Consider the following 72,089-nt stretch of genomic DNA (forward strand, 5'->3'; position numbering starts at 1 on the left):
GCTGACCTTGCTCACCGACCTTGGAGTTCCTTGCCGAGCTGATTTTGCTCGCCAAGAAGTAAGTCGCTGAGCGGACCTTGCTCGTCAACCATGGAGTTCCTTGCCGACCTGATCTTGCTCGCCAAGAAGCAAGTCACAGAGCGGACCTGATCTTGCTCGCCAAGAAGCAAGTCGTCGAGCTGACCTTGCTTGCCGACCTTGGAGTTCCTTACCGAGCTGATCTTGCTCGCCAAGAAGCAAGTCGCCGAGCTGACCTTGCTCGTTGACCATGGAGTTCCTTGCCGAGCTGATCTTGCTTGCCAAGAAGCAAGTCGCCGAGCGGACCATGCTTGCGACCTTAAAGTTCCTTGCCTAGATGATCTTGCTCTCCAAGAAGAAAGTCGTCGACCTGACCTTGCTCACCGACCTTAGAGTTCCTTGCCGAGCTGATCTTGCTCGCCAAGAAGTAAGTCACCGAGCGGATCTTGCTCGTCGACCATGGAGTTCCTTCCTGACCTGATCTTGCTCGTCAAGAAGCAAGTCGTGGAGTGGACCTTGCCCACCGACCTTAGAGTTCCTTGCCGAGCTGATCTTGCTCGCCAAGAAGCAAGTCGTGGAGTGGACTTTGCCTACCGACTTTTGAGTTCCTTGCCGAGATGATCTTGCTAGCCAAGAAGCAAGTCGCCGACCTTGGAGTTCCTTGCCGAGCTGATCTTGCTCGCCAAGAAGAAAGTCGCCGAGCTGACATTGCTCGTCGACCTTAGAGTTCCTTGTCGAGCTGATCTTGCTCGCCAATAAGCAAGTCACCGTGCTGACCTTGTTCGTTGGCCATGGAGTTTCTTGCCGAGTTGATCTTGCTCGCCAAGAAAAAAGTCGCCGAACGGACCTTGCTCGCGACTTTGGAGTTCCTTGCTGAGCTGATCTTGCTCGCCAAGAAGAAAGTCACCGAGCTGAATTTGCTCACCAACCTTTGAGTTCCTTGCCGAGCTGATCTTGCTTGCCAAGAAGAAAGTCGCTAAGTTGACCTTGCTCGCCGACCTTAGAGTTCCTTGCCGAGTTGACCTTGTTCGTTGGCCATGGAGTTCCTTGCCGAGCTGATCTTGCTCACCAAGTAGTAAGTCACCGAGTTGACCTTGCTCGCGACCTTGCAGTTCCTTGCCGAGCTGATCTTGCTCGCTAAGAAGAAAGTCACCGAGCTGAATTTGCTCGCCGACCTTTGAGTTCCTTGTCGAGCTGATCTTGCTCGCCAAGAAGTAAGTTGTCGAGCTGACCTTGTTTGCCGACCTTGGAGTTTCTTGCGGAGCTGATCTTGCTCGCCAAGAAGAAAGTCGTCGAGCTGACCTTGCTCGCCGACCTTAGAGTTCCTTACCGAGCTGATCTCGTTCGCTAAAAAGCAAGTCGCCGAACGGACCTTGCGTGTTGACCATGGAGCTCCTTCCCAAGTTGATCTTGCTTGCCAAGAAGTAAGTTGCCGAGCGGACCTTGCTCGCGACCTTGGAGTTCCTTGCTAAGCTGATCTTTCTCGCTAAGAAGAAAGTCACCGAGCTGACCTTGCTCGCCAACCTTTGAGTTCTTTTCCGAGCTGATCTTGCTGGCCAAGAAATAAGTCGCCGAACTGACCTTGCTCGCCGACCTTTGAGTTCTTTGCCGAGCTGATCTTGCTCGCCAAGAAGCAAGTTGCCGAGCCGACCTTGCGCGCCAACCTTGGAACCTTGCGCGCCAACCTTGGAGTTCCTTGCCGAGCTGATCTTGCTCGCCAAGAAGAAAGTCGCCGAGCTAACCTTGCTCGCCGACCTTGGAGTTATTTGCCGAGTTGATCTTGCTCGATAAGAAACAAGTCGCCGAGCGGACCTTGCTCATTGACCATGGAGTTTCTTGTCGAGCTGATCTTGCTCACCAGGAAGAAAGTCGCCAAGCTGACCTTGCTCGCCAACCTTGGAGTTCCTTGCCAAGCTGATCTTGCTCGCCAAGAAGCAAGTCGCGGAGCGGACCGTGCTCGTCGACCATGGAGTTTCTTGCCGAGCTAATCTTGCTCGCCAAGAAGCGAGTTGCGGAGCGAACCTTGCCCGCAGACCTTGGAGTTCCTTGGCGAGCTGATCTTGTTCGCCTAGAAGTAAGTCGCGGAGCGGACCTTGCTCACCGACCTTGGAGTTCCTTGCCGAGCTGATGTTGCTCGCCAAGAAAAAAGTCGTCGAGCTGACCTTGCTCGCCGACCTTGGAGTTCTTTGCTGAGCTAATCTTGCTCGTCAAGAAGAAAGTCGTCGAGCTGACCTTGGAGTTCTTTGCCGAGCTGATTTTGCTTGCCAAGAATCAAGTTGCTGAGCTAGCTTTCCTCGCTAACTTTGAAGGTCCTTGCCAAGTTGATTTTGCTCGCTCAAGAAGTTGCTGAGCTAATTTTACTCGCCAAGAAGCGAATTGATGAGCTGACTTTGTTTGCCAACTTTGAGGTTTCTAGAATGAACAAAGTGAATCACCGAGCAAAAAGTCTAGCCCGACCTTGTAATGTAATTCTCGTCACGCAAATGCGGACAGAATTAAGGGGCAATTGTGAGGGAGATTTCATAATCTGGCTTTGGGCCGTGGTAATGACCGGGCTAAAATTGGTCCGAGCTAGGCTGGGACAATCCAGGTGCAGTGCGCTAGGTTAAAGCCCAGGTCCGATTTGGCTGGGATAACTTCTCTGCTAGCCCAGTTCGCATTGTTTGCTTGTTGAGATCAGCGTGCAAGATCCTCTGCAGACCGGCCAACCGAGCAAGTGCTCAGTCATTACGGGGGGCTGCTAAGCTTGGTCATAACGGAGCTCGGCTCGGAGCATTGCATGTTCCGGAAGTAATACGGTCGTAGGAAGATGGGGCAGTGCTGCCGGGCTATCCGTTCGCGCCAACGCCGTTTGGCAGTTTGGTTAGGTGGTGTTTAGTTGTATTTGCACTGACATATGGGAAAGTAGGATAGGGGAGCAGTTCCACGCATAGAAAGGCGAATGGACGTAGAGGCACGCGCAGAAGGTATGTAAACGTGACTACGCTTTCCATGCTAGGGATGAAACTTTAACATTGATTCAGTTCCTCTCTCTCCCTCTCTCAGAGTGTGTGCTAACTTGATCGTCAGAGGGGTTTTTTGGCAACACACCGCTGGGTAGCTTACCGCCGTTGTGCTTTCAAGTTGATCGGATAGACACGGAGCTTGGACGCAAGGAGTACGGACAGCGACGAATATCTCCTTCCCGTACAACATGTATTTGTCAAAATTAAGATAAAAAATGGGTTAAATTACAGTGTTATAAAAAAGAAAAATGAAAAAAAAAGAATATATATTGTTATATCACATATATATATATATATATATATATATAATTAAGACCCAGATCAATCACTTAGAAAAAAAATTAAACTTCTATTAACATATTTTAATATATTTTCCATATATTTTTGGGTATAAATGATAACATTTTCCTTCAAATAAAAGTTTTGTTTGGTACAACTTATAAATGCTTATATATATATATATATTGATGGCTTTGTGACTTTTTTGTCCTTTTTATGTAAAAAATATGAGAAATAATATGATTAAAAATGAATTAAAAACTAAAAGTTAGCTTTTACCGAGCTTTCAAAATTTTCCTTTTGTTTGGTCCACTTACACTTACCATTTATAAAATAAAAAAAATAAGTTAAATAAATTCAAAAAATTGTATTACTTGAAAATTAAGGAAGAAATATATATGTACTTTTGATTATTACAACTTTCAACTTAAAGAAAATTATAGTTTCGTTTGGATATAGATTAACTTTTTGACTTTTTATTATTTTAGGTTAAAAAGTATCGCTTGAAATGAATTTTATGACTTTTTTTATTTTTGTGAGAGAAAAAATAAAATCATTATAATTTCAATGTGTCATTTTATTTTATTAACTTTTTAATCTATTTTTTTTATATATATAACTATTTTAGCCCATAACCATTCCAGAAACGAGTGTTATACCAAATATGCTAAAAAAACTAATTACAAACTTTTACATTTAAAATCTATACTATATATTAAGTAAAGGGGGGGTTTTTAACTCCAAGTCTTGTCGGAGTTTCAATCTCCCAATCTAAATTTTTTGATTTTTTGATTTAAAAAAAAAACCCATAGCATTTATTAACTTCTCCCAACCCCCAAGCCTTACCCTCATAATAACACTTTAATGCATTAAGAACAAGCACAAAAAAAATTCTTTGAAATCCAACACATGAATTCCTTGAAAAGTCCCAACACGTATGATTATTATCCCTTATAATAACACTTTAATGCATTAAGAACAAGTATAAAAAAAAATTCTCGAAAAGTCTAATACATATGATTATTATCAAAATCGACCTCACTATGCAGCTCGAAATTCGGTGGCTCGAATTTGGCTGGACACCAAAACGACGTCGTTTTGGTGTCTCTCTTTTTTTTTCTTTTTTTTTTTTTCTTTTTTCCTGTGTTTTTGTTGCAAAAGGAAGAAGAAAAAGAAGGAGGGAGAAGAAGAATGGTGGGTCTGCAGATCAGGAGGAGGGGGAAGGAGGAGGAAGAAGGAGAAGTGGAGGGGAGGGGGCCATAAAAATCGGGCTGGAGGAGGACGCGGGGCTGCGCAGGCGGCGACGAGCTGCGGCGGGGCTGCAACGAAGGAGGAAGAAGAAGGACTGGAGGGGGGCTGCGACGACGGCGGGAGCTGCGACGACCTCTCCTCTCTCTTTCTCCATCTCTCCTCCTCTTCCCCTCTCTTCTCTTTCGAGCCATTTTTCAAGCTAATTTCTCGGGCTACCAATCTTTTTCCTATCAAAATATTAAATTTTAATATAATATAATAAAAAAAAGACATTTAATTCCTTGAAAAGTCTAACACATATGATTATTATCAAAATATTAAACTTTAATATAATATAAAAAAGAAAAAAAGAAGACATTTAAAAATCGCAATTAAAAAAAAAAACCTTAGCATTTATTAACTTCTTCCAACCCCCAAGTCTTACCCTCATAATAACACTTTAATGCATTAAGAACAAACGTAAAAAAAATTCTTTGAAATGCAACACATATGAATTCCTTGAAAAGTCCCAACACATATGATTATTATCCCTCATAATAACACTTTAATGCATTAAGAACAAGTATAAAAAAAATTTCTTGAAAAGTCCAGCAGATATGATTATTATCAAAATATTAACTTTAATATAATATAATAAAAAAAGACAATTAAATCCTTGAAATCAAAATATTAAACTTTAATATAATATAAAAAAGGAAAAAAAGAAGACATTTAAAAAAAAAAAAGACATTTAAAAATTACAATTCACATATATAAATAATTGTAAACACAATCTGTCCATAGCACGAGTGATATGCTAATATATATATATATATATAATAAAAAGTTACCGGAGAGCCGAGCCATACAGGAGAGCTTCATAAAAAACGAAAGCAATAGTCGAGAGCCGAGCCGAGCGAAGCTAAATGAGTACAAACAAACATATATAGAGCTGTAACCTAGAGCTAATGATTAGACAGGAGCCGTAAGAATAAAGTTATCACGCAGCTCGGCGCATCCGACGGCTCCTCCTCCGGGTCAGATGGGTTCGTTTCCCGAGGTCCACCAAAATTATCTACACAGCGGATTACATCCAGATACGACAAGACCACTCATACGATGACACGTGGTATTGTGTCGTCACACGCTACAAAGGCACAAAGGAATCTCAATTATTCTCTGCTTCGTTGCCACGTTGCGTTGCCCCGCGCCAATTGTTTTCGTGTAATCATATAAACATGTTTGCCTAAGCAAAGCAAAACAACCACGTATTAAAAAATATATAGTATTTAATTTTTTTTAGAAAATTATTATTTTTTGGTTATTAGAAAATTAAATTAATTAACTAGATTAGTGTTGGTGTGACAAATTATTCACCTCCGACCATTTTTTTTCCTGATTCACATGTTCCAAAATTTTAAATTTATATTACATTTTTTTACTCATTTATTAAAAAATTTAAAGTAAGCATAATCTTTATAAGAGCATCTGCATCAGCCACAATAAATTTTGAGTCAAATTATAAATCAAAATTCACTTTTGTATTTTAGCTAGCTTTTTTTTTATATACACATTCCATCAAACTCTCTATTTTAAAATTCTATTTCATTAAAATATTATTTTTTATTGTTTCATGTTTTAATTATTTTGTGGCAAATAAATGTATTATGTTTTTAATTATTTGTTTTAGTAATGAAAAATGGATTATAATTGAATTGGAAAAGTTTAATTAAATCATTATAATCCTTAAATGCTCCTTGTATTTAACTATATTTTTGGAGTGCAAAGTGATGTTAAAATATGTATAAAATAAGACCTAAGACAGCACCAGAGCAACAACAGAACAGCAGCAACATAAGAGCCAAGGTGGTCAACCGGCTGGTCAACCGGCCGGACGACCGATTAAGCAAAATTTCAGTATTTTTCTTCTTCTCATGAGACATCCTGAGGGACATCCTGGGGGACGACCTTAGCTTTGCTCCAGTTCAGTTTTGCTCAAGTTCCAAGATGGTGAGAATGAAATTTGTGTAATGGCTCTGGTAAGTGTTGACAGTAATGGTGGTATGAGAGATAGTGTTCTTGTTGGTGAGAGAAAGAAGCGCACGAAAGAAAATATAATAAAAAATTGATTACCATGTGAACAGTTGCTCGCTTCATCAGAGGAGGAACTGCAGCTTTGTCAAAATAAATGAAGCCCATAGCGACTCTGATACATCAACATATTTACAGTTTGGCCCTCTACAATAGCGTCAAAGTCATTGTAGCGACTCTGATGCTGATGCTCTAAGAGCGGGTGTTATAAAAATATAAAATGATTTTAATTTTTTTAAATCAATACCTTTCAAAAAGTAAATAAATTAAAATCTTTATTTTTTTAAATTTAAATTTAAATTTTAATTTTTTTAATGTTCAAAGTCATGTGAGGAGATTGCTGAAATAGTTCCATATATTATTATAATATGTATTAATTTTTTTTACTACTAATATATACTTGCTTAACGTTTGATGATAAAACAATAATATTGAAAACTGACAATTTGTTTTCTGCATTTTACATTAAATGTTGTTCATTTTATTTTAAAAGTTAAATTTCATCAATTAAAATGTTATTTATTCAAAGCTTATTGAATATAATTTTATGACGTTAATTGTTGCTAAACAAATGCTGAAGGTATTTATTAGCAAGATTCTTCAATACTCAAATTCAACCACACAACCATGGAGAAATATGAGTGAAGCAATCTGTTTAGTAATGGACCTATCTAAGATTGTAAAACAAATCAAATTACTTAGTTTAAGTTGTGTTTGGTTAATTAAAAATGTATTTGAGAACAACTCGAAGGTAAATAAAATAACTTTAAATGTATTTTGAAATTCATTGATTTTATGAGCATTAATTGGATTGGACTTATTTTAGCATTAATTGGATTTATTTTAGCATTACTCATACTTGTCTCTATAACCTTATATACACTATAAAAGCAAAATTATCCAACCTCAATTAATAAAGTTAACAAATTTAGTTTAAGTACATTTTAAAATTAGTTAAATTTTTATATCAAGTTTTTAAATAATTTACTATTTAATTGGATTGGACTCATTTAGAATTCCATCATTATTTTTGTGATTGATTTTATAATTTTAAGGGGGAAATTTTTTTTTGAAAACAATAGAGGCCTCGTTTGGGAAAGAGGGTTTTGGACTTTTTTTTGGTTAAAATAGTTAAAAAAAATAAAATAGACTTTTTAGCTTAATAAAATAAAACATTACATTCAACTCATAATCATTACATTATTTATCTCACAAAAAAATTTAAAAAATCAAAAAAAATTTCAAACAAGAAAACTAAAATAGTCAAAAAAAAAAAAATCAAAAAAATTAAAAAAGTCACAAATGAAGACAGAGAGAGAAAGAGAGAGGCGGTCCAAGAAGAATATCCCCTTGAAAAAGGGCTTTGTCCTAATTGGGTACATGATGTACATAAGTGCTTTTTCAATAAAATGATTGCACCACATAAAGACTAATGGATATGGGTCATTTTCTTGCAATTTCTAGTTACATGGTTACTACAATATGTTTATATTATATGGTAATTATTATGATAATCACTACAATCTCAATAATTTTACTTTATTTTTATTGTTTTAATTTAGATTTTGCTTATTTTTTTCGTCGTTATTTGAGTCGGCAACTTGGATATGTAATGGGGGTGCTTGTTTCAGCTTTTCAAAGTCTAACTTATGGCTTTTAGGTTTGAAAAAATTATTTTGGACTGTTTGGTTAAACTTATTTCAAACAGTTTCTGATTCAAACAGCTTATTTTAACTCAAAAAAATTGATTCTGAGAAGCTGCTCATCCCTTACTTCTGATTATCACCTTCTGCTGTGGACATGTTAATTTATGGTTATACTTTTAGATTTTTTTATTTTTTATTTTTTAAAAAATAGAAAAGACTCAAATGGACTATAGATTATTATTATTATTTTTTATGAGAAATGTAGACAAACAAAAAAATAAAAATTAATTGAAAAAACTATTTCACAGCTTATTTAACAAACACCACTCAGCAATTTAAATCTATAATCCAATAGTTACACCAAATAGATTAACAACTTCTGATTAAAGTCATAATCTATAATCTGTTAAATTATAATCTATAAGTCGTTTTAATAGTTATACCAAACGGGACCAATGTTGCTTAAGTTGGGGAAATTCAAAACTTAAGTTTTGTTCTTTTTGGTCCTTTTTTTCAGTAAATTTATGTTAATTGAAGTATTGAAAAGCTTCGATGTTGATGGGGAGGAGTGACACAGAGCCCAGGGAGACAGCTGCCCCTTCAAGTTTTTAATAATTGGTTTTTATTTGTAGTTAAAATAAATAATAATAACAATTGTTCAAGGACTTGTGGTCCAATGATATTACTTTTGACATTTTCGCACACAAAGTTATGGTGTTCAAATTTGGCTAGAAACGAGGTTGGGTGTAAGGGCTTCTTAAGATCAAGTTTGAGAATTCAAAAATAATTTATTTATTTATTTATTTTTTATTATATTATCTTTTTATTTTTTTATACATTTTTTGGTAAAAAGATAAAAAATACACTTATTTAGATCATTCCAAACAATCCCTAAGTTTGTATTTGTTTCTCCAATTTTTTGTCACTTAGCTGCTCACCTTCTTTCATACCAATAAGAATATACCGAATGTATAATTGTATTTTTGGTTCTAAAAAAAAAAACAAAAGAAATTGAATTTATCCGTTCAAAATTTGGTTTTTGTTCCTTAAATATTTATAAATACCCCTGGAACATAATTATAATGAAATAGAATGAATAATAAATTCATACACAAATAAGAAGAGTTGAACTTTTAACCTCCTGATGAACCAACTAATCCTATTGGTTATATATACTGATTAAATATTACATGACCCCAAGTTTCTTTATTTATTTATTTATTATTATTTAATAAAATTCAGTAATTTATTATTTTAAATATTTAATTTATTCAAAATAGTCTCCGGTCTCCCCTCTCTCTCCCTCCATTTATGATACTCTGTCCTGTCTCTTTCTCCCCAACCATTATGTATCACGAGAATTGTTTTAGATCACTAATTAGTGATGACTCTAATAATGTAGCAGTGGGTTTCATTCACTATCACAATATGTTTGTGCCTTGTTTTTTTTTTTTTTTTTTTTTTCAATTGCCACCTCATTAGTGGTAGGATTAGTGATAACAAATTAGTGATCTATAGCATTGCCCTATATATCACTGCTGTTGTGGTTTCCTTTTAAGTTCTATAATTATTTGTGATCCATACCCTTCTAGTCCTAATCATCTCTTGGGTAGGCTATGCTAACATTCATGAGTGTTTTGGAAGGTTCGTAAAAAATTAATTTTTTAACTTTTTAACTTTTTTAGTGACTTTTTTGACAAAAAAAAATTGGCTTCTTTTGGCTTAAAAAGTTAGTTTTTTTGGCTAAAAAAATTAAAAAGCTAAAAAGTTGGCTTTTTTAGCTTGTTGCCAAAATGAGCCTCAATGTGTAATATCATTTGGCAACATTCAGTTTTAATTAAAAAATTAAAATATTATTATAAATTGTCATATTATTCTTTTTATTTTTTATCCATCCTTTTTTAAAAAGTCAAAAAATTATTAAAATTATCTATTCCCAAACAAGACCTATATAAAATAAAAATTAAGGCTTCTTTTATTTTTGTTAATTACAAATAGGTCCTTGCTCAAGATTAGCTAGTCATCCAATTTGTCATTTCCTTGTTTTGGTGTAGTGATCGTGTGCATTGCATATACTAAAATCATTTTTTTGTTGATAAAAAAAATAATAATAATACCACATGTGTATTTAAATAATTAAATTACTAGCAGTTTGTATTGTCGAGGAATGCAGCATCTTTGAATCCAACCTTACTTCAAGTTGTTTTTGTCTAATTTTTTTTTTTAACTTTTAATTTTTTTTACTACTCCAGTGATTATTGGCAAAGTCAAATTTTTGAATAATAAGAAACATTTGATTATTAACGTTTTAGCTACTAAATCTAATAATTTTGTGAAGTCCTAATTTAACTGAAAAAGAATTATCCTAGATATATATTTTCTTTTAAAGGAGGGTGTCATTTGAAAGCTAGGGCTGGAGTATGAAAATTAAAGACTAAAAACGTTGTTCAACAAAACTTTTGAACATAACATACATGGTTGTGATTGGGTCAACATGAATTTTTGTTTAAAATCAGAAAAAAAAAAAAAAAAAACTTGATTTGAAGAGGTTTCTTGAATTTCTTGCACTCATTTTGTCTTGCAAGACTTACTTGGGCCATGCATAGAGGGTGGCCGGCAACAACTGTAGAGACAAAGTGGTGGTGGTGGTGCGGCGGTGATAGTGGTGGACATGGTGCTATTATTGTTGGCAATGGGTAGGACAATTAGCTGCACTGCCAATTACACGAGTTATGGTGGTATAACACCGGTCGATTTGTTATAGTTTATTATAATTATTTATTTATTTATTTTTTAACAGCAAAAAAGATTTATTTTAAGTTAAAAATTCATAATCACAAAAATAAAAGTCAAAAGCACTTATTTCTCAACTTTCAGATTATCATATTCTTTTAACTTATTTAAATTGTTTTATCAAATAAGCTATAAATAGAAATTATACTAAACAATATAACATATACTCTTACAAAAAAAAAAAAAAAAAAAAAAAAAAAAAATCACAGATAAACTAGGCAAACAGCCCCTAAGGCCCAATGTTACTAGTGGCTGAAATCACAGGCCTAGCTTTGGATTTCCTTTCCTAAGGCCGAATATTTCCCGTCTTTTCTTTCCAAACTCATCTAACATCAATTGGGCTTCACGCTAGGATTGGGCTAGTCTTCAACCCAACTCATAAACCAAGTCCAAAACAATGTGCTCCCAAGTAAAAAGTAAATGAATTTTTGAGTAATTAATTTTTGGGCGAGGAGGAAATAACTGTAATGTTAGTTAGTAGGATTTAAATGTTAGCACTTAGCATCTAAATCATGTAATTATCACAAGATCACAATCACAGGATTGCATAATCGATCCCTTTTTGACAATGCCACTCAGTTTGGTTTGGAGCTTTTAAAAAATATTTTTTTTGAGTTTTTAATTCGTATTTTGTTATTTTTTTTTAGTAGTTTTTTAACATTTAATTTTTTTTTTTTTTTTTACTTTTTAGATCCCCTCAAAAAGTATGAAATTTGTGCGCAAGTCTTTCAATTTCATTGAAAAAAAAAATATAAATTTAATATAATTTTGTATTTTGTTACATTCAATGAATTTTTTAAAAAAATATATACAAAATTTGTACATTTTAATTGTATCTAGATTAATTGAAGGTAAAAACTAAAAAATTTAGTCGCGTAAGCTGCTCTGGATACCTAGTCGTTAAAAAAAATCTAGATTAAGTGATTCTAAAACTAAAAAAAATGATTAAAATATTTAAAAAATTCATTAAAAAAATACAGATTAACAATTCAAAAAAACTAATTTTGGAAAATTTCAAACCAAACAGAGTTAAAAAAGATAGAAACAAGCTTTAAAAACCCTACGACATTTTTTTCTTTCATTACCTCAACAACCCTTCCGATTATTCAATAGAATTGAAAACTCTCTCTTGTCCTACAATTCCACCTGTAATATATACTTTGAAATAAAAAATAAATAAAAGTTAAATAGCCAACTACGCCAATGACACTGCCATGGGACTTCTAACAATATGAACTCCATCAGTCCAAGTATACCATCCAAATGAGTACTCATTTTTGCCCATTGAGCCTTCTATCTCAGCCTCATTCTCTGCTTTAACCCTTATTGTGAAGCTCTTTTTTTGCCCAACATGTTTGAAAAACAAAATACTCGGCGAGACCTTGACGGAGAACCCCATAGGCGGCTTAACCCTAGAAAAGTACACACTCTTGCCGCCACCGACATTCGTGACGGTTCTCTTGACAGTCACTGTGCCATTGAGTTTGGAGATTGCAAGAGATGGGTAGTTGAGATTGTTTGTTGAGGGTGATTCTTTTGGGCATTTGAATGATGGGTCGAGATTTTTAACACCATTGCTGCAGAGGAAGAGGAGGTAGTCCGAGTAGGTGGCGTCGTAGACGAGTCCCGGATCTGCTGCCTTTGTCGGCCTAAGGTGGCCGGAACCATATTGGAAGGAATTAGCTGGATTACCGGTTTCATCTGTTATTAGCTCTTTCATGTTATTTCTTAGCCCCGCTGCATTAAGATAAAACCGTGACAAAAAATCAATGACATATGACAAAAAATCAATGACATATAATATATTATCTTTTAGGAAAATGAGTTGCACCCCCTCAAGGAGGCACCTCCTTTGACTCCCTCTCTCTCTGATTGGCCAGTTTTTCTTTTTTCTTTTTCTTTTTTTCCTTCTTTCCCAATCACCAACCGCCACATGTGTGTGGGATAGTGGGGTGGTGATTGGAGGGGGTCTGAATTACTTCCCTATTTTTTATTAGTGACATGTTGTAAATTTGCATGAAATATGATAGTTTCATCATACTTGAAAATATTACTCATTTCTATGCAAAAATGTGCTTAAAGAATGAAAGATGGAATATAGTCAGAAAATGTAACATTTTTTTTTTTCATTTTTATTACTTATAGCTCATGTTATACAAAAAAAATGATACTAATTAATATTATTTCTAGCAATATTACGTACCTAGAAAAAAAAAATCAAGAAAAAAAACTTAGAATTTTAAATTTACAAACAAGATTCATTGAAGACGTGTTCCCACAACAAGAAACTTAAATCTATACCACCAAAAAAAAAAAATTTCTGGTTCTTTTCTTGGGAGACTAGTTTTCTTCTATTATTTCATTATAATTAAAAATGTAACTTATTTCTTTGTAAAAAAAAGTTGTGCTCAGAAGAATTTGTCACATGATTCTATAACCGAGAGGCTGAATTAGGACATAATAATTTAGGGATAAAAGATCCCTCATCCTCCACGTGATGTGCCAAAACCATTCACCTTGTTTGGTTTGTGAATTCTTAATTCACTTTTCAAAAGTTAAAACTTTTTATTTTTCGTGTTTTTTTCATTTTCATTAATTTTTTTTAATAGTTTTAAGTATTTTTTTTTAATTTTTAGATACACCTAACATAAATACATTTAAAAAGTATAATGTTTGTGAAAAAAAATCTTTAAAAAATTCACTAAATACCAAAAATACAAAAAAGAAAAAGAAAATTCAGTACATTTTTCGTATTCTTGTGTATTTATTGATTTTTTAAAAATATTTTACTTTTTAGATACATCTGAGTAAGGTGCATCTACAAAAGTAAAAAAATTACTTAAAATTTTACTTTAAAAATATTCGGTAAAAATAAAAAAATACGAAAAACAAAATTTTTTCTAAAAGATTAAAACCAAATACAGCCATTACTATCTGTTAATTTGAAATTCACACAATGAGTGGTGGATACAGTGTTTCGGAAAACAGAAAAAAAGAATAGAGACAGAGAATCCGATGCCATGCACAAGTGTACCTGAGGTGATAAGAGCAGATCTAATGGCAGCACTACTCCAAGTAGGGTGTATGGCTTTGAGAAGGGCAGCTGCAGCACCAACGTGAGGGCAAGACATGGAAGTACCAGAAAGAATGTTATATTTGACAACTCTATGATCACTTGACAGTTTTGTAGGGGATGATGCTTCACTCCATGCTGCTAATATGTTGAGCCCTGGGGCAGTGATATCAGGCTGTAAAAAGTAAAAGTGAAAAAAGCAATATCAATGCATGGAATTCATATGTTAAAAAGTAAGGTAAATGTCACTTTAACCCTGTATAGTTTGAATTAAATTTTACTTTGGTCCTATTGTTTTAATTAGAACAATTCTATATTTTAAATCCAATTTTAGTTTGGCTTTTTTATTCAAGTTCACTAGTCAATCTTTTGAAGAGTACACATAAAAAAAATTAACGAAAATTTAGATAGAATGATTAAATTGAAAATGGCTTAAAGTATGGGGATCAAATTATTCAAATTGAAAATTTTTGATCAAACTATAGAGGTAAAATAATATATATATATATATATATACATTTTGGGAAATGAGGATGAAATAAGAAAACAATTAATTTCTTGGAAATTAGATTCATTTTCAAGATCTGTTTTTAATTTTTTTAAAAAATAAAATAAGTAAAAACTAGTTTGACAAGCATATACACCAAAAAGATTTTTGTTTGAATTAAAAAAAAATTATTTCTAACCCCCCAAAAGATACAATCATGTAAAAATAATGAGTATTTGAGGCCAAATTAGTTTTCATCTATTTTGAGAAAATTTCAAAAAATTGACTCGTAAAATTTTCATAGAAAAATTCAAAGTGCAATTCTGGCGACAATGCTTTCATGACATTGTCTTTCTATGAAAAATTTATGAATATGTGACATTACTGAAATCGTTTCATTTATTACCTTGAGAATGTTAGGCGTAATTGTATTTGGACCCCTACTAGAGAAGGCGGCCATGAACGGTGCAGGTTGTCGATGTAACACCGTCCTTGCCGAATTAATATATGCCGTCGGTCTTATAGATGAATTGATATATTTGAGAATTTTGATTGCGGCGTCTGAATCCACTGCGGTGGCAGGAAGAACATGAGCATCGACCACCACTTCGGCTCCAGTCGCCGGAACATTTCCTAGGATGAAACCAACACCACCAGCCCTTTTCACCTCCATGCCCTTTCCAATTCTAGTCCCATTTCCTCTCAAACACAACACAATCTTCCCTTTGGCTTTCTTAGGTGAAAGAGAATTGGGTAGGCATTGCCTGGAAAAAATATTTATCACTAAAATTTGCCCAAGTATCGAAAAAAAAAAAATGGTAATTATACATGCAACCTCTATAATTTGTCTATTATTTTAATTTAATTCAATTAATAATATCGGTCAAAAAAATTGGGTAGAATGCAAGGCAAAATAGTCCATTAAAAAAGGAATAGAACATTTCAAATTGGATGAAAATCCTTAAATAATTTTGAGAAGAGTGAATGGATTATTTTGCACTTTGATTTCAATATAATTTCTAAAGAGTGTTATAAATTAGATTGAATTGACACAATATAAAAAGTTCAAGAGTAAAATTGATGCAATTGGAACTATAAGGACTAAAGCCTCGTTTGAGAATATGCTATTTTAATAGTTTTTTGACTTTTTACGAAATAATATAAAGAAAATGATGCGATAACTTATAGTAACTTTTTGACTTTCTGACTTTTTAGCTAAAACATGTAATAGGGTTAAGTTGACACAGAAATTAAATTATAACGGTTAAATGTAATTTGTCCTAAAATTTAAAACAACGAAGAAGAAAGATTACCCCGCGATATAATTTTTGGGCACGTTGGGTGCAACTACTTGTGCTGCATAAGCTAGTGGGTACATTCTCTCCTTCAGCTTGTATGGAGTTACTGTTTGTCCCTAGTACATTGGCAAGAACATACGAGGTCTTTAATTAAATGATTGTCTGATAATGAATCAGAGTAATCCGTGTTTGTAACATTAACTTGAGAAAAAAAATCAATTTAAAAAAATATTTACCTCAAATTCCCTGCCATTTCCTAGCACAAGAGGTGCTATGAAAGCTCGGTCCACGCTACTAGCACCCACAGTGATGATCCATGGAGCCGGATTAGACAACGTCGATTGGGCAGGGCCATTGTTTCCTGCGCTACACGCGACCACAATCTCTTTCTTGATAGCATGAAGAGCTCCAATTGCAATGCCATCATGGGTATAAAAAGTAGGCTCATCCGTCACAATCGATATGCTTAGCACATTAACACCATCGGCAATGGCATCGTCAATAGCCGCTAACATGTCCTCGGCGAAGCATGTGTTCCCATCTACTTTCTCTTGGCCCGGAATTGCCCAACAAGCTTTGTATATCGCGAGGTGTACGAGTGGTGCACCACCCGAGGCAGTGCCACGAGCAAAACCACCGAGGGCGGAGACATTTTTCACTCTCCGACCTCCAACGGTTGATGCTGTGTGAGTGCCATGGCCGTCCCTGTCGCGGGGAGACCGGTAGTCTAGTGAAGTATTTAGACTACCATAGTATTTCTCATAGCCCTTTAGGTAGTATCTAGCTCCAATTAACTTCCTGCAAAAAGAAAAAAAAAAATGCAACACATTATTAAATTTAGTTGTGGAGTGAGATGTTGTTCTTGAACATTTTGTGTTTGGTTTATGCGATTTAGAAATAGGGGTGGCGAAATTTGTATCCAACTCATTGTTTTTTTTAATTTATTTATTAAAATAATGTTGTGAATCTCACTAAATTTCATATTCATTGACTGGTGACAAAACTGATATACACTTTTCGTAATTTATAAAAACTCTAATTATTATATTGTATAATATAATTTGAGAAAGTCAAGGTATGAATTAAATGATATGGAATAAAAATATGAATCGGTAACCAAAGCCATCATGGTTGAGCCGTAAAAGATGAGTAAGGATCCTCTAGAGTTTTTTTTTTTTTTAAAGTTTACTAGAGTGGTGCATTGTATGGTTGAGATTTAATGACAAGTCACATCAATTTTTCAGCATTAAATCTCAACCACACAATCACTACTTTAGAAAAGTTTAGAAAAAAAATACTCTAGACGATCCTTGGTGGTTAAAGATTTGTGCTTGTGAAATTATTTTTGAAAACAATAATTAAATGTAGAAGCTAAGGGCAGCATGTAAAGACATAATAATTGTTGCATGTAAAGACATAATACAAATAGTTAATTGTTACCAATCCGAATAATTGTTGCATGTAAAGGCATAATACAGGACAGCATGAAGAGGACAATTTGATGCTTCCCACTTTATGAAAATGCCTTCTTTGGTATTATGAAATACATTTAATTTGAATAAAGCGTATTTACCAATTAGTTCTATTAAGTAAATTTATTTATTTACAAATCATAACTAATAAATTTATCACTATAAATTTATTCATAAAAATAAAAGAGACTGATAAATTTATCAATAGAACTTAATGGGTAATAAGTTCTAAAAATAGAAGTTATTGATAATTTACCCTTTAAACCAATACCTTCTTTGGAATAACCCATCATTTTTAAATATTTTTTTGTGGGGTTTACTACAATTAGCATCACCTTTACCAAAATTTCACCTTGATTCTTCATTTTAAATTGTGACAATCAACTTTTTATATTTTAAATCAAGTAATAATATTATTCTTTCGTCCATCTAACATAAATAAAGTTAATAGAACTTGTAATGTGAACCATATGTTACATTTTTGTTATCTCGTTAATATCTTTACACTTTCATTAAAATCTTATATTAGATGGATGAGTCAAAGTGATTTAAAATGTAAAGTATTAACTGTCACAATTAAAAATGAAAGAGTCAAAGTTTGATTTTAATAAAAATGCACAAATACTAATATAATTAACTTTTTTTTTTTTGGTGGTGAGAATATAAAAGCTTAAACTATATTTGAATCATAAATTTAAATAAAAATTTAAAAAGAAAAAAAATAAAAAATAAAAACTAAATTGTAATTATATTTTTATTTCTATCTCACCAACATTTTATAATTTTTTTAATCTCTATTTAAATTTATAATTTAAACACAACCTCACCACCTACCATGTGAGAAGCAAATAAGGAGGATCAAGGAAACTATAGTCTATATGTTACAATACATATAAATAGACTCACTTATTACAGTGTGATGAGTTAAAAGCTTGGCCACTCTGGCAGATTCCTTTCCATGATTTTGGAATGGGTCCCATCCCTTTATCACTGAAGCTCTTTGATTCTGGCCACACACCTACATTTGTAATCACCCAAACAACACAATCAAATTTGATAAAATTTCTTTTCTTTCTACCAATAAATAAATAAATTACTATATATATACATTCCACAACCAGATATGTAATATGAAAATTAAAAGGTCAAATATGTGCACTATGTAATATAGATGGTAATATTTTAAATATTAGTTGATACTATTATATATATATATATATATATATATTAGGGTAAATTATATTACTAGTTTTTGTATTTGAAATTTTGTATTATTTTGGTCTTTTTAATTTTAAATAGCTCAATTTTGATACTGAATAATTTTACTTTGTTTTAAATTAATCCAATAAATACACACCTAAACGGCATGTGTTATGCTTAAAATTATAAATTTGATCAATTCATTGACTTTACTATTTTCTATCAAAAGCCTATTATCAATTGGACTAAATTAACTCAAAATTTTAAATTAAAGATTAAAATCGAACCAATTGAAACGGTAAGAACCAAAATAATGCAAACAATAAAATGTAAGCACTATGGATGTTATTTGCCCATATATATATATATATATATATATTAAATTATCATTATTTAAATGGAGGAATGTAGGGATAGGAGGATTGTTACCACTATCCAAGAGGCCAACAATGACTCCTTTGCCATATCTGGACTTGAACAACAAGTCATCTTTCTTCACAAAATTGTGCAATTGCACTCCTTCTTCTAAACCCACAAATTCCCATGATCTTGTAGTCTGCAATGAGTACTTTCTTGGGTGGCTTCTAATCACTGATACCACTTCCTCCAATTCTGTCACCAATAATTAAATTAAAAACAAAAACAAAAAACAATGAGATAGAGGATTGTGACTTGGCCTCTGTAGACCTCACTTTATAGCTGTCGCCTCGTGGTTTTAAAAAAACTATAATTGGGAGAGAATTTTTTTACTTTTTTGTTTCTTATAAGATGTAATTTATTACCAGATAGTTTTGAGGCTTCATCAGGGGTGAGCACAGCAGCGAATCCATTGATACTGTTCTTGTAACTGTAAACAAGGGAAGCCTTGGCTTCTTCCTCAGATTTCTTGACAGAGATAAGATAAGAGTGATGGTTTGATTCGATTTCATCCAATGTTTTCTCTCCACTGTGTTGTCCAAAGTATACTATATATACCTGTAACAATCATACAACATTTTGTCATGTAACATAAATAAATAAATAAATAAATATACAGAAAAGAAAAGCGGAAACCTGTTGTTCAACACATGAGGCTAAGAGAGGGAGAAGAAGAAGGAGGAGGAGGAGAGAGAAAACTGGAGCTATCTTCATAGTTGATGATGGCATGATGCGTAGAATCATGGGAGGGATATATAAGATCATGAGATGGATATATAGAAATATCGGGTGCATTATGGTTTATCCTTTAATTTCTGAGTTGGAAGAGTTTTCTCTTCTGTAATCATTTAGGCCTAAATAATTGCAAGGGTCTTAAAATTTTGATGGGCGAACTGTATTTTTTTAAATATGAAAAGTAATTAAATGAAAATTTAAGGGTCGATTGAATCTCCCTTTTCATACCAATGAAATAAAATGGACTAAATTAATATTTTATTCCCAAAAGTATAGCTGTTTCTTGGTTTGAGTTTAGTCCTTAAACTATTTGTCTTTTCTTATGTTGGTCCAATTCGTCACGATTAAGAGGCAATTTATAAATTTAAATATTTAAGTTTTCTACTTTGGTCACTAAAAAATTAAAATTTTTCTAAAGTTTTTCCATTTGATCTCTAAATCCAAATTCAAATCCAATCTAATCCAAAACCAGCTCCACCCCAAAATTCATCTCCAAACCTACCGAATCTAAAACATCAACTTCATATTGGATCGAAATGAAAAATACGATCGTATGCTCTAGGTTGTGATCATGCATAGAAAAGAGGACATTGGGAGAAACAAAAAAAAGAAGTGAAAGTTCATGTGTTGTGAGGTTACATTTTTATAGAGCAAGAGATAGGTGTATTTAAAATATAAATTTTAATTTTGAATTGAAAATATGTTGTATATGTCATTTACATAGTGAAAGTATTCTTTATTATGTCAATGATCATAACGTCTTGTATCCCTCTTTTTCCTACTATTTTTTATTTGTTTTCTTTTGAATGGAGAAATCGACATTTAGAGAAATCGATATTTGTCACAAGAAGAGAATGCTGCTTGGCAAATAAAGAGGAGGAAATTTATGAACACCAAATGAGATGTTCACTTTTAATAACAGTATGGATAATGAGGTTGGTTGCAATTGTGGGAAAATATTTATTTCCTTATTTTTATTTTTGGGGGTTAGGGATCAAATGGGATAATCATTTTCTTCAAGGACTAAAATGGACAAAGGTAGTATGATATGCACACGCTAATTCAGGATACCTTACATATAAAAATAAATAAATAAATAAAAGTGGGTAAAGGTCTATACTTTTAGGTGTAAAAGTATAATTTATTCTATTTCCATGAATTATCACTAGATGTACGCTGGGACTAAGTCAACTTAATCCATATAGTATTTTTCGTTACAAGTATAATGGTTGTTAGAATTTAAATCAAAATGAGAAGAATCTAATAATTTAGGAACTAAATGAGAAAATTTTATTTCTTTAATGATCGAAGGAAGAAAATGATCGAATTTTAAAAGATAAAAATGCAAGTTTTAACTATTTTCGGAGAGATAAAGGTTTTGCTAATTTAACGATTCCTATTTGGATGGAGATAAGTTACCTGAATTTTCTCAATCATGATCCTTCAAAACAAACTTTATATATTTTATGGGACCACATACCCTAAAATACATCTATCGCTTTTTTTGACCCAATGGGATTGCATTTGAATGGAAAAAATATGCCCCCTGTTTTTTTTTTCAAAAGATAATGTTTTGATAGAGCAATTTTAGTTTGGAAGATTGCTATATATCACAGATTAATTTAACTTTTTCTTCACATTTTATATGGGTTCGCGAAGCAAACGTCAATTGTACATGTAGATTCTTTACATTTAAAAAAATTAGCGTAAAATTCGTACTCCAGACAATTAATAAAATGTAAATAATATTAAATATATTAAAAAAATTAAATATTATAATATTAATTTAGATAGGTATTTAAATAATAGATTTAAGTGATTCACTATGTTTATATAGATATGCAGGATTAATTAAAAAAAATAATAATAATTTTTTTTATTTTAAATACAGTCAATCAGATAAACTCAATATTGAAAAGGAAGAGTAAGGGGATGTTTGATAATATGATTCTGCACTTAAAATTGAATGTATTAAATAATAATCAATTAAGTTTATTTGATAACCACAATTGATATCACTTAAAAATTTAAGTGTCTTTTAAAATGTAATCTAAAATTTGAAAAAAATTTAAGTCATATGAAACTTACTTAATTTTGACTAAATTTATAATACTAAACATAAGTGTCAGTATAAACTATTATAAACTTACTACTAATTCTACCACCACCACCACTACTACTATACTAACACCACTACTACTATTACTACCACCATCACCGTCACTACCGCTACCATGCCACCACCATCGTCACCACTACCCTCACCGCCACCACTACCACCACCACCACCATTATCATGCCACTGCCATTACCAATGCCATCACTATCGCCGCCACCGCCACCACCACCACCATGCCACCGCCGCCACTATCTCTACCACTATCACCACTACCATTGATACTGCTACCACCACCACCACCATGTCTGCCACTGCCACCACCGCTACCACCATCACCACCGCCACCACCACCACTACTATCACCATCACAATATAAAAATTGAAATATATAATTTAAAAATAATAAATTTTAAATTTAATCTTACACATATTAAAAAATTTATTTTTAGTTAAGCACTTAAATTTTTATCAAACAATTTTTCAGGTTAAAAATTTCACTATTCAATTTTCAATACTTAATTTTCAGTTTTCAACTTTCAAATTTATCAAGCAGCACCTAAGAGCATTTCCAATGATAATAGACATTTTACCTATCTAAACATTACTATAAAATATATATTTTATTTTGCCTATCAACTATTTTATGTTTACCCTAACCATACTCGTTATTTTAACTATTCATCCAAATACTATTAACTTTATAAAATGCCACATCAACAACAAAGATGGAGGAAAATGATTCAAATGATTAAATACAATTTGCCTAGCCTTGAAGGCTAACTATATGTAGCTAGTGAATGTAAGTTGAGCTAAAATGCCTAATCACAATGCACTGGAGTTGAAAAAAGTGAGTCATACTAGACATTTTGACTAACAAGCATTATATGTCTAGTGGGTTGAAGATACTGAAATTCAATAAATATAAGATAAAGATTAAAAAAAAAACATTAAGTTTAAATTTAAAGATAAACTATAAAAATATAGAAAAAGAAAATTAGAAATAAACTGAATTGAAAATCAAGAGTAAAAGTGGATTCTGCAAATATAAGATAAAGACAAAAAAATCAAGTTTAAATTTGAAGATAAACTATAAGAATATAGAAAAAGAAAATTAAATAAATCCTAGAAAAATGAGGTAAAGAGAAATTTAGTAAACATTAAATGTAGATTGAAAAAAAAAAAAAAAAAAACAAGCTGAAATTTTAAAATTCAAAAATAAAATAAGATAAACATAAAAAAAAATCTAATATAATTCTTATAATAGAAGAAACAAAAGAGAGTAATAGTTTAAAAATTGGACAAAAGTGAAATGTTACTTATAATTTTTTAAAATTTGTAAAAAAAAAATATATATATAAAAAATAAGTACTTTTTTTTTTTTGGATAAGCAAAAGGAAACAACTTTGTTGATATCAATAAACGGATTATATCGATAAAGCAAGGGCGAAGAGCATCAAGCATCATAGTGCTACCCTTCATCCCAATTAGGTTGGCACCAAGAGCAACACCCAATCATTTGAGAGCTCACGCCAAAGGGTTGGCTGGAAAAGAGTTAAATACCACCTATAATTTTTGATATAAAAAATAAGTACTGAGATGTAATAAGTTAAAAACTAGAAAAGAGTTAAATACCACGTATAATTATTTAAAATTTAAATTTTGTATATTTAAAAAATAAGCATTTATGATATCTTATTATACAAATTTTAGCTCTATTTTGTATCTACTACTTATAATTTTTAACATTTTTTGTATTCTAAAGCTACTTAATTAAAAAATAAAAAATAAAAAAAATCAAGGGATCACCTTTTTATTTCTTAATTTTGTTTTGTGTCAATAACCTATAAATTTCAACTGTTTTTGTATTCTGAAGCTATTAAATAAAAAAATAGCATCATTTTTCTTTTTAGAATCTTAGTTAGTTTTATTTTTACTTTGTGTTATATGATAATATTATTGTGTCAATAAATTTTGTTGTGTCAATAAATTTTAGTAATTTTTGTATTTTGAAGTTACTAAATAATAAATAAAAATAACATCACTTTTCTTTTCAAAATCATAGTTAGTTTTATTTTAATTTGTGTTATATGATAATATAATCATTCATTTTAAATAATAAGGTTTTAAGCATAAAATGCTCATGACTTGAATGTTTATTTGGCAATGACAAGTGTTATGCACGTGAATATAAAATTTAACAATCATAGGGAAAAAAAAAATTGTATGATTTTTTTTCTCTAAATACATAAAATATATTTATTTAAATTAAGTTTTAAAATTTTGATTATAAATATGTAATGTGTTTATAATTTCGGCACAACATAGTTGAATAATAAATTTATTTATAAAAAATTAATCAAACTTTTATTGATTGAATTCAGTCTGTTTATAAATTACATGACATTCAATAATGTAATTGAAATTAACTATTAAATAATAATTAAATAAAAAAAATATGTATATTGAGCTTTTGTTTTTCAAATGGGTCCAAAAGACCCTATTTATAATTTGTTTTTGTTATATATATAACGACTATATGAGTTGAAAACAAAGTTGTTTATTCGTATATTTATTAAGGAATTTAAGATCCATTTGCTTGAGATGTTCCTTTGTGTAGAATTTTTTTACATACTTATATACAAAGAAACAAATTTAAATCTATGCAGATCTCAAATAAAAAATAAATAAAAATGTAAGTAAAAATGTTATAGAGTTACATAATTAAGTTTAGTTATATTTGAATTTAAATCGAGTGTTCTTATATTACACAACAAAATGAAACGCATAAGTTAATATAATTGAAGAAAAAATATAATGAAAAATAAATGGGACTGAACAAAAACTTCTTTCAAACTTGAGAATGTGTTCCAATTACTCTTCTCGATTGATAAAATATTTCTCAAAAAAAAAAAAAAAATGTGTGAACTTCATTTGCATCATAAAACATCACTCTTTATGTCGATTTTTTAGTTATTCATTGCCGCTACTACTTTTTTCTTGTGCGTTGTACTTGTGAAGTTTTTAAAAAATGAACAATAGATTTTGGAGATACAATCTCATCTACTACATTATTATAATTTCAACAAACGTTGATTATGAAACAATAAAAAAAGTTAAATACACCAAAGAAACTAAAACTAAAAAAAAATATATATATATATATATATATATATATATGCAAAAGAAAAAAGAGAGTACAAAAACTCAATATGAGATTTCAAACATGTTTTTTTTTTTTATATAAGATGCCAAAAATCTTGCATAATTGGTCAAATCACCTATTTAATTCATCTGCAGGATTCCTTCTCTTCTCCAATCTTTTTGTCCAATTTCATTTTATTATGGAAGTTGGGTTTTGAAATATATAAGTTTCATTTTTGTAAAATATCTTTGGGTAAGATGTAAATTTGAATTAGAGTCAAATTGATCTTTTATATCTAAAATATTTTGAAAATCTCTTATTCATTTCGAACTTGAATTTTGAAATGAATTGATATACTTTTCATTTGAAAGTCATAAATCAAGTGATATAAATGGATTAATTACTATATTTTTAAATGATTTAATAAAAGCTAGCTAATAGAATTTTTTGTAATTATTTCAAAAATAAAAATTTTAGAAAAGGAGTATGGAGGTTTTGAGCCCTTGGATTAATTACTATTTTTAAAAATGATTTAATAAAAGCTAGCTAAGAGATAATAAAAGTTCTAGAAAAATAGTATGAAGATTTTGAATTTCACAAAGGCATTCTTATTAAAAATCTCATTTTTCTTAATATATAGCACGAATATAAATAAATAATCAAAAATTAATTTTTAAATTAAAATAATATATAATTTATTTAAAATATGTAGTAAAAATAATTTATAATCAATTAAATTTTATTCATTTTTATCAAAATTACACATAAGAGAATATTTTTATTAACCAACTAGGCTAGCCTAGTTGGCTAACATGTCTTTCTTAGGGCTTAGTCTCAAGGATGTCATGAGTTCAATTTTCCTTGGGAGGGTTGAATTAAGGGTGTGCAAGCACTTAGTGCTTTGTCAAGAGTGGAGAGATTTTCTCCCATAGGTGCTAACCTAACAACTAACAACTAACATTTGCCGATAAAAAAAAAAAAAGGAATATTTTTATTTTGATGTCATTAATTATGTGTTCTAAGCTCTTAATAAAAAATTACATATCATAATTTAATTGGTAAAAATTAAAGAATAAATTACAAAAGTTATATTTAAGATAAAATATAAATATATTTCCCTTTATAATTTTTATAATTTTAATTTACCATATGATATTAGTAAATTACATTTGGTAATATACTAATTTTTGCTTATTTTGTAAAACTTAAAAATTTATTTAGTCAAAATTGTAAATTGTGATATGTCATAACCTTCAATGGTGCTATACACTAATTAATATATCAATTAGTGTATTAACCCATGCTATAACATTACCGTTTCAAAACTATGGACCCCACCCAGTATATAAATTACAAAAGATTCAAAACTAATAAAACTATGTCACATCATCTGTTATTACATTAAAGCCACATTTGTTTGGCGGATTAGGTTGGATGAAATTGTTAGTAAGGGGATGGTCAGTGATGAGATTGTTAATGTAAGGATTGTTACTGAGTGGATTAAGTAAAAATGTGTTTGTTTTGATGATAATGGGAGAGATGATTAGTGATGCGATTGTTAAATTATTTTTATATAAAATAAAAATAAAATATTTCTATGTTAAAAAAAATCTAAAACAAACGTAATATAAAAAATTTTACAAATAACAGGCTACACTTGGGTTTTTAAAAAAAAATGGTGCAACTAAATCCCCTCACTATTTTTTTATTCCCAACTTATTTGAGGAAAACCGAATCCAGTTGGGGTGTAGTGATACTCCAGGTGGAGTAGCAATCCTCTTCAATAAGGAAGCTACCAAATAAGCTATAGTGGGACTCACCTCATTATTACTCCAATTCCATCCCCTAATTTGCAAAACAAACATAACCTAATTGATATATCAATTGGTGCATATAGCTTTATTTTATAACTTTTACGTGAAAATGGATTAGAATTGCCTTGTGGTGTTAGACTAAATATTAAAAATGACCTAGAAACTACTCGACTCAATATTTATGTCAATGTGACCTTCATCTAATCATTAAAAATTGTTTTTATCGGTTCGTGACCGGTATGAGTTAGTTTGGGAGTTCCAATATTGAACTAAATATTAAAAATTAGCCTAAAAAATCTAGTTAGAGTCAATTGTCTTTCAACAATTCATGGTTTAAGCCTATAATATATTATATTTTAATAACTCAATATCAGTTAAAAAAATAATCTTAATAATTATGGTGCTTTTTATCAATCAATAAAAAAAATGTGTGTGATAAGAGTTTGTAATAAGAGTTTGTAATATACAATTTTAAAATGTAATATTAATTCAAAATTTTAAGTACGGAAAATATGTACCAAACTTTATGCTATGTTTGATTCATGGATTTAGGTAGGAGTTTGGAAAGCAAAAGGCAAAATATAGGTGAGATATGAATGAAATATAATTACATTTTATCTAATTTTACATATCTTCTCATTTTTTCTGAAAATCATGAACAAAACACATCATCAATGTTTGAAATGAGTTTTGGATCCTTTATTGTATTGATATATGTTATCTAAGAAAAAAAACCTATATAATATTTGATGGGAGAAGTAAGTTTTTAAAATAGATCATCAATCACATTATAAGGAACAAAAATTAGTCAATAAAAGGTTTTTTAATTATTTAAAAAATTAAACATCAAGAGAAAAAATCTATGGAAAATATAAATTGATTCATACATTTTAGTGGCACAAAAATCTAAATTTTAAAACTGATCTTTTTCAAGTTTTCAAATTTAAAATTTTAAGTGGATTAATTAACTTTCTTTTTGAAATATGTAAATTAAGGCATAATAATTTTTTTTTAAATGATTCAATAAAAGTTAGAAAAAAAATTTCTTTAAGTTTTAAAACTGATTAGTTAACTTTCCTTTTCAAATTTCTAAATTTAAAGTTATAAATGGATTAATTAACTTTCCTTTTGAAATGTGTAAATAAAGGCATAATAAGATTTTTTTTTTTATGATTCAATAAAAGTTAGTAAATAGCATATTTTTTTTAATTATTTAAAAAATAAGAATTCTATAAAAATAATATGAGAATTTTGAGTTTTATAAGGCTTTTCTCATTAGAAATTCCCTGGATAAACTACCAATATGTCATAATAATTGAATTTAATTCCCATAAAATTCTATTGAAAATAGATCTTAGTACAATCGTTGATAAAAATAATTTTTTGAACGATTTTTTTACATATGTAGCTAAAAGTTGACAATTAGTGATTTTTTATCACAATTTTTATAAATTGTTGCTAAAACTTACAATTAGTGACGTTTTTCTGTGATGAATTTTTAAAATTGTCATTAAAAGTTAAAAATTAATGACTTTTTGTAACGATTTTTTTAAACTGTCGCTAAAACTTATAATTAGTGACATTTTTTATAATAATTTTTAATCTATCACTGAAAATTAATAATTAGTGACGTCTTTTAATAGTATAGGATGAAAAATGTCATTATTTATTATAGGACCTATTGGACACGTAAGTCCCCCAAATTTCCTTAATATGTTGAGTCATATTATTTTCTAAATATAATGAGTTATACAAAAAACTCATGGAGCAATACATTGAACTTACACGTCTTTGTAAAGCATTTTATGTGACCACCCACATCTCAAGAACTCATTTATTCTGTAATTTTTTTTTGTTTTTTTGTTTTTTTGTTTTCTTTGTTTTTAAACAGTGTTTTTTTAGTTTCAAATTTACTCTTAACATCATGGTTTCGTAAATTTCATTTACTATTTCTACACTTGCTTACGGAGCAGCCGATAAGAAAAGTTCACTACAAGAATTTACACATTTGGCGACTATTTTTGGCGACCAAAAAAATTTTGGTCGCAAAAAAATGATATTTGGCTACCAAATATTAAGTAGTCGCGAATGATCATTAATTTTGGCGACCAAATATTATTGGTCGTAGAAGGTTATATTTTAGCGACCAAAAAATAAGTTGGTCGTAGAAAGTGGTATGTTTTTGCCGACCAACTACACATTTGGTCGCGAAAGGTCACATATTTTTTGGCGACCAAAAATTTGGTCGCCAAAAACTTATTTTCAGCAACCAAAAAAAATTAGTCGCCAAATTATATTTTTAGCGACTAATATTTTAGTCGCTGTTGATTGAGATTTTGCGACTAAAAAAATTTGTCGGCGAAGGTAGCTTTTTTGCGACTAATATTGTCTTTTGGTTGCCAAAAATTTGGGAGGGAAATTTGAAACATGGAGGGGGAAATGAAAATTTTTTGCGAGTAAAAAAAATTTCTCTCCATCGTACCATCTCCTCTCTCTCTCAGGTCTCTGCTAAAGCTCTTCAAACCCCTACCCTCTCTTTGCATCGGACACCAAATCCCAAACCCTCCTCTCTTTCTTTTGCAAAAACTCTTCAAAACCCTCACTCTCTCTCTTCTTTAGACCCCAAATCCCAATCCCAAACCCCAACCGGCATAACAATGAGTGAGAAGGAGAAGATGAACAAAGAAAATACACACAGACAGAGCTCTGAACCAGAAGAAAAGAACAAAGAAAGAGAAGTAACGACGGAGAGAGAAGATGGCCGAAAGGAGACGGAAGAGACTTACGCACGCAAAGAACACTTCCACCCTTCAACCAGGTTTGTAGATTCAAACTAGGGTTTTGATTTGGGGATTTTCACTAAAAATCAAGGTTTTGATTGAGCAATTCGAAAATTCTGTAAAATTAGTGAACCTTAAGGAACTCTAGTTTAACAAAAAATTTGGTAATGTTATTAATTTTCACGAGTATCCAAAACACTGCGCACCAAAACACTCGTACAGCCCTAAAAGGGTCGCCGTTCGACCGTGTTTGTAAGCTCTGAGCTCTGGTCATGGCTTCAAAGAAGAAACCAAACAAGGCAAAGCGACCCAGACAAGGCTTTGAACAGCTCGACCGCTTCGATTCGCTTCCATGGAACTCTTCTCTCTCCGAAAATGACGACCCTTTCTCTATCTCTATTGGCTCTAGCGAACTCGAGGGAGGTTCAATTAGTTTTCAATTTCAATTAAACGAAAATTTTGGGTTTTCATGCTGTTTTTCGTTATGGGTTTCTGTTAGTTTTTGTGCACATGCTTCAGAATTCTAAACAGTTGAGTTCTTTTAGTTTCCTGCATTTTCTTGGCAACCAAACAGGGGTTGATGTTGGAAATTTTAAGAGATGATGATATATACATATTTTTTGGTTGTGAATGTAGGTTTTCTATCGCTTGAAGAGATTGATGAATCTGAGTATGGTTTGGAAATTCCTAAACCTGAGAGAGAAAACAAGAAACAAAGGACTAAAGAAAATAAAAATGAGAAAAAAAGGAAGCATAGTGAAGTGGAGGATGAGCTTGGTGGTGAGGTTGAAGCTGTAAGTGAAGAGAAGGATAATAAAGTGAAGAGAAAGAAGAAAAAGAAGAAGAAGAAAAAGAAGAACAAGGATGCAAAGAATTCTGAGGAAAATGAAGAACCAACTGCTGGTTAGTGTTTTGAATTCTCTTCAATTTTTAATAATTTGAGTCAAAATTGTAATTCTGCTTATTTATTTTTTAGTAAATTTGTGGATTAGTATAAAATTTTGTTTGATTAGATTGAGGTTAAGGTTTCTTATAGATTTTGTTCTGAACATGTCAATGCTTTAGTATTTATCCATTTCTGTGCTAGATAAATCATAATTTGGTATATTTTTGTCTCTCTACATATTAATGGTAATTTATTGATCTTTGGGTTGGGAATGCATTTAAGGTTGACAAGTTTTGATCTCTTTTTTCATATATAAATGATTTGGTAATATTTTGGTTCTGATTCACTACAAATGTACTTGTTATGAGTCTGCCACTTATCAATTTATGGGTCAATCTTAAAGTTAAGTTTATGAGATAGTGCAGACTACTTCATAAAGTGATTAAATTTGTTAGATAGTTTGTATTTTGGATTCTGTTTGAACGAGTGTTTTTTTTTTTAACAAAATTAAATTGTGACAGAAGTCAATGATCCCAAGGAGGATATTGAAGGAGATTCAGTTGATGAAGCTGAATATTACGCTTGGAATGAACTGAGGCTACTTCCCCTGCTTATGAAAGCAATATATAGTCTTGGGTTTAAAGAACCAACACCAATACAGAAAGCTTATATTTTAACATACTTCTGTTCTGTCTATCATCGAAGCTAGAGTTTTGTGTGTATAGAGACCTAGCAACTAGATGTGACAACTAAATTTGATTTGCCCTTATAGAAGATTGATGGTACTATCTTTTCACCTTTGGCTATCAGTTCTATTCTATGATATATGTTGATGAACTTAACAATGATTCTTAATGGGACAATGGTAACATGTAATTAATTGAAACAGGTGACCATGGATCAATTAGGTTATGTGGCCTACATGAAGATGGGCTTACTATTCTGACAAATGGGTGTAGTTTATTAATTGCATGGAGAGGGATATCATTATAGTTCCCATGCTCTTACAAACCTGCTTAATTCCAAAGATTTTTGGGGTGCTTTCTCATAATTTGGTTTTTAAAGATTTTTGTGCTAAATATGTTTTATTCTTTCATGATAGTTTATATTCTTTTCTGCTAAAATCAAAGCATGTGCCATGAATCATTTGTGTACAAGGCGTACTCATTAGGATTAGAATATTTGATGGGATCATTCTCTTAGAAAAGTCATATGGAATTAGATGGAAAGGATTTTGTTATCCTAGATTTAGATAATTAATTTTATATATAGGACTTGGGAGTATATAGAATTTTAAGATTATTTGTAAGTTGTGGTACATGTGATTTTATGATTTTATTTTGACTTAATCTTTTGGCATGCTTGAGGTTGGCTTATGATGTTGAAGTTTCAATGAAGAATCTTGAAGATAAAACAATGTCTGATGAGGTTCAGAGAGTGAAGCATTGGTTTTTAAACAGAAAATGCTTTCTACTTTTACACAGAAGTGACCATGTTTACTTTTAACTACTATTTGTTGCTGATCAAAACCAAAAGAAAAATAAAGAAAAATAAAAGAGAGAGAGAGAGAGAGAGAGAGAGAGAGAGAGAGAGATTAAATTTATAACGGTTACCTTCTTTGCATAATCAATGACTTAGTGTGGATGCAAAACCCCATCTCTCTAACCTATTTTTAAAATTTTAAATGCTTAATCTTATAAAACTACCTAAACTTTTGAGTATCTCACAATCTTGGTTATCAAGGTCTGTATAAGTTAATGCATCATGATTTATCATGCGATTCAAACCTAAGAAATTAGACAACACTTAGGTTGTGTTTGTTTCATAGAAAGGATTGGAATAAAATGAGTTGAAGTCTATAGAAAGAAATTAGACAAACTACCTAATGATATGTTTCACTGAGAAGCCGTAAAGTTGAATTCTATAGCCTTGTTACATTATAAAATTGGATTTAGTGAAGGAATAAAGGTTTATTCATGTGTTCAAGATTTAGTGAAGGAATTCTAAAAGCTTTTGCAATGGTTCTGATGCAATCTTTTTGGAAAAGGTTAGTTATTAAAGTCAATCTAGTACCAAGAAGAGCTGGATCTGCTTTAAGTATCTCTAGTTGGGGTCAGAAGCTGGGGCAGAGCTACTAGATATCTCCCCCTGCACCCCCAGTTCCCACTCCCAGTTATAATGTTTTCCTACCCCTCTCCACTTTAGTGCTGCTTACCTTTCTCCACCATTGTCAGAAGTAGAAGATGAAATTGTGGTATTTGATCAATATCTTGAATGTAGGGTACTGGGAGAATACACTTTCTATTCCTAGGGGAGTTGATCATGGCCCTCCATCTGTGAACTCGCCTAAACCATGTAGCCGAGAATTGGTTCGAATTCGACTTTATGACACGGTTAACACTGGCTCTGTCTTCTTTGTGGTCTCAGAGTTACAAGAGGTAAGTGCAACACACTACAAGAAAATCAAGATTTAGCATCGTTTTTTATTGTATCGGCCTGAAAAAGGCTGCTATAGATAGGCTATTGTAGCGGTTATTGACTGCAACTAAAAATAAAAGTTTTAGCGGCATTTTTTCCCTAAAACGCTGCCAAAAGGCAAAGCTGTACATGATAGCTGTGTTCCTAGTGAAGTAAGGGATAACCTTAAATAATATTAACAATATTCCATTGCTAAATAAGAGAGTGGAGAATAAAAAAGAGAGAAAATGAAGGGAAGGATTAGTATACTTTGATCTCTTTATAATTGTTGACTTCAACACGGCAAGAATTTCATCTTTTTCTAATTATAGTGAAAGAATTTCTTAAAAGCAACCAAATAAGCTACCTCCACATTTGTTGTTTGTTTTTATGGCTGAACTACCATATATCTTCTAGATATACCCCCTTGCACCTAATGGTGAGCTCATATACAGCAGCCTCTTTGCCATAAAAAATGGCATAATAGCAAAATTATGACATGGAGTCTTTTCTAAAGAAATCTAAAAATGTTGTCAATATCATACCAATGTTCTTATGCAATTACTGAGGGACAAGTTGCACTACTAGAATTTGCTTGTAATTAAACTCATGCTGAGCTTTTTGCTATACTTCTTGTTTTTAGCATGAAGGCATAAAAGAGCAAATTGAAACGAGCATTTTCTTTATGAAGAATAGCAACTATTTTCATGTTTATTTCTTGTTCCTGTTTGTTGTTATGGTTAGAAAATTAGTTAGTTAGATTTTTTTTTTTTTTTTCATTCCAGATTGCACCAGGGATAACCAGCGTTTTCTTCTTTTCTTCCTATGTTTTGCAGGCTACGTTCACTGACATTCTGAAACAACTTGGTATGCCTTCTTCATTCTTATTTGTTAAATCTTATGTCAAGTCTGATGCTTCATTGAGTCGAGTCGAGTTGAGTCTATGAATCTAATTTAAAAGTGTCTGTGAAAGTTTAGATGATACTCAAATTCTATTTAGCAATATGTTGCATTTTAGTAATGAACATTGAAAAATGAGCCGAAAATGTTTCGTTATTCCAGTGGCTTAAATAATCCTTATGGATGTATTGCACTTCAATGGGAAATTAGGCCTGCTCTTGAATGGCCTAGGATTTATTAAAACAGTTAATTGACTTGACTTTGCAAACATCAAGTGGAACCTTGTTGGTCTACTTTACCCAAAAATTTCCACTCTCACACAAAGATATATATATATATATATATATAGATAGAGAGAGAGAGAGAGAGAGAGAGAGAGAGAGAGAGAGAGAGAGAGAGGCGTGTGTTTGATGATGCCTGTGAAATCACAATGGCCACAACTTTTCATTTATGTGATGTGCGTGTGCAACTTGACTAAAGACTTCAAAAAAAAAAGAGAAAACATTTGGAAGGTCATTTAGACTATTCGATTGGATGGGAAGGACGCTCAAGGTAGGCCTGATGTTGTAGGAGAAGTACTATCACTAGCTATTATATTAAATATTGGACCCCTTACCTGAGGGCATTCAAATCTGGGATCCAAGGTTAACTACACTGCACATTGTCTTCTTTGAATTTTATTTTTTTTTTCCTATTTTTTTTTTCTTTCTGTTTTTGTTAAGAGAGAGCACCTTTTAAATGAATCACATATGCTTCAAGCAGTTTTTGGGGTTTAATTAGACTGCACCTTTCATTTATTTATATTTATTGGAAAGCTTTTATTACTTAAAAAACAAAATGTACACTAGATAACACATCTCTCCTACATTGCTACCACACATATTTTGCATGTATGCCATTGAGAATCAAAGGTATTAGATAGTGTGCATGTTGTCATCCTGTCACACATTTTACATGTTATTCAAAGTTGGCTCAATATCTATGGCATCTCATAAAAGAAATGGAACTTCTTTACACTATCAAATTGGTATATATAGATGTATGGCCCATTTGAATACTTTTCCACTATCCATTGTGAATGTATATTAAAACGAAGATTCTCCTAGGAAGTCTTTTCTCTTCCATTCAACATGTGTTGTGCTAGCTTCTTTTTTGCCCTTCACCAGTCAACAAGCTTTTGTTTCAATTGCAATGTATTCATGTAGTTATTGTTTTCAATTCGAGTACTATGCTTTACTTTCTTTTTTTATATGATTTCCATGGACTATCTTATGTCCTCAAAACATCCATTTCTCAACCTTATCCAATATTTCTTTCCTGCTGAGAGTCTCCTCCTGCTGAGAGTCTCCTCAACCTTATCCATTTCTCAACCTTATCCAAAAATCTCCTCAACCTCAGTTTGCCTCTTTAAAGCAATTTCCTTCATCCTGCTAGCTTTTAGTTGATCAAGCCTTTCAACTGCCACCTCAGCCTTGACAACAAAAAACAAGTCAATATTTAAACAGCAGGTATTTGATACAAATTCAAGGACCTTGTGCAACCTCTTACTCTGCCACCAGATCAAATAATCAACCAAAATTCATTGACTCAGTGGGTATGAAAGTTAGTCAAATTGATGTTAATCGAACAATATGAAATAAATTATCTTTTCCTTTTGCAGTTCTTGGAGCCGAGACTGAAACTCATCCAATGCATATAGTAAGGAATACGTTCATAGTATGTTACATGATCTTGTGCCAGCACATTTGCATAATGTAGTGCCAACCATGTTTCATAATGTGGCATCAACACAGTTTCATAATGTAGCTTCTACACATGTCCATGACTCTAGGCTTTCGCATTAGCTTGAACTTTATTTTGTGGACGCTGGTTATAGCAGCATGGATTAGTTCTTTTCTTTTTGTTATTATTTTTTTTCTTTTGCCTTTGTAAATTAGAAGCAATAGTTAACAAAGGAACTATTCTTATCCAATTTATTTTTGCTTTCTTATATTTCTCATATTTTTGGCCTTGAATTTCCATTGATTTGAGTAGGCTTGATCTGGGAAATGGTGGGGCTAGATGAAATATCACACCAAGTCATACTCGAGAGCTTTTATGATTTTGTTGAGGGGTGTGAATATTCCCAAATGACATGTTGAAAAATAGATTTTACACAATTGTATGTTTCTGTCCCAACTTGCTGACCCACATGCAGAGACAGTTGGCACAAGGATGATCATCACTGATTTACCATTTTCTTAGCGCATGCAATTGGGTGACTTGTTCGTACTCAAATGGCAGTGATCCTTCTAACCAGCTTTTCCCTACAGGTCTTTAGCACTTGGAATTTAATTGAAGTTGCCAATGAAGTCTGATTCATGTTGTCTGGTCTCCTGGTAAGGCTTCAACTAAAGCTTTTCACTACCTCTTAGATTGCTCTCCTAGGATAACTTTATATTAAGAGTCATTATCTTAGTTTTACAGTGCAAGAGGTTTTGGTCCTGCACTTTCTTCGCCTTTGATGTTTGAATTGATCCTTCATTGTCCCATCTGGGTTAGATAGTGTTTTATGTCAATGATTACTATTAATCACAATAGCTCGATTTAGTTTGGTTTTTCAGGACAATTTGTTATTCATTTGGGTTAGACTTAGATACGCTCTGTTTGTTAAAAAAAAAAAAAAAATTTGCGGCTTATTTAGCTTAAAATAATGTGCTTAAACAATGCACTTCTAAAACAGGGGGTTTGGTTCTTTTTGGGTTTTCAGGTTTAAAAACTCAAATAGTCTCTATTTTTTTTTTAAGCTGGATTTTAGATGCTTTTTCAATATTTTTATTTTATTTTATTTAATTGGAAACAAATGGAGCCTATTATTGTTCGATTGTTATTGAAAACCCCTCTTGGCTTATTCAATTGTTAATTCTCTAATTGCTCAACCCTGTTTGATCTCTTGCTATTGTTGTTGTTGTTGTTGTCGTTGTGTCTTTTTTTTTAGAAATTAATTTGTGGACATTATATTGATCAAATTCAAATTGAAGCAAATGAACCTAGTAGTTTCATTGGAGTTGCTTTTTATTTTTGGGCATTGAATTTATTTATTTATTTATTATTTGCAGTATGCCAGTTAATCAAATATGTCCTCAGTTTATGCTGATCCCTTCTATTGTTGGGTAGCGCAACTTGAATAATTCAGTTGGTACGGCCAATCCAAAAATTTGCTGTTGTTTTCTCTCTTAATGGCTGATCCATCTTAATATATAAATATGATATTCAATTTCTCTATGACAAAATGGTTGGGTTCCAATTTCTCTATTTCGTTTATGCATTAATTAATTTTATATATTTATCATGCGTCTCTGATAAATTTTCCAATTCTGTTTCTTTATCAGGTGCCTTACATCACTACTGCTTTGATGGATGCGAAGCTTGGCACGGAAGGGCGCAAGGATCTTTTTGATTGGCTATCAAGGCAACTTAGTGGATTAAGCAATTTTCATGATGCTGTAAATCTGAATTATGTATTGTTTCAATTTGTTATGCTAGATGGACGTGACTTGTGAATGAAAATTTAGAATAGTTGTATTGTGGCGAATGTTAATGAATTATGTATTGTGTCGAATGTTAATGATTCAGTTAATTTGAATGATGCTTTAAAATTATAGGTTTATTATGGATTGAATGAATTATTAGGAATTACAGGTGTATTGTTTTCTTACTTTGGCGATCAATTTAGTAGTCGCGCCAAATAAATTATTTTTTTTTGCAAAAAATAACAATTGCCGATCAAGAGTTTTGGTCGCAAAAAATACATCTATTGCCGACCAAAACAGCTCTTGGTCGTGGAAACTCACTTTTGTCGACCAAAAGTTTTGGTCGCGAAAATTAACAAATGGCGACCAAAACCTTTTTTGGTCGCGGAATGTCACGATTGGCGACCAAAATTTTTTGGTCGCGGAATGTCACGATTGGCGACCAAAATTTTTGGTCGTTGAATGTGATAATTGGCGACCAAACTTTTTGATCGGGAAAATATCACTTTTCGCGACCAAAGTGTTTTGGCGACGAAATAAATTAGTCGCGGTAATTAAATATTTAGCGACCAAAAATTTAGTCGCGAAATTCAACTTTTGCCGACCAACCACAATTTTGGTCGCGAATTACTTTTGCCGACCCTCAATTGGCGACTAAAGTAGCGACCAAAAAAATTGGTCGCGGATAACTTTTGCCGACCAAAAATTGACTTTTAGCGACCAATTTTTTTGTTGCTAAAAGTGTTAATTCTTGTAGTGGTTACACTATGTAAAAGTGAGACTTTTGATAATAAAACATCTCATTTATCATTTAATCTGTAACTAATCTCTATTTTTATTTTTATTTTCTTTTACATTTGAGGTAACACAAATGATACCAATCCCGAAAAATAAAAAAAACTCTCATGTGATAATAACTATTTTGAAGATAAGTTGTTATTTTAGTAAAAAAGTAAAAAAAAAAAAAATTGTTCATATATCAAAAATATCTTCGTTCATTCTATATTTTGCATGTCTTTTTATAAAAAAGTTACAAAAAATTTTTCTAGTAAATTATTTTTTCACCTTGTATTTTAATTAAAATATTAAAAAGTCAATCCTTAGACGGTTCTTAGAGTATTTCCATCAAATTAGTGAATAAATCATTAAGTTTTACCTTTTATCAAACTAGTTATTAATTAAATTAGTCATTTTAATTTTGATGGTTTTGACTCAATAAATGTAACTAGTAGTTCATATTAGCCAAAAATTAAAAAAGTATTACTTTTTATATTTTGAAATTAATTATGCAGAGTTTATAAAAAATATTTTCAAATTAAAATGAATAAAATAATATTTAAATACTATAGAAAAATAATAGAGCGTTTGTTAAAGAATGTATTTAAAAATATATAAAACTAAAATAAAAAAGTAACTTTCAAGTTAAATATAAAATTTTTTTTAACTAATTTGATATTAATGCTCTTAGTACTCTACCTCTTGAGGCATGATGTCTAATAATATCCAATAATGAAAGTGTGAAACCTACCAAGGTTAAAAAATTATTGGGCAAAAAGTTTTAGGCACACCAAATTTGAAAAACTTTCAAGTAGTAATGTAAATTTGACTTGACCTGACTAACTGTTGGATCGTGTGGGCTCCCACCAAAATTTTGGTCGGCAGGCTAGCCCGCGGGCCAAAAAATCAGGCTCAGACTCAGGGGGTACTCAGACCTTGGGCGGGCTGGAGGGCTAGGCCTTGGGCCTGACTATTTTTTTATTTTTAATTTTTATTTTTTTCACCACAATTTTATTTTATTTACCAAAAATGGCACTAGGCCTCGGGCGAGCCGGGTCTCGTGTTGGGCTTTGAGTAGGCCTTGAACGGGCCTTGAATTGGACTGGGCTTTGAAACAGACAGCCTCGGCCTAGGCCTAATGTCTCGGACTGGGCTCAGGCTCGAGTCGGACTGCGAGTGGTGAGCCAAATTTACACCCGTACTTTCAAGGGCTATATTTTTCTTATAAAGTTTTCAAAAGGAACACGAGGGGCTTGAATTTTAGGCTTTTTGCTTTTTTAAATTGTTTTAGTAAGCTCCTATTCAAGAAATAAGATTATCTACAATAATATATTTGTTATAATTTTGCAATGATCAACATTATTGTAAAATCAATTGTAATTTGGATTTACCAGTTACTTAAACTATCCTTACAAGATTATTACAAATAATTTTAATACATTACTTAAATTTATCCTTGGCAAGTTTTAGGTTTTGTGAAAGTTTGAACAAATACACCTAGGGGTGAGCATGGTGCGGATTGGATCGGATTGGGGTAAAATCAGGACCAATCCGTTATCTACGGTCCCTGAAAAATTGGAACCAATCCAATTCGTTTAAATCGTGGAACCAATTCGAACCAATCCATTTAAATACGGATTGGATCGGTTTAGGACCACGGATTTACATAATTAAATAACAAAAAATATATATATTACTTTAATTTCATAAAAATATAAAATAACACCATATTAGTTTCACAATAACAACATGTCTTTTTATAATAGCAACATGTTGTTCTAGAATTTAAACAACCATAAGAAAACTGGTTCGACCATAAGTATTTAGACAATTACAAATTAACACTAAAAACTAGCAAACAAAAGTAATAAAAGAATATACTATGCGAGTTTAGGTTTAGATTTGAGTTTTTTATGAATAAGAGAAGATACTATGCATGAGGGTGTATAATAAAAATATAGGCTATTTGTATACGGCCCGGATTGGTTCCAATCCAGAAAGGTTCAATCCAGAACCAATCTGTGAACTACAGATTTTTAATTTTTCAATCCGGAACCAAACCACGGATTCAAAAAACCAATCCAAACTTACTAAATTGGACTGAACTGGATCGGATTACGAATTTCACGGATTCCTTGCTCAGCCCTAAATACACCCAAAAAAAAAAAAAAAAAATGGCACAACGCTCTAAGTAGGCATGCCAACAAGTCAAGCTTTGCGCATTAAAAATGGACCACCAAATAAGGCTTGTATGAGGGAAGAGACGATTCTTTATAATGTGTGTCACATTGAGCTATTTGGGTGTTAATTGTTTTTGGGCCCATTGCCTACGCTTCTACTCCCATTCTCTCTTATGCCTTCTAACTTAGGCTCTATGCGTCCGGATCCTCTAGAGTGATCCTGTGAAGTGATCCTCTAGAGTGATCCATCATGGAGCGACACGTGTCCCATTAACGAAATCAATGGCTGAGATGATGTCTAGACAAAACGACGTCGTTTTGGTACCAAAAAAAAAAAAAAAAAATTCAGAATTTGCAGATTTGCAAATCGTGAGAGAGGATGAGGAAGAAGAAGCCATTGATGGAGTCCTCAAGGTTTCTTGGGAAGTGACAGCATGAGAGAAAGAACACAATTACACGTGTATGCACATAAGTTCTTGTTCAAGCCAGATTCTTGTTAAAGAAAAACCCAGATTCTTGTTCAAGCCTAAGTAATAAGAGGACCCATTTAAGGTAAAAAAGATCAATAAATAATTACCCAAAAAAAAAAAACTAGGAAAACTCATATGACAAATAAACAAACAAGTTGTATGCACATAAATTCAAGAACACAAGTTCTCTACTGAGAGATGTCAATGTAAGCACTCCGACTGTGAATCCAGATGAGCAAAAATCAGCTAAAATAAGCAGATCTGCAAACCCCTCTTCCCCAAAAACAAAAAAAATCTGGAATATATATATACATATAAATATATAACCAAAAAAAACCCAGGTCAGAGGCTATATAACTTATTTATTTTCCCAACAATGAATTGAAGTAAATATAAATTAAAATAGCAAGAAAAATCAAAATCTAAAAATTTGAAAACTTTACTTACCCAGTACTTAGATCATTAAAGTGATCTTCAATTTAACACACACAACTACATTTAGTTTGAGCATATACACCGACAAAATATGAAACCCAGAACCAGTTGGTAAAAAGTGAAGAAAACAAAAATAAGGGGTTTTTTTTTAAAGAGAATCAAAGACACAAAAGCAGCTTTAAAACTGAGGGAATCAGAGATGCAAAAAAAGATCGAAGACGAAGGCAACGATAGAAACTCTTCCAGATCTCTGCGGCAGCTGTGGAGCCATCTCAGTGACGTTCAACTGGGTTTCATTTGATTCAATTGGGTTTTGGGGAAAAAAAAAGAAGAACACAGAGACAAATCTGAGTTTTTTTTTTTTTTTTTTTTTTTTTTCAAATTTCAATCCAAAACGACGTCGTTTTGGCGAGGAAGAATCTCAGCCCTTCGATTGTTCACTCTAGGAGATCACTTTATAGAAGACACTCTAGAGGATCCTCACGCATATGGTATATCCATGTTATGGTAGAGGATGTCTCCCTCACACATATACAATTATTTATTGTAAGATCTAGTAATAGTAGGTAAACCGGCTTGCTCTCTATCACTTAGCCTAAGTCTAACGGATAGGGCCGAACTTGGATTATTGACCCGAATCAGGTTAGGCCAGGGCCTTAGGCCTAATACGGTTTAGGCTTATTGGTTGGTCCTACCTGAGTCCACCAAAAAAGTCTCACTAGATTTAGGCCAAGTTTGGCATGAGGCAAAAAAGACAAAAAGTCAAAAAGTCACTATCCTATTTAAGTCACATCATCTTATTTAAGTCACATCACCTCTCTAACACATCACTTCAAACCCAACCCAAACCCAACCCATATTTCATAAAAAGTCAAAAAGTACACTTATTTAGTCTTCCCAAACTAGGCCTTAGTCTGAGGGCAGGCTTAAGCCAAGTTTGGAAACTTATAAAAAAGTTAAAAAGTCAAAAAGTTAGTCAAAAAATTAATACTATTCACCAAAAGTCAATAATTATGGCTGCACAACTCCTAATTCGAATTTTCCCTACAAATCAATTTTTACAATTTTTTATTACACATTTTTTCATAAAAAGTCAAAAAGTTATCCCAAACATCCATACTTTCAACCTCAATTTTTTAGTCTAAAAAGATAAAAAATACACTTATTTAAGACACCCCAAACAATCTCTTAGACTCCACTTTTGCAATCCAACCCGACTCCCTACTTTTATAGAGAGATCGATTCCCATAAAAAAAAGCTAGCATTGGATATTGATAGACAAATCAACTACTTCCGATTCCTAAAAAATTATTGAAAATAAAACCTTTAAATAAACTTTGTACGAATACTAGCAAATAAAAAAACGTTATAATACTAATCATTTTAGGTATATTTTTTTGAGATCTCATTTTGAAAGTTTGCTTAGGATTCTAGAAAGCTGAAGAGCAGACTCTACCGTGAGGCAAAGCAATGCCACAATTTTGGTTTTGGATGAACAATAAGGGTCTGTTTGGTAATGTTTACGTTTTCAGTTTATATTTACAAAAATTTTATAAATTGATTTTTGTTTATTTTTTGTTTATTTTTAGAAAAACATAAATTATAAGCGCGTTTGGTAATTGACAAAATGTTTAAAAAATATAAAAAAGAGTGAAAAATGGCAAGTGGTGGCAAGTGGCAGCGAAAGACGGTGGTGGAAAGTGGTGACGATGGGTGGTGGGTAGCGGGTGGTGGCGGGTGGGTGGGTGACGGTGGCTGGTGGCGGGTGGTAGCAAGTGGGTGGTGGTGGTGGGTGGTGGTGGGTGGTGGGTGGTGGTGGCAGGTGAGTGGCGGATGGCGGGTGGTGGTGGGTAGGTAACGGGTGGTGGTGGTGGTGGGTGGGTGGGTAACGGCGGCGGGTGGTGGTAGCAGGTGGGTGGGTGGCGGATGGCGGGTGGTGGCGAGTGGTGATGGTGGGTGGGTGGGTGACGGTGGCGAGTGGTGGGTGGTAGCGAGTGGGTGGTGGTGGTGATGGTAGCGGGTGGTGGGCGGTGGTGGTAGGTGGGTGGTGGCGGGTGGTAGTGGTGGTGGTGGGTGACGGTGGCAGGTGGTGGCGAGTGGGTGGGTGGTGGTGGTGGGTGGTGGTGGCAGGTGGGTGGCGAGTGGGTGGTGGTGGTGGTGGTGGGTGGTGAGTGGTGAGTGGTGGTGGTGGTGGTGGTGGTGGTGGGTGGTGGTGGTGAGTGGGTGGCTGGTGGAGGCAGGTGGTGGATGGTGGTGGCAGATAGGTGGTGAGTGGTAGTGGCGGGTAGTGGTGGCGAGCGGTAGATGGTAGTGGCGGGTGGTGGGTGGTGGTGGTGGTGGTGGCGAGGGTGGGTGGTGGTGGCGAGTGGGTGGCAGGTGGGTGGTGGCTGATGATGGCTGGTAGGTGGGTGGTGAGTGGTGGTGGCGGAAGACGGTGTTGGAAAATGGGTGGCGGGTGGTGGCTACTGTTGGGTGATAAAAAAAAAAAAAACTCAAAACTCAAAACTCAAAACGGAAACACATTTTTTGAGTTTACATTTTTTAGCCAAATTTATAAACTGAGACCGCTGATTTATAAATCAAAAATTTACCAAACAAGTTTTTATTTGAATTTTTAAAATTTTTGTAAATATAAATAGAAAACTGACCAAACGGCACCTAAATAATAGAGGACATATGTTTTGAGAAATTTATTTTTCTCAACATTTCTCACCTCTTCAATCATCTAAACAAGTAATGAGAGTTTTTACTTTTCTCCACTTCTTCAGTTAAAGTGGTTCTAGTTGAAGATGATTTTGGATTGAAGTTAAAGGAATCTTTAGTTTGTAAGTATACCATAACAGCCTATTTTCTGCATGCACTTTCACTCTTTCGTCAAGCATGGTGTGGCAAATGGCTGAATGTGACGGATAACCTAATTCTTTGACTGTAAAAAAGTACCGTATAATATTCCATCACAATCCCACAAAGTATAATATTATATTTTGTGTGGTACGTAGAAGAGCGGTGACAGAGACTCCTATTTTTATAAGATCGTTATAAATTTGGATCATTCATGATATAGATCTTACATATTTATAAGTGGGCTCCATATATACATGGAGGGTCATGATTATTTTGAGAGTATGGAGGTCATTCCAAAAGGGGTCCCAAACAATTTCTTACTTTTTTTTTTTTTGTTTTGGAGGGGGGGAACAAGAAGAAATCATATATATAGAACGAGGAATTCCTCACGTAGTTTCATCATATTTTTTCTTCCTAATTGGCAATTTCGAGTTTTTTTGTACAAAATTATTTTAAACGTTGAACATCAATTTCATATGTATTTAGATTGCTGTCGATTTAATTATTCAATGCATTTTCTCATTAAGAACACTGTGGGTGTTTGAGAAGTGAGTTTTTATGTAAGTTTTTTTAGTTGTAGAATATTATTGGAGAAAATTTTTTTGGTGTTTGGAAAAATAGTTGGGTTTTTTTGTGGTTAGATGTGATGTTTGTGAGAGAAAAAGTGAAATGATTATGAGTTTGGATGTGATATTTTGTTTGGATTTATTTTTTTTTTGTTTTGCAAAATCTGTCTTTTAGTGAAAAAAATTAAAAAAAAACCGGAACCAAAATCTTGCCAAACACCGCCACTATCAGGTACCTTTCTAAAATATCATATTGAGATACTTATTTGAATAAAAAAAAAAAAATATATATATATATATATTGAGGTACTTATTCTTTAATTTTTTTTTTTTGAAAGCCACATAGTCTTTCTTCTCTGTTGAGAGAGGGTTTGAGGTTTTTGAGAGTGGTCCATTTGGATCTCAAGCTACTCACAACTTCCATGTTCAATATTGATTTACCTGTCACTAAATAGTTGTTTTTTCATATATCATCTCTTTGGCCTCTAAACCTTTTTTCAAAAGTCTCTGAAACTAAATATCACCCTTTTCTAAAGTCTCTGAAACTAAATCTCACCCTTTTCGGCTTCCCAGAAGTAGAATCTTTTTATGTGGACAGATTAGACGATTTTGAAAGTGAAAGAATGTCTTTATGCATATTTATAAAGAGAAATTTTAAGTGCAATGAATTAGATCACAAAAGTTAGATGTATAACTCTCTTGCCAAACATAGTTTGGCTGGTCCACTTCGGATTGCCTAGAACCCTCCTATGTAACTTACAGTTGTTGTACAAATTATGCAATTAAATAAAACAAATAATTCTTATTTAATAAATTAAATTATAGAACATGAAACATGATGAACAAAAATACATATGAAATAGAAATATTAAAAGATAAGGAATCAAACCGAAACCTGTGTGGTACCACTGTCTTCTTAAAACAGATTCGCTACCTCACCGTGGGTGCTGAAGGTACGTCGGCGTCTGTCTTCCAGGATATGACAGCTTAAACCCACAAGCTTAACGTAGAAGTACCTTCTGTTAGCTTTGGCGAACTGACAATGATAGTAATCTCTCACACAGGAAGGAAAATATTTGGGTAGACTGACTGTATAATATGGAGGCAAAAAAAAATTTTGTGTTGACTACCAAAGAAGTTGGTCTCTATTTATACACCATGGAGGAGAGAGAAGGAGCCTCCAGTTATGAAGGCTAGCAACCAATGCAACCCATTACTCCTGCAAAACTACTGGATGGAGTAACATATTTGCAGCCATTTAACAGACTTGGTCCAAAAAGATTAGGTTGGTGGACCACCAATTTGGCTCAGCCCAAACCTAACCCATTCCAGCAAGCCTCAAGCGGAAGCCAAAGCTCCAAGATCCACGACCCACAAACCAGGCCCGGCTTAGCCGGATGGCGCACGGAGTAATTTTTCCATAACCAACTTGGACTATAGTTTTGGCCCAAGCTCCCAAGCTCCAAGACCCACGACTGCTGGAGTAACATGTCTGTAGCCACTTAACAGACTTGACGCAAAAAGATTAGGTTAGTGGACTACCAATTCGGCCTAGCCCAAACCCATTCTAGCAAGCCCAAGATCCATAACCCACAGATCGTGAACTCGACTCGGGCAGGCGGCGCACGACAATTTTTGTATAACCAACTTGGACTATAGTTTTGGCTCAAGCCCATCCTTAAAGCATCTATAATTATTTTCCTTAAGAAAATTTGGATGCCCCAAAGGGCTTATGCCCTTATCAAAATCTTGAAATTTAAATACCAATCAAAACTTTTCTCTACAATCAATGTGGGATTGATAGTTATACATAATTTCTAATACCTTATTCATAAGACCAACTTTATGACATAATTTCTCATTTAATTTTTAATAGTTTTTGGTAATTCTTTTTGTGGTGTAAAGATCTTATTACAAAAAATTTAAACCTATTTAATCTCATCTCAACCAATAGTTGTAACCTATTTTAATTTCATATTAAAGTCACCATAAAACTATTTTTTACAACAGCAGTCATACTCTTAATTGTAAATTCATCATCTCCATCAAACTCAAAACAAAAAACCAAATAGAAAAAAAAAAAAAAAAAAGGTGCTACTAGCTAGCGTACGTATATTCCAAAATTAACCTTCATAAGTGGAAATCTATGACTTATCAAGTTATTGTGTTATACATAACTTCATAAAAACCACAAAACCTAGTTAGGTCCAAGAACCTAGAACCGGTTACTATAGGTTCAGTTTTTGGTTTAGTGCAAATTTGAACCAAGTTACATTCCTAGCAATAATAATATATCTCAATAGTTTTGATGCCTTGTGAATTTTTATTTATTTATTTTTAGTACAAATGTCCTGTGAATTTCGAAGAAGGAAGAGGTGTGGAGAGAAATCAACCAACTTTCATTCTATTTAAAAGATTCTTTTGGGGCAATTAATGATAAATTTGTTTGTTGAATTTTGACAAGACAAGCCTAGTTCCAAATTTTTTGAGATAAACTTGGTAATTGAGCACAAAGTTTGGGCTAAAGGTTAGGGTTGGGCCAAGTTTGAACACATCTCTTTATATTTGGGCTGAGATACATACACTTAATCCGACTAAATTTCTTGAGAGATTCTATTTGTACCAAAAAAATCATTAAATATGCCTAATTTCTCAGTACATTATTAAATTATTTAAGATTATAAATATATCCTATGTTTGTTTGCAAATTACCCTTCAAAATACATCCAAATAATAAACAAATCAAAAATCTCAAATTACACCACTTTAAAAAACTCTTTCAAAACCTTTAAACAAATTTTTCATTACAACTATTCATTTTATTCACATAGAAAGTACGATTTGTGTGAGTTATTCTATACGACATCATATGTACTTATGTGTTCCCTATTATATTAGTAATAACCCTATAAAACACTTTGCTGAAAAACTCTATGATAATCCCATGAAGATTGAAAAACACTTTCGTTGTTGATCCTCCATGACATCTCTGAGTGGTAATCTAACAATTCCCAAGAACTAGGGCTTTCCAGGATAATACTAGTTAATGTTTTTTGGATTCCTTGGAAATTAAAGCAGACAAAGTTTTAACATAAAACAAAGTAGAGGGCTAGTCCTTCACTACATAATTTCTAGTCATATCATCTATGAGTAGAGATCTAACTGCTTCTGGGAGGGGGGGTCTTCAAGGATCACCACATGATCATCTTGAGCAACTCCTAGATTTGCCAGTTTGTCAGCAACCTTGTTACCCTCTCTCATTGTGTGTCCTAGAGAGCAATTACATCTGTTGAGTAGAAACTTTGCATCCTCAATGAGAGCTTTAAAGGGAGGGTTGTGATTTGGGCCTTGTTGTATGTTGATGATGGTTTGTTTAGAGTCAAATTCTATCTATGTTTGGTTAATTGAACGAAACATTACTTATTTTCTGATTTGATTAATTGAAAAAGACACTATTTTATTTTTTTATTTGATTAATTGAATAAAAAATTATTGTGTTCTTGATAATTCCCAATTTTTTTTTTTTTTTTTGGCAATGACACATATTATTTTGTTCTTGTTTTGTTCTATTTGTAAGTAACAACACAATAAAAAATAATGATATGAGTTTTGGTGGAATGGATTTGAATTTTGGAGTGAGGAAGAATATAAAGAAAATAATTAAAACTTGGAGAAGAAGATGAAGAGCATTAAATATGAAGAACACATATAAGTGATTTGAGTGTACTATAAAAAAAAAATAATATCTTATTTTAGGGTTTAATTGGTATTGTCCTTAATAGGGTATAATATCAATAAAAATTTAAAATTTTTATTGAATGTGCTGAGTTATTATTTAGGTGCAAATAAAATCACCCAAATTTCTTGAATCGGAGAAAACCAGCCCAGTTTGACTCTGGAGTGGGTTGGATATTTATTTTAGGCCTGGGACTGAGTTCTTTAGAGATCTTTACTACATTCAAAATTTATTACAATGTGGGGTGAACCCTTTCTACTGGGTATTATATAGGCCCAATGAACTTTTAACAAGCTTACTTCAAAAACAAAAATTGTTGCTCCAAAACAAGGTTGTCAGCCCTTAAAAGGTAGTGTTTTCGAAACATGATAAATTATCAATAATTTACGTATTTTTTTGAGATCACTTATGTGAGTTGTGCAAACTTAAATTTATCATTAGCAAGTTTTAGGTTTGCAAAAGTTTGATCAAATACAACCAAAAAAATATAAAAAATTACAGATCACAACTCTTTATTGGGAAGTGGGTTAAAAGTCACATCTCAACTTTAAATTTATTTTAAATCACATCATCTTTCACATTTTTTATATATTTTTTTAAAAAAAATATATAAAAATTAATTTTAACCATCTTTCCAAAACACCATAAGTAGATATGCTAACAAGTCAAGATTTGAACATTAAAAATGGGCCACCAAAGGTGTGCACGAGGGAACAGAAGATTCTTTATAAGGTGTTTGGCAAAGTCTATTCTTGGTTTTTTAGGTTAAAATTCACAAAAAAAATAAAATAGACTAAAATTGTTAATAAGACAAAATGTCACATCAAATGCATAATTATTTCACTTTTTCTCTCATAAATATCACATCTAATTATAAAAAAATCTAACTATCTTTCCAAACACAAAAAATTTAACCTACTAAAATAATTAAAAATTAAAATAATATATTAAAATAACAACTTTTCAAACACCCACGATACTTGTCTTGTTAAGCTATTTGGGTTACTTGTTTTTTGTCCGACTGCCTACTCTTATCCTCTCTCATGCCTTCTAACTTACCCTATATGCTATATCCATGTTTTGGTAGAGGATGTCCCCTCACACATATACTATTATTTATTGTAAAATTTAAGAATTGTAGGTAAATCGGCTCTCTCTATAAGGAGTGAGCAGTAAATATATCGATCCGTCAAAAATCGATCGACCTAAATAGATCCGTCGCATTTTGAACGGATACGTGATGACGAGCAGACGGTTGTGGATTGATTTTCTCCAATCTGCCAATCTGGCGGACGGATGGCAGATTTGAGATTCCTTTGGCCGTAACCGAACCGCCAAACCGCGAACACCCTTAGTAATTTATAAGACTTTGTGTTTTCAGTTTGTTTAAATATTTTGTTTGTATTTTCAATTAAAAAAGAGTTTAAATATTCTGTTGAAAAAAAAATTTCAACTTGAATATCTTTTTTAAATTGAAAAAAATAAACGTATTATTAATCTATATTTTTTGGTTTTTAAATCTATCTCTAAAAATAATAAATAGAAAATATGATATATGTTGGTTGGTTTTTGTTTTCAAAAACAGATATAGATGTAACAATACAGAGACATATAATCTCTACTAGTGCTCTGTTCATGATTTTGGTGGTTTAAATTGTTTTTATATTTTAAGAACCACATATTGTAATACTTTATGTGGATGAGGCATGCTATGATTGTAGTATGTGGATGAGGCATGCAGTAATTGTGATATTCTAAAGTTTCAAACTTTCTTACTTTTGATAAGACATGCAGTGATTGTAATATTTTTTTAAATCATTAACTATAATACTTTCTTCTTCTTTTTTTGAGGAAGTGTACAAGTTAAATTATGTTGAAAATATATAAATTTTAAACCGTCAAACCGATTCGCATCCATCCGTCAAACCGCCAATCCGCTCAATCCACATCCGCCGGATTGGCGAACGGATGCGAATTGATTTTTTCCAATCCGCCAATCTAACGGACGGATGGCAAATTAGAGGTTCCATGGCCGCAACCAACCCGCGCCCACCCCTACTCTCTATCATTTAGCCTAGTCTCATGGATAGGCCTGAACTTGAATATTGAACCGAAATTAAGTTAGACCAGTGTCATAGGCCTTATAAGATTTAGGCTTATTTTGGGAAGATAGTAAAAAGTGGCTTTTTGGCTTTTAACCAAGCTTTTGAATTTTTTAGACAAATGATTTGGGAAGTTAGTAAAAAGTGACTTTTAACTTTTTTTTATTAATGTTTGTTTATGATGTCAAATCATAATAAAATGACCAAACTATCCTCATTTATTTTAAATATTTACGACTTCACCTATGTAACACATTTTGACCCATGAGGGTAAAATTGTAATTTTACCGTTGGCTAAAAACCAACTTCTCAAATAAAAAAAAAAAGACAAAAAAGCCAACTTTTGACTTTTGCTACAAACCAAAAAAAGTGGCTTTTAGCCAACTTCCCAAAATAGCCCTTAGGCTCATTGGTTGGTCCTATTTGAACCTACTAAAAAAAGTCTCACTAGGCTTAGGAGTGTTTTGAAAAATTAGTAAAAAATTAGGTTGCGTTTGGTAGTGTTTTGTAAATATGATTTGAGAGTATGAGTTGTATTTTGAGTTTGTGAGTTGTGAAATTATGATTTGAGTGTAGAAAATTTGTTTGGTTATGGTTTTTGAATAGAGTATTAAATTGAGTTTTGAATTGTATGTGAAATTGAGTTTTGAAAGTTTGATGTAACATGTGAAATAAGAAAATTTGTTTAATGATAAGTTTTTAAAATAGTTTTCAAAACTTAATTCAACTTATAATTGATAATTAAACATACAATTCAGAACTCGATATCCATATTTTTTATCAACAGTCATAACCAAACTATTTTTAAAATACTCAAATAAAAAAATAATTTTTCTTTCAATTAATTTTTTTAAGTAATTTTTTTGAATAATTTTTTTAAATAATTTTTTTTTTCAAATAACTTCTATGTTAATTATTTTATGTCGATTAATTTTTCTATCAATTCATTTTTTAGACTTGTATAAACATTAAAAAATATTCCGAAAAATAAAATATTAAAAATATTTTGAAAATCAAAATATTTACAATTAAAATATTAAAATATTTTTATAAAAATTAAAATATTAAAAATATTGCTATAAAATAAAAAAATAAAAAATATTTAAAATAAAAATTAAGTTGCTTTTGAGTTTTGAAAAGAGTTTTGAGTTGTTTGTTTGGTTATGAGTTTTGAAAAGTAATAATTATAGTTTGAAATGAGTTTTGAGAAATGAGTGTAGAATTATAACTTGAAAGCTGCAACCAAGCAACACACTCAAACTAAGAGGTAGAATTAAATTTCAAAAACTCTACCAAACAGAGCCTTAGTTTTTTAATTTTTTTAGTTTATTTTATCTTTTTATAAGTAAAAAATGTGAGAGATAATGTGACCTAAAATAGGTAAAAAGTTAAAAGTTGACTTTTATTTTCTTCCCAAAAGACCGCTAGGGGTTGTTTTGGGTGTCTTAAATAAGTGTATTTTTTGTCTTTTGGACTGAAAAGTTGAGGAAAAAAATATGGATGTTTTGGTTATTTTTTTGACTTTTTATGAAAAAATGTGTATTAAAAAATTGTATAAAGAATTTTGTAGGAGAAAATTAGAGATGTGTGGGCCACAACCACACAATCTGAACAGCCGAATTGATGGTAAGAAATTATTGGCTATTTTTCAGACATTGCACTGGACAGTTTTGTTCGACCCGTGTGGGTCATCACGGGTCCCATTTTGATAATCTGAACCGTTCAATGTGTAAAACTCATCGAGTGCTATATACCTATAAAAAAATCACGTTAATCGGATATCGATAGTTATCTGATCAGATTTGTTTTTTTTTCAATCGTTAATTATAACACCACCTTTTTTTTTAATACAAAACTAATTTGACCATGTAGTTATCGATATCCGATTAATGTGATTTTTTACAGACATATAGTACTCGACGAGTTCTACACATTAAACGGTTCAGATTATCAAAATGGGACCCGTGATGGGCCTCCACGGGCCGAACAACATTGTGTGAAAATTGCATCCAAACTGTGCAATTTTTCTTAACAAAGGCTGCACAGCGCCAGCCATACGTGATTGCTGAGCTGTATGGATGTGTGGAAAATTAATTTTTTTATTTTTTTTGGGTGAATAGTGATAAATTTTTAACTTTTTGACTTTTTATCTTTTTGGGGAGATGCCAAACTTGACCTAAGAGGATGGGCTAGGACTTGGGTCAAGATCCTCACCTTGCATTTCCTTCTTGCAGGGCCATTGGGCCTACTCTTAGGCCCAATTTTGATAATCTCAACCATTCATATTTTAAGATTTATTCAGTATATCATACCTGTAAAAAATCAAGTTGATCGGATATCAGAAAGTATGTGTTCTGAAAACTGTTTATTAAATTTAAAAAACAAATAGTTTTTAGTTCGATTTTTCCGAACACATGCTTTCTGATATCCGATCAACTTGACTTTTTACAGGTATGATATATTGAACAAATCTTATAATATGAACGGTTCGAATTATCAAAATTGGACCTAAAAGTAGGCCCAATGACCCTGTAAGTAAAAAATGATGCAACGAGGGGATCCTTGCGCCTTGGACTTCACTTTTGCAGTCCAGTTTTACTCCCTATTTTTATAGAGAGATTGATTCTAGTGAGAAAAGACTGGCCTTCGACGTAGACAAATCAACTACTTCTAATCCCCAAAAATTTATTAAGAATTGAACCTTCAAATAAACTTTGTACAAGTACTAGCAAATAATAAAATTATGATACTAATCATTTCAGGTACATTTTTTCGAGATCTCATTTTGAAAGTTTACTTAGAATTCTATAAAGTTTAAGAGCAGACTCTATCGTGAGGCAAAGCAATGCTGTAATTTTGGTTTGTCATTATTGTTTTTGGATGAACAATAAATAATAGAGGATGTATGTTTTGAGTAATTCATTTCTCACCTCTTCAATCATCCAAACAAAGTAATGAGAGTTTTTTTTTTTTTTTTTTCCCCTCCGGTTCTCCATTTAAAATGGTTCTAGTTGAAGATGATTTTGGATTAAATTTAAAGGAATCTTGAGTTTGTAAGTATGCCATAACAGTATACTTTCTGCCGGCACTTTCACACTTTCATCAAGCACGGTGTGGCAAATGACTGAATGTGATAGATGACCTAATTCTTTGACTAAAACAAAGTATCACAAAAAGTATAATATTCCATCACAGCCCCACAAAATATAATATTATATCTCGTTTGTCAATTATATATTTTTGTAAAAAAATCACTATAAGTTGTCGCATTACTCTTTCTACTTTTCTGCATATTTTTTTGAAAGTTATTAAAATAGTCTGTTTTCAAACAAGGCATTAGAATTGAAAAGAGAGGGAAATAAAAAGTTGATCAATTTTTTTTGGGGTGAATTGACATAAGACCATGGGAAAAACAAGAAGAAATCATATATATATGAGAGGGAGTTTTTATGTGCATTAGGGCCGAGCTGGGCCCAGACTTTGCAGTGGGCCGATCTATGGGCCGTAGTGAAAAGGACTTAGCAAATTGGACCTTGCTGATTAGCTCAGTCTAAGTATGGTTACAGTTACCTCGGACGGAGTGGTAATAGTTAGCTCAATCATAGTATTCAGAGCCGAGATATAGTTGAATAGTGACCGAGCTAAGCGTCGCCTGTGGATGCACTGAGCTGAGTCTGTCTGAGGGCTAGGGATAGCTCGATTGTTTGTCATATTATCGCGGTAAGACTATCTCACTTGGTTAGGCAGTGAGGGGGGTGTAGAAAGATGAGCATTACCTTTCTGATTCCTAGGAGGACTCTACATTGGAGAAAAAGAGTCCTACTAGAATTGTGCCACACGGAATCTATAAAAGCTCATAGCAGGACCTATGTACATGTATCACAACTTTGATTCTCGAATACACAGAGCTTTTGTCTATTTGTCTATTTTCCTGACTTAGGCATCGGAGAGGTATCCGGTACACACCCGCCGGCTAGCTTACGTTTGTGTTTTTAGGGAGTAAAGCGACAACGGTTGGAGGAGCGCAGACTTGATCAACAGGATTATACAAGAACAATATTTCGTGCTTGTACAATTGGCACCGTCAGTGGGAATTACACAAAGAACAAAACCTTTTGATCAAGTTTTCCTCTTTAGTTGCAATCAATGGCGCACAATGAAGACTTGCCGCAATCTGCTATTGATGGGCAAACCCCGGAAGGGGGTGCGATGCTCGAAGGTCTACCCTCTATCCCACCCATGGCAGAATTAGAACCCTAGCGACGGAACTCCTGAAGGGACACAAGGGAGAGACGAGGCACTAGTCCCCGTCGCTCTCAAAGTCTTGATAGACAGAGGCGGAGGTTGGATCCTCAAGTTTTGGAGGATCGCATAAGGGAGCAAGACGAGTTAATAAGAAGAATGGTGGCGGACAGGGAGACAATGAAACGCCAGATTAAGGGTAAAGGAGTGACGATAGGAGAGGAGCGCAAAGGCAACACGCCTCCTCGCCACTCAGAAGATCGTGACAGACATACCTCACTATCGCAAGCAGAAAGTAAGAGCCTTAGAACGAGCAACACTCAATCAATGACTTCTAGGACTCGTTACTCCAGGTCTGAGAGAACGAGAACTAAAAGGTCGTGCACGGAGGGAAGCAGCTATTAACCCTCACACACGCACCAAATGACGTCTAGGCAGACAGAGTTGCCTAGATCATCTGACCTGCGAACAGTGCTCAAGGAAAGGGCCTGATGGAAGGAGGACACCAGGGCTTGCGACCCACGCAGAGTTTCAGCCCTACAGCGGTTGGCCCCTAAGACGCATGGGAGTGTCGAGGTAGGGATGCCAATATCGCGCCTTGCTTACGAACCAACAGACAAAGTATTAGCAAGGTTACAAAGCTCACCATTCGTTCCGGCAATTGAGAACGCACCACTACCTTCAGGTTTCCATCAGCCCAAATTCACCACCTATGAAGGGAAGACAGACCCCTACATGCACTTAAGCCACTTTTGCCAGGTTATGGCAGTATACCTGCAGAATGAGGCCCTAATGTGTGTCCTGTTTCCATCTAGCCTTGGCGACCTAGGTCTAACCTGGTTCAAAAGACTGCCAGAAGACAGCATGCCTCATGGGCACAGTTGGCAGAAGCGTTCGTGACCAGGTTCAGAACGAATACCAAGACACCAGTGGAGATCGACCATCTACTCTCCATTAACATGAGCGAAAAGGAAACATTGAGGTCTTACAACAGTCGCTATTAGGAGACCTTCAACCAGATTGGGGATTGCCCTACCAATCTCGCCATTGCACAATATAAACGAGGTTTACCAGTCGATAACAAACTAAGGGACTCAATAACAATGATGCCACCCCTTACGATGGAGGCCCTAATAGAGAGAGTATATCAACATATCCGAGTAGAGGAGGATAGTGCCCGTGCTAAAGCAAAATCTGGAGCAACAACGATGCCAAATAAAAAGACCACAGCGAAAGTCAGCACGGTGGAATAACCAAGCAGGAATGGGCGCGGCAGGCGAGCCAACAGAGAGAACCTAGAAAAAAGAAACTTAAGAGTTCGCACTGCCATTACCACAGTATTCAATAAACCTATCTACCAGATTCTCAATGAGATACGTAATGAACCTTTCGTCCGGCAGCCAGTCAAGTTAGAAGAAGCACAAAAAGGCTATGACGAGTGGTCCCGATGTACCTTCCATGATGAGAAGGGACACCGCACTGAAAATTAGATGCCATTGAGGCAACATTTGGAGGAGTTGGTAGCTGCTGGGCACCTGGACCAGTATATAGAAGGGGGGACACAGTTAGCCCCCCAGGACCTCAACCAACCAAACGGGATGCCAGACGACGGTCCACCCCAAGGCATAATCAACGTCATACATGGGATCGTCGAACTTGAGCAGGTATGTGAACTCAGGGGGATGATAAAAAAGGCTAAGCACTTGAGAGAGGTATTAAGTACACAACCTACTATCAAAAAGGGCAAAACAGAGGCCACGAACATCTTATCCTTCTCAGATAAGGATCTAGCAAGGATACATTGCCCTCACAATGACGCACTAGTGGTAACTTTGCGCGTCAAAAATTTCGACATCAAGCAGATTCTGATTGACTATGGAAGCTCATGCGAGATAATGTACTACGAGACATTCAAACAGCTGAAATTAGAGGACAAAAACTTGGCACCTGCGACATCTCTCCTTGTTGGTTTTAACTCAATGCCAGAGTGGCCAGTGGGCAAGATAATCCTCTCAGTCAAAGTAGGAACCATGACAAAACAAGTGAAATTCTGGGTATTAAAGGTCTCTTCCACATATAACATAATCTTGGAAAGAATATGGCTGCATGCCATGCGCTCAGTGGCATCAACCTACCATCAGGCACTACGGTTCCCTAACGAAACCGGCATGAGAGAAGAAGTCTTAGGAGACCAAATCATGTCAAAGCAGTGTTTCATCACAATGAACATCAGCCGTGCTGCAAAAGGGTTCGTACAGATGGAGGAGGAGCCAGAGAGCAATGAACTGTTTGCGGATGTCGGCAAAGTAGTTGAACAGAAGGCAGTGGAAGATTTGGGAGAGGTAAGGATAGATGAAAAGAACCCAGAAAAGTTTTTTTTGCTCGGCTCGTCTTTATCCAGCACTGAGAGAATACTTAACCTTTAACATCGAAGTGTTTGCCCGGACACCATACGACATGCCTGGCATTGACCCAAACTTCATCTGTCACCAACTTAATGTCCACCCAACTGCTAAACCAATCATGCAGCGCACTCACAGATCAACACTCCACCATGCGGAGATAGTGGCAGAGGAAGTGGAAAACTTGCTGGGGGCAGGAGCCATCAGAGAAGTGCATTATCCCAGGTGGATCTCCAATATTGTAGTAGTACCAAAGAAGAACGGCAAGTGGCGCGTTTGTGTGGAATACAAAACAGTCAACAAGGCATGCCTAAAAGACAGTTTCTCCCTACCACAGATAGACCAACTGGTGGACCTGATGGTAAGGCACAATTGACTTAGCTTCCTTGATGTGTATAGAGGTTACGATTAGATTGCTATGTATGAACTAGACCAAGAGGTCACATCATTTACAACGCCTAGAGGATTGTACTGTTACAAGGTCATGCCCTTTGGCCTAAAAAACGCAGGAGCTACATTCCAACAGATGGTCACCAAAATGTTTGAACCATTGTTAGGCAGAACAATGGAGGCTTACATAGATGATATGGTGGTCAAAAGCAAGGATGAGAAGGACCATCTCAGGGACTTAGATGAAATGTTCCAAATTCTGAAGAGAACAAGTTGCGTCTAAATGCATCCAAGTGTGCATTCGGCGTGGGATCAGGCAAATTCCTAGGCTTTTTAGTAACCAACCGAGGTATCGAAGCAGACCTCTCTTAGATCAAAGCGATCCAGGATCTTGAGAGGCCCAACACAGTCAAAGAGGTGCAACATCTCACTGGCCTAGCAGCCGCGCTCAACTGGTTCATAAGTCGGTCGTCAGACAGATGTCGACCATTCTTCCAAGCATTAAAGGCCAAGTTTGAGTGAGATGAAGAATGCAACCGTGCCCTACAAAGCTTGAAAGAGTACATGTCTTCTCCACCATTGTTAGTAACCCCAGTGTCTGGAGAAGAGCTCTTTTTGTACTTAGCGGTTTCACAGCATGCAGTTAGCGCAGTGTTGGTCAGAGCGGAAGGAATCCAACATCTGCCTATCTTTTATGTTAGCAAAACCTTGCTAGCCGCTGACGCAAGGTACCTGCCATTAGAAAAGCTAGCATTAGCTTTGATGATGGCCTCAAGAAAGCTATCGCACTATTTCCAAGCTCACACCGTGATCGTCCTAACGGTTTTTCCATTAAAGGCCTTGTTTGAAAGGGCGGATTTTTCTAGGCGAATCTTGAAATGGGCGGTGGAGTTGGGGCAGTTCGATATCAAGTTCCAATCCAGAACAGCAATAAAAGCCTAAGCTTTAGCAGACTTTGTGGCTGAATTCACACCAGGAAGTCATCATATCTGCCCAGTCGATTTAACCGACGCAACCGAAGTAAGGCAGAAAAGTGCCGCTGGAACTGCGCAGTCCCTAATACATGATGCCCAACCACATTGTAAGCCACACAAGATTGAGGACAGGAGGGAGGGGGCAAACCATGTTGTTCCTAACGAAGACTCATCAAAAAGTAAAGACTTGGGGCAGTCAGATAATGAAGATCAAATCCCAACAACAGGCATGGACTTGGAAGAAAACATTGGCAACATTTTTTATCCCAAGACATCATCTGATCCCTCTACTTGCTGGAAGTTATTCGTAGGAGAGATGTGGAAGCTCTTCATGGATGGAGCATCCAATGGACACGGTGTAAGACTTGGCGTAGTCCTCATCTCACTGGACGACTTAACAATTGAACAAGCAGTCAACCTTGGCTTCCTAACATCAAACAATGAGGCGGAGTATGAAGCACTTTTAACAGGCCTAAAATCAGCACTTTTCATGAAGGCCACCGAGCTAATGGTTTACAGCGACTCCCAGTTGGTAGTAAACCAAATTTCAGACGACTACGAGGCGAAAGATGAGAGGATGGCCAAGTACCAAGAGTTGGTCAGGAAGGAGATCATGAAGTTTGAAGTAGTACGAATAGAGTAGATCAGTCGAGAAGAAAACAGTAGAGCAAACGAACTGGCAGGTTTTGCTTCAATGGCAGATACATCTATCCCACATCCATTACTGATCGACTTCTTACCCAGACCAAGTATTGAAGAACCCGAAGTAGCTGAGGTATGTTGTGCCAAACTGGGCCCTTCATGGATGGATCCCATTATAGTATTCTTAAAAGACGGCATCTTACCTGAAAAGAAGAAAGATGCCGACAAAATATGAGCAAAGTCACAGTGATTTTGGCTTTCTCCATCATTGGCGTTATACAAAAAATCCTTCACAGGACCATACTTGATATGTGTCCACCGTAGCAAGGTTGAGGCATTTTTGTTCGAGATACATAAAGGCGTATGCGAAAGCCACAAATGGGGAAGATCATTGGCTTACAGAGCAATTTCACAAGGATATTGGTGGCCATACATGCAGGCAGATTCTGAGAAGTATGTCAAAAGGTGCGTGAAATGTTAGAAGTTCACACACCAGATACACCAACCAGGCAGAGAGCTTCTAACATTAACTAGCCCATGGCCTTTCGCAATATGGCGCCTGGACATAGTGGGACCACTTCCAACAGCACCCGACAACAGAAAGTTCTTTCTTGCAGCAACAGACTACTTCATAAAGTGTGAGGAGGCAGAAGCTGTCACGACCCAAACCCGCCCCTATGGGTTTAGTCTCGCAACTGGCCAGTAATCCGTGATTACCAAAGGCCTGCTTAACAGTAGTAACAGTATTACAGAGTAAAGGGGCTGGTGGAAGCCAAAATAGTAAATAAAAGATGTCCAATGAGCTGTGACAATCTAGATGCAAAAAGACTTTTTATAAACATGTCACATTGATAACCAAAACATATGTACATGCGACATATATACAAACATCCATGTCAGGGACCAAATCCCTAACTATAACTATACAGTCAAGTCTAAACAGTTAATACAAAACAGAGACAAAAAGAGGTGGATCTAAACAACCCAACACAGCCTTGGCTTGGCAGCACGAGGAACCTTAAGGTGAGGCACGATGGTTGGCTTGACAAAACAAGAGTTTAGTCTGACGCTCCTAGCTGCGGTCCGGTGCCTGGACACCTACATATAAATATAAACAGTGATCTAAAGCCCAGTGAATAACAACTGTGTAAAGAGGTTAAGAATGAATGTCCTTTTCAATAATTAAACAGTCATATCAGTCATTTAGAAACCATAACAGTTATATGTCGTACATCCAATAGCAAAACAGTACAGTAGGTCTTAATAGACCGAACAGTCAGTTGATGGCCATCATAACGGTAAACAGTAGTAGTTCCAACAGAGAAACCGACAGAGATCTCTGTAACAGTAGTAGTAACAATAAGTTTCTATGGATGCCACGAGTACAGTTTACAAATAGGACAAACATTCATTCATTGAACAATAGCATTTCAGTAAGCAGTACAATTGATCATTCAGAAAATAATCATAATTGAACATATCTTTACAACATTGTTACTCACAGAGCACTGGGCTACATATAGGCTAATGAGCGTTCTTAGATGCCAACCCTACACAGTTACAGAACGAACACACACTAAGTTACGCACTAGGGAATCAATAACTTAGCCCCTTATCTAGACTTGGTGTGGTTCTATAACATTATCCTCATTAAGATGCCTTAAACTAGGCCTAGGAATGCCTAGGATGGAATGAGGATGTAAAAATGCACTTTAAAACACTTTTCAAATTTTTGCTGAAACAGGGGTCTCGCTCGAGCATGGCTTTCTTCACTCGAGCGAGCTTGCCAAAACAAAGGGCTCGCTCGAGCGTAGACTTCCTCGCTCGAGCGGTCTGTAAAAATACAAAAGTACTGGATGTGGAAAATCCCCGCTCGATGCTCGCTCGAGCGTGAGACATAGCTCTTCGCTCGAGCGTAAGTCTGGTCGCTCGAGCGTGCGTCTGCATGCACCATAAACCTGAGAGCTTGCAATCTATGCTCGAGCCAGCATTCCGTCGCTCAAGCGGAGCTCTGAACAAAACGATGGTCGCTCGAACGTGGAATCCTTCGGTCGAGCGTGGAAGCTAAATCTGGAATTTCCAGATTTGCCTTCAAAGCTCAAACCAAGCATTCAACACATCAAAACTCAACCTTTGGGACCAATTTTCTAGAAAACACTTGCAAACTCATACTATAACATGTTTTTGAAGATCAATTTGTAAAATCAAGCACAAAGGTAAGCCAATTGAACACCAATTTCAAAGAAATTCCAAGAATAGAACTTAAATGCGCTATGCATGATCTCTCTTGAATTTCAGCACTTCAAACCAAGATTAAATTGGCAATTTGATAGAGAGACATGATGAATTCATGGGCTACAACTAAAATATGAACTTACATGTAAGAATTTCATGAAAAACAACTTCAAAATGCTATGATATGTACATGCATGCATGAATTACTCCTCAATTCCACTCTTTAGACCAATTCTTGACTTTAACTCCAAATTTCCATGAAACATGCAAGAGATAACTTGAATTCACAATTACGAAGATGATTTTCCTACCTTAGGCCTTGAATTCTAGGTATGGAAGCTCAATTTTTGCAATCTCCTTCAATTCCTCTAAGTCTCCAAGCTAATTCTTGTTGAAAACAATTTTTCTTCCAAGCCTCCCTCTCTCACTCGGTTTTGGTCTCAAGAAGATGAAGTGAAGAAAGATGCTAAACAATGTAAAGGGTGAGAGAAGTAGTGGCCTAGCATAATCCACTCAATGGCAAATTGGTAGTAAATGCAAACTAACGTAATTTAACTTTATTTAATCTAATTTAATCATTCCAAATTGAATTTTAGTTAAACCTACAATAAAATCACATAAATCCTAATTAGCATATAACACTAATCAATTTCAGATTCAGTCGCCGATAAGGCCTTCAATTTAGAGTCCAAAGTTAAAACATGAACAGATTCATTCAGAAATCAAAAAGATAGAAATGCATTCAAAACAATACACTCATACAATCAGTTCAGAATTTCATTCTTATCAATTACTTATCATGCTTAATCATAGATTAGCACTAATCAGAGGTGAGGGTTGTCACAGAAGCACTCGCATCAATAAAGGAGAAAGATGTTAAGAAGTTTGTTTGGCAGAATATCATAACTCAGTTCGGCATACCCAAGGCCCTAATATCCGACAACGACACTCAGTTTGAATGCAAAATCTTCAGGGGCTTTTGTGAGAAATACAAGATAGAATTCTATAACTCTACACCAGCATACCCTCAGGCGAATGGCTAAGCAGAAGCATCAAACAAAGTCATCTTAGATGGTTTGAAGAAAAAGTTAGAGAGAGCCAAAGGCAAGTGGGCTACGTAGTTTCCTCATGTTTTATGGGCTTACCGTACCACACCTCGGCGATCAACTGGAGACATGCCTTTTTCCCTAGCCTACGGCATGGAGGCAGTAATCCTACTGGAAGTCGGTCTCCCTACAATTAGAATTGAAAATTTTGACCCAGACTTGAATGAAGAGGCCATAGCCTTGGAACTCGACCTTGCAGAAGAGAGAAGAGAAAAAGCTCTAGTTCACATTGTCTCATACCAGTAGAAGTTATCTAGAAAATATAACAAAACAGTGCATCCGAGGCAATTCAAGATTGGGGATTGGGTATTACGCAAAGTAATGGGCAACACTTTGGTAACTAGAGACGGCAAGTTAGGACCTAATTGGGAAGGGCCATACAAAGTGGTTGGCTTAGCAGGAAAATGGGCATATCACTTGGAAGATGGAGACAATAAGGCTATTCCTAGACCATGGAACACTGCCAATATCAAATTATTTTATTTTTAGTTTTCCATTAAAGTACTTGTAATTTTTCTTTTTCAAATAAAACAAGTAGTGTCATTTTCAGCATAATTCTTTCTACTGTAAAAGTTGTTCTTAGTCAGTACCAGCTAGGGGCAAAAGAAACAAAGTTGGCTGGAATAACAAACATTGAATTCTCTTCAGCCGAGATAAGGATCTAGGCTGAAGAAAGGTTAACAGGAATAGCCAACGATTTTAGCTCTCCTTCAACCGAGATAAGGATCTAAGCTAAAGAAGGTTGGCAGGAATAACCAACATTTATCTCTTTTCAGCTGAGATCAGGATCTAGGCTGAAGAAAGGTTGGCAGGAATAACCAACGATTTTAGCTCTCCTTCAGCCGAGATAAGGATCTAGGCTGAAGAAGGTTGGCTGGAATAACCAACATTTATCTCTCTTCAGCCTAGATAAAGATCTCGGTTAAAGAAAGGTTGGCTGGAATAACCAACATTTAGCTTTCTTCAGCCGAGATAAGAATCTAGGCTGAAGAGAGGTTGGCTAGAATAAACCAACATTTAGCTCTCCTTCAGCCAAGATAAGGACCCAGGCTGAAGAAGGTTGGCAGGAATAACCAACATTTATCTCTCTTCAGCAGATCTAGGTTGAAGAGAGGCTGGCTGGAATAAACCAACATTTAGCTCTCCTTCAGCCGAGATAAGGATCCAAGCTGAAGAAGGTTGGAAGGAATAACCAACATTTATTTCTCTTCAGTCGAGATCAGGATCTAGGCTGAACAAGGTTGATAGGAATAACCAACATTTATCTCTCTTCAGCCTAGATAAGGATCTCGGCTAAAGAAAGGTTGGCTGGAATAAACCAACATTTAGCTCTCTTCAGCCGAGATAAGGATCTAGGCTGAAGAAGGTTGGCTGGAATAACTAACATTTATTTCTCTTTAGCCGAGATAAGGATCTAGGCTGAAGAACGTTAGAGGGTGTGACAAACACAAAGTATACAGATTACAGGACTTTTTGATCGAGATAGCTACTTCGGCTAGAAAATATAAAAACATCATAACCAAGAAAAGAGTTCAAAGCATCATACAATTAAAGTTGAAGGAACACAAGTATGGCAAGAATCGAACAAAGAAAAAGCACATTTCATTCCATTTTAAAATGTTCATTACATAGGAGGGGCTGAAGCTTGGTTACAAATTCTTTCAAGAAATGAAGAAAACTAGGTCAAGTGAAGAGGTTGTCCAAATCTGCATCAAGAACAACCCGAATTTCACTACTCGGTAGCCCAGTTCCAACAGGAAGGTCGATCTCAGTTACATGATCAATCGTGTCCGGCACCGGTGGCTCTACCCAAGCTGATTGAGCAGTTTGGAGACCGTGCTCACTGGTGACCGGTGGGACGTTATCTGGCTCTGGGGATCCTTCCTCCTCCTCCTCCCCCTCTTGAAGCATCTTTTGTTGGATGGCATTGGCATAGTCTGCCATGTAACTTAGGATGAAGTGAAGGGGAGGATTTTGGAAGACCTCGGTCTCTTGTCCCTAGCCGAGCTTGAAAGCAGCCGCCTTCCATCCACACTTGAAAAATATGTCCTTTGCAGCTTCACACTACAGAACATAGGTGGCCTCCTCTTCTTTATAGCCACGATCTTTAACATCATCCATCTTTTTCTGCTACTCGACAATCTCTGCATCCTTCTTTTTTTCGAGCTTGGCCACCTCACGCAGATAGCGTTCTTTTCGCTTGGCCAAAGCTTTCTGCTTATCTGCTTCAGCTGAGTTGACCAGCCTGGTAAGTCGGGCTATTTCAAAGGCGAGCTCGGTCATTTTTTGCTTGGCCTCGTTCAGCTCGGCCGTCTTGGTATTGGCATCTGCAACAGCCAGCTAGGCTGTCTTACGCAGCTCTAGCACGTGCTTGTGAGCAACGTGATTCTTCTGCATGGCCTGCAAAAGGAGGAATATAGATTGTGACTAAAACTGAGCAAACAGATTTGAGAAATGGAAAACAAACAAAGGGAGTACTTACCAACACCATCGACTTGGTTGCCGAGCGGATAGCCTTGAGCTCAGTTAAGTGATCATGGTGCTCCATGTCAGCTGGCAGACACACGTTTTTGGCAAGGTTAAAGGCAAGCGTGTGGTCCTTGTCTGCAACTACCGAGTCTATGTTTGAAATAGCCCGGTTCTTATATGTTATTTTTGGTACCCATTCTGAAGGGCTAGCTCGGTTAGTATGGACAGGCTCAGGGCTCGGTGGTGTTGTTTCAGGAAGCACACGGTCCTCTTCATCGATTAATCGCTGCTGCTCGGTTGCAAAAGTACGGGCATGCTTATGTGGCCGAGATGATGAAGCCTAGGCTGTTGGGAGGGCTACCACGGCCTCGTGTGTTTGTCCAGCTTGTGATGTCTCGGTTTGATCCCGCTGGTTGGAGTTGTTTCGATGATCAAGGCTCGAACAGCTCAGCGTTTGGCCATTTCTTGCTCTACGGTTAAGGGAACGAGGTTTATTTGTGGCAAGTTGGGGTCCGGCTCTAGTGATGGTTCCAATAGAAAATTGGTTACTCTGACCTTCCTTTTTCCATTGTATCGATAGGTCGGCTCGAAGTTAAGTAGCTCGACCCAACCTCAATGACGGTATCGGAGCGCGGCGCGGAGAGCGTCTAGGTTGGGGTATTAGTATTGTGACTTTAGCTGGTTCAAGTCTACATAAGGAGAAAGACAGTGGTTAACGCGGTGTAAAAGTTATAAACAGCAAGAGCAAAAAACAGACAAACTAAGCCGAGGTATTCATACTGGCTGTTCCTTTATTCCAATTAATTCTGTAGCCCAGTATTTGGGCTTCCTGGTCTTCAAAATTGCCAGAAACCCAGAAGAAGTCATTGTCATTTACATCTTTGTCCGGTGTATTTTTAATTATTTTCTCTCAGCGTCTTCTTATTCTTAAATAATACACCCAGCCGTCCTCATTTTGGCCGAGTGAGTATTGATGGAATAGCTCGGCCAAACCGAGATTGAGGCCAAGCCGGCGGTTTAGCTCGATGATGCCGTTGATTATTCTATATGAATTTGTGGAAAGCTGGGTAGGGCAGAGTCTTGTCTGCCTTAGAAATTCACAGAGGAGAGGCTGAACGGGAAATCGAAGACCGGCTTCTACAATGGATATTACGGTAAAGGGCACAAAGCCCTATTTTCCCCAGGGCGTGGTGTCTAGTTCGGCTAATGAGAGATGTACATCATCAGGAATATAATAGTCCTTTCGGAACTCGGCTATCTCCCCAGGTGAGTCCACCAGGAACCGATATTTACCCATTTAACTTAAGTTGTAAATAAATTAAGCCTAGCTCGGCGCGACTGAGGCTTTGGTTGGCTCGGTTGAGCAAAGCAGCATAAGGGGCAGGGTGCAAGGGCGTGCCTGGCCAACCTAGTCAAGTCTGCAAAATGGAAATAAGAAGTATTATGCCCAGACAACTGGACCGGACTAAGTAAACAGTCAATTTGCAAAAAATTGTAAAAGCTTAGCTCGGTCACATATGGGAAACGGGGGTTTTCAGTTCAGTGGTACAGAAGGGCCAACACAAGGCCTCTAGCTCGGTTAGAGATTAGTGTACACGGTATCTTCACGTTCTTAGTTCGGTCGTAACACAAGGAATGGCTCCAAATTCTAGCTTGGTCATTGGGTAAGGTTCCAGTTCGGTCTAAATATACACCTATGGCAAACAGGTTCCTATCTCGGTCGTGGTGTTATTTTGGATCAAAAGCATCACATTACAGATTGTTTGTGAATCCAGTTAGTGTATGATTATTGTCTAAGTGGTTCTTGGCCATTTGTGTGAAAACCCTACGAGTATGTTTTAAAAAACAAAACATATGTATACTATATTACATGTTGCTATACTATACAAATGAAAAGCAAAATGGATTGAGTTACTTACAGTTTTAAGATGAAATGATGAGGATCAAGACCACAAGGATGATAGTGAAAACACAAGCTTTGTAAGAGCTATGGTCATGAAAACGGAGGCTCAGAGGGCAAGAGAGAGAAGATGAACAGTGGAGTGCTGGGTCCGAAAACTAGGGTTTTTGTTTAAAGCATAAAATAGGCGGGACTATTCAGAAATTTCGAGGTACAACGACGGCTGAGACAGTTGTACATAACCAGTAGAGGCAAGCCACGTGTCCATGAGAATAAGTAACGATTCAGATGTACTTGAGAAGCGGAACGGCGTGCAGGGCAATTAACAAGACGTTTCTTAAACCGGGCAAATCGGTGGCCCGGTGGAACTACTTGCTTTAGTTCGGCCGGTTTTGGACCTTTAGCTCGGCTGGTAATAGGTAATCCCAAATCATGCATTGCAGATGGAATTAAGGGGCAATTAAGAGTGAGTTTTTATGTGCATTAGGGCCGAGCTGGCCCAGACTTTATAGTGGGCCGATCTATGGGCCGTAGTGAAAAGGACTTAGCAAATTGGACCTTGCTGATTAGCTCGGTCTAAGAATGGTTACAGTTACCTCGGACGGAGTGGTAATAGTTAGCTTAGTCATAGTATTCAGGGTCGAGGTATAGTTGAATAGTGACCGAGCTAAGCGTCGCCTGTGGACGCACTGAGCTGAGTCTGTCTGAGGGCTAGGGATAGCTCGGTTGTTTGTCATATTACCGCGATAAGACCATCTCACTTGGTTAGGCAGTGAGGGGGGTGTAGAAAGATGAGCATTACCTTTTTGATTCCTAGGAAGACTCTACATTGGAGAAAAAGAGTCCTACTAGGATTGTGCCACACGGAATCTATAAAAACTCATAGCAAGACCTATGTATAGGTATCACAACTTTGATTCTCAAATACACAGAACTTTTGTCTATTTGTCTATTTTGCTGACTCAGGCATCAGATAGGTATTCGGCACACACCTGCCGGCTAGCTCACGTTTGTGTTTTCAGGGAGTAAAGCGACAACGTTTGGAAGAGCACAAACTTGATCAACAGGATTATACGAGAACATTATTTCGTGCTCGTACAATATAGAACAAAGAATTACTCACATTGTTTCCTAATTGGCAATTTCGAGTTGTTTTGTCTAAAATTATTTTAACGTTTAACATCAATTTGATATCTATTTAGACTTCTGCCAATCTAATTATTAATACATTTTCTCATTAAGAACAATTTCAAAGATATCATATTGAGATATTTATTTGAATATTTATTTTTATATATTTATTTTTAAAGCAACATGGTCTTCCTTGAGTGAGGGTTTGAGATTTTTCAGAGTGGTCCATTTGGATCTCAAGCTACCCAGAACTTCCATGTTCAACATTGATTTACCTGTCACTACTTAGTAGTTGTTTTTTCATATGTCAACTCTTTGGCCTCTAAACCTTTTTCTTTTTCAGAAGTCTCTAAAACTAAATCTCACCCTTTTCGTCTTCCTAGAAAGAGAATTTTTTTTATGTGCTTTGAACCAGAGATCTCAACCGTGAAATAAATCATCGCACCTACGGTCCAACCAATTAGAAGAGAATCAATAGATTCATTTTCGTTTTATTTTTTAAATGATTCATATCATCAAGTGTACCCATCCCAAATTTCAGATTAGACAATTTTGAAAGTAAAAGAATGTCTTTATGCATATTTATAAAGAGAAATTTAATTTTTGGTGCAAAGAATTAGATCACAAAAGTTGGATGCATAACTCTCTTGCCAAACATAGTTTTGGCTGGTCCACTTTTGATTTCCTAGAACCCTCCAATGTAAGTTAAAGTCGTACCCTTAATTGTAAATTCATTATCTCCATCAAACTCAAAACAAATAAACAAATAGAACAAAAAAAAGTGCTGCTAGCATACTTATATTCCAAAATTAACCTTCATATGTGGAAATCTATGACTTATCAAGTTATTGTGATATACATAACTTCATAAAAACCACAAAACCTAGTTATGTCCCAAAACCTAGAACCGGTTACGATTGGTTCGGTTTTTGGTGTAGTGCAAATTTGAACCAAGTCACATTCCTAGCAACAATAATATGTCTCCACAGCATTGATGTCTTGTGAATTTTATTTATGTATTTATTTATTTTTGGGTGCAAATGTCTTGTCAATTTCGGAGGAAGGAAGAGGTGTGGAGAAACCAACCAACTTTAATTCTGTTAAAAATATTCTTTTGGGACATTTAATGATAAACTTGTTTGTTGAATTGACAAAATCAAGCCTAGTTCCAAATTTGTTGAGAAAAACTTTGGAATTGAGCAAAAAGTTTGGGCTAAAGGTTAGGGTTGGGCTAAGTTTGAACAGATCTCTTTATATTTGGGCTATACACTTAATCTGACTATATTCACTTGAATTGGAGAAAAACCAGCCCAGTTTGACTCTGGAGTGGGCTAGATATTTATTTTAGTCCTGGGGCTGGGTTCTTTATTTTCTAAGTTCAAAATTTATAATAATTTGGGGGTGATTCTATTTAACATTCAAATATTAACTTAGTACAACTAATTAAAATTTTAAAATTTTAGTTCTTATTATATTCTAATGTAATTTTATTAATAGGGACAATACACATTACACCTTAAAATATATATATATTTTTTCATGGTATATCCTATTCGTATTCTTCATATTTAAATTTCTCTCACCTTCTTTTTTCAAGTTTTAATTATTTTTTTTTTCATTTTCTTTCTCATTCCAAAATTCCAACCCACTCCTCCAAAACTTAGTATTTTTTTGGGTAAATTATTGATAAATCCCATTTAGAAGTGTTTTAACCCAAGAAGTCTATGAAGGAATTTTTTAACCCATTTAGTCCCATGTATGTATAGTTTTATTCCATAAAATCCTTTTTCTTGATTTACACTATTTTCTTAGACACTTATACCCTTATATTTAATTTTCATACACTTATAAATATTTTTTGAACGGTTAGCAATTTTATAATGTGAACATTCATATTTTAAAATTCACATTGGTAGGAATGTAAAATTGGCCCGTGGGCAACCCGAAACCCGCCCGCGAGCCGAGGCGGGCCCGGCCCGTTGACAATGTGAATATTCACATTGACATGTTAACATTCACATTAATAGGAGTGTAAAATTGGCCCGCGTCCCATGGCGGCGCGAAACTCGCCCGCGGCCTATGGGCGGCCCGGGGCGGGCCCGGTCCGGCCCGTTGACAATGTGAATGTTCACATTGACATGTTAGCATTCACATTGATAAGAGTATAAAATTGGCCCGCGGCTCATGGCTGGCCAAAAGCTCGCCCGTCGCCCGGGACGGGCCCGGCCCGGCCCGTCCCGTTTACAATGTGAATATTCACATTGACATGTTAACATTCACATTGATAGGAGTGTAAAATTAGCCCGCGCCTCATGACTGCCCGAAACCCGCCCACGATCCATGGGTAGCCCAGGGCGGGCCCGGCCCGGCCTGTTGACAATGTGAATATTAACATTGACATGTTAGCGGGCCCGACCCGGCCCGTTGACAATGTGAATATTCATATTGACATGTTAACGGGCCCGACCCGGCCCGTTGACAATGTGAATATTCATATTGACATGTTAACATTCACATTGATAAGAGTATAAAATTGGCCAGCGGCCCAGGACAAGCCCGACCCGGCCCGTTGACAATGCGAATATTCACATTGACATGTTAACATTCACATTGATAGGAGTATAAAATTGGCCAACGGCCCAAGGCGAGCCCGATCCGGCCCGTTAACAATGTGAATATTCACATTAACTTGTTAACATTTACATTGATAGGAGTATAAAATTGGCCAGCGACCCAGGACGGGCTTGACCCGGCCCGTTGACAATGTGAATATTCACATTGACATATTAACATTCACATTGATAGGAGTATAAAATTGGCCAGCGGCCTAGGGCGGGCCCGACCTGGCCCGTTGACAATGTGAATATTCACATTGACATGTTAACATTCACATTGATAAGAGTATAAAATTGGCCAGCGGCCTAGGGCGGGCCTGACCCCGCCCGTTGACAATGTGAATATTCACATTGACATGTTAACATTCACATTGATAGGAGTATAAAATTGGCCTGCGCTTCGTGGTTGCCCGAAACCCGCCCATGGCCCATGAGCGGCCCGAGACGGGCCCGGCCCAGTCTGTTGACAATGTGAATATTCACATTGACATGTTAACATTCACATTGATAAGAGTATAAAATTGGCCAGCGGCCTAGGGCGGGCCCGACCCGGCCCATTGACAATGTGAATATTCACATTGACATGTTAACATTCACATTGATAAGAGTGTAAAATTGGCCTGCAGCCCGTGGGCAGCCCGAAGCTCGACGGCAGCCCGAGATGGGCTTGGCCCGACCTGGCCCGTTGACAATGTGAATATTCACATTGACATGTCAACATTAATATTGATAGGAGTGTAAAATTTGCCCGCTGCCCGAAGCTTGCCCGCGGCTCAGGGTAGGCCCGGCCCGTCTCGTTGACAGTGTAAATATTCACATTGACATGTTAAAATGCACATTGTTAGGAATGTAGAAATGGCCCGTGGCCCGTGGGCTGTCCGAAGCCCACCCATGGCCCGGGGCAGGCTCGTTTCGGTCCGGGCCCGAGCATATCCGAGACCCTAGGTTAGGGCCTAGGTCACCACTTTGAAGCCCGGCCCGGCCCATCGGCCCGTTTAAGGCCCATTCAAGGCTCGGTCCGAGGCCTAGCCCGCCCGAGGCGCAATGTATTTTTTTGTGAAAAATAATAAAATTTTGATAGAAAAAATTAAAAAGAATTAAAAAAAAATGGCCAGGCCTGCCCAAGCTCGACCTAAGCTCGAAGCTAGGCCCAGGCCCACCGACCAGACCCGAGGATCGATCCATCGGCCCATCCAAAGCCCGAATACCCTTGTGCCAGGGCTAGGGCCTGGGCCTAATTTTTTGGCCCGTGGGTCGGCCCGACCTGACCAGGGAAAGGCTCGTTTAGGCCCAGGCTCGAGCCTAGTCCGAGACCCTAGGCTAGGGCCTGGGCTATCACTTTGAAACCCGGCCCCTCCCATCGGCCCGATTAAGGCCCATTCAAGGCTCGGTCCGAGGCCCGGCCCGCGCCGAGGCCTAGTGTCTTTTTTTGTGGAAAATAATAAAATTTTGGTAGAAAAAATTAAAAATAATTAAAAAAAATGGCCAGGCCCGCCTCGGGCCGCCCACGGGCCGTGGG

The 72,089-nt window shown here is 35.0% G+C and overlaps 2 protein-coding genes across 4 annotated transcripts; one reads left to right on the forward strand and one right to left on the reverse strand.

Moving 5' to 3' along the window:
* Positions 1–12,112: 12,112 nt before the first annotated feature.
* LOC114265588 (subtilase family protein) lies at positions 12,113–19,973 on the reverse strand. The gene is made up of 9 exons (XM_028206411.2): positions 19,646–19,973; positions 19,375–19,567; positions 19,022–19,204; positions 18,299–18,410; positions 16,157–16,718; positions 15,936–16,036; positions 15,029–15,386; positions 14,097–14,310; positions 12,113–12,799 (listed from the first exon to the last, which is right to left on the reverse strand). Exons 1-9 carry the CDS (start codon positions 19,802–19,804, stop codon positions 12,258–12,260), a joined length of 2,424 nt encoding a protein of 807 aa, XP_028062212.2. The 5' UTR covers positions 19,805–19,973; the 3' UTR covers positions 12,113–12,257.
* A 9,356-nt stretch (positions 19,974–29,329) lies between these two features.
* LOC145788765 (uncharacterized) lies at positions 29,330–37,483 on the forward strand. Of its 3 annotated transcripts, XM_082886486.1 has the most exons (7): positions 29,780–30,022; positions 30,236–30,502; positions 32,766–32,923; positions 33,779–33,809; positions 36,155–36,220; positions 36,941–37,020; positions 37,214–37,483. In XM_082886486.1, exons 1-5 carry the CDS (start codon positions 29,872–29,874, stop codon positions 36,160–36,162), a joined length of 615 nt encoding a protein of 204 aa, XP_082742612.1. In that variant the 5' UTR covers positions 29,780–29,871; the 3' UTR covers positions 36,163–36,220; positions 36,941–37,020; positions 37,214–37,483. The 3 variants fall into 3 exon arrangements, with proteins under 3 accessions (XP_082742613.1, XP_082742612.1, XP_082742611.1); XM_082886487.1 differs by lacking the exons at positions 29,780–30,022; positions 36,941–37,020 and adding an exon at positions 29,330–29,637; XM_082886485.1 differs by lacking the exon at positions 36,941–37,020.
* Positions 37,484–72,089: the final 34,606 nt, after the last annotated feature.

Source organism: Camellia sinensis, chromosome 9, assembly GCF_055761805.1.
Source record: "Camellia sinensis isolate YWXY chromosome 9, ASM5576180v1, whole genome shotgun sequence".
Classification (NCBI taxonomy): Eukaryota; Viridiplantae; Streptophyta; class Magnoliopsida; order Ericales; family Theaceae; genus Camellia; species Camellia sinensis.

What these genes read in the sequence shown, in the direction of transcription:
- LOC114265588 (XM_028206411.2), bottom strand. Translation starts at nt 19,804, where the DNA reads ATGCACCCGATATTTCTATATATCCATCTCATGATCTTATATATCCCT. An exon ending in AACTCATCACACTGTAATAA is followed by an intron (nt 16,719 to 18,298) that starts GTGAGTCTATTT and finishes TTCTTTTTGCAG; the next exon opens with GAAGTTAATTGGAGCTAGAT. An exon ending in GAAATGGCAGGGAATTTGAG is followed by an intron (nt 16,037 to 16,156) that starts GTAAATATTTTT and finishes CCAATGTACTAG; the next exon opens with GGACAAACAGTAACTCCATA.
- LOC145788765 (XM_082886486.1), top strand. Translation starts at nt 29,872, where the DNA reads ATGGCTTCAAAGAAGAAACCAAACAAGGCAAAGCGACCCAGACAAGGC. An exon ending in AAATGAAGAACCAACTGCTG is followed by an intron (nt 30,503 to 32,765) that starts GTTAGTGTTTTG and finishes TCTTGAATGTAG; the next exon opens with GGTACTGGGAGAATACACTT. An exon ending in TGGTCTCAGAGTTACAAGAG is followed by an intron (nt 32,924 to 33,778) that starts GTAAGTGCAACA and finishes TATGTTTTGCAG; the next exon opens with GCTACGTTCACTGACATTCT.